The sequence below is a fragment of the Castanea sativa genome, chromosome 1, assembly GCF_040712315.1.
Source record: "Castanea sativa cultivar Marrone di Chiusa Pesio chromosome 1, ASM4071231v1".
In the NCBI taxonomy this organism is placed as follows: Eukaryota; Viridiplantae; Streptophyta; class Magnoliopsida; order Fagales; family Fagaceae; genus Castanea; species Castanea sativa.
Genome location: NC_134013.1, coordinates 37,106,908 through 37,178,996, shown reverse-complemented (window position 1 = coordinate 37,178,996; position 72,089 = coordinate 37,106,908). Strand labels below are relative to the sequence as shown.

Sequence of the window (72,089 nt, the reverse complement as noted above, 5' to 3'; positions counted from 1 at the left end):
GTTGGACGACTGACCAATCAGTGTTGATCGGCAAGGACACCCACACTAGACAAAAATTGTTAAGGGCTAAAATGGTAAAAGCCAGTCACGGTTGACATTATATAAGGAGCCCTTGCTGTGCATGGAGGGGGGTAGAGCGACCTCAGGGGAGAGAATCACCATAACTAATAAAAATATTGAAAGATAAAAAAACAAAGAAAAAGGAAGGAAGGAATTAGAGAGAGTATAGAAAGAAAAGAAAAAAACGGAGAGAACAGAGTGGCAGGTATGCACCAAATAGGTTGATCTCCCTCTCCCTCTCTAATTCATGTTCTCTAATAGCAATAAAGGATCTCTCTAAGTACAAGTCATTCAGGCCCGCCCCCTCAAAGCAGTTAATTTCTCTCTCAGAGAGATTAGTCGCATTGAGGAGATGGTTCCCCTTCTTGACATAGACCCAGCAATGTAACTTGATACGGTAGACTGACATTTTTCTTTTAATAAGTTTATTGCCATTTGTTCAAAACTTATCATTTTTTGCTATTTCATAAAACAAGTATTCATTATCAAAGCCCATTATTTTACCTTTGTCTGAATAGTAAGAGAATTTCTATTATTGTCTTTATTATGTCTGCCTGCTGTAGCTATTATAACAGCTCTGCCTGCCCTGGACAAGTGATAAAAATCTTGGCAAAATGGGGGCGTTGTTTGCGTACAAGCCGGACCAAGGATGGTTGCTATTGGACCGGTCCTAACTCCCTGATCCAGAAAACTTTGGGGCCTAGTGCAGCAGGAGACCGCTTAGCCCAACATTTGCAAAAAAGGCCCCCACAAACGTATTTCTCCTCTTTAAAAAAGATATTGACGTATGGATTGAATACATAAGGAAAAACAATCCATGAGATAATCAAAGGTTAAATTATTTGTAGAGTTGGACCATTGCATCCAAATTATTATACGCATGCAAAAACTATTCTATCATCGTCATATTCTCCACCTGAACAGATATTCTTTAACTCTTTGGAGGTATTATAATATGTGTATATTTTAAATTTGAATTCGTATCCTCATTTTTTTTTTTCTAGTGTTTATATTCCATGCCAATCGGTGTAGTCCCTTTTAAGAAGTTCAAGACAGTTGAAAGGTTTGAGGGTGAGTGCAGACGGTGCCCAAATTGACACGTTCCTTGGTATATGGTGGTAGGTATTTTGGTGAAAGAAGGTTTTGGTTTTTTTTGTTGTTGTGTATTTTTGGCAAAAAAAAAAAAAAAAAACGTATAAAATGGCAAAAGAAGGAAGTAGAGTTGTAAATGGTACTCACATTTCAAGTTTTTATGATTTAAAATTATTCATAAAAAGTAAGTTTATTGATAAAATAATAAATATCATCTGGTTTGAAAGAAATTTGGCATGCATATTAAGAATATAAAAAACATGCAATCTAATGGTTAGATTTTCAAATTTCACATCCAATAAAAAGATATAAGAGGAGTTTAAAGAATTTTTCTCAAAACTAGTTTAGAGAGAAATTTTGTTCTCCTCTAAATAAAAGCCAGAGGTAGCAGTAGTGATAGTAAGGAGAGACAAAGAGTAGACCAAGTCCCTTCCCATTCTCCAATATGTTATACCTATGTATGTATGATCACCCCATTGAACGAAGACCTACGCACATAGTTTTAAAAACCGGACCGGACCGGCCGGTCCGACCGATTCAATCGGGAATCGGTCATCAATCCGGTCCGGTTATGTTATAAAACCGAAAATATACTAAAAACCGTTAAACAGTAAAAATCGGCCGGTTCAACCGAAAAATCGGAAACCGGCGCAGTCGAACCGGTTATGGCCGGTTGGGTTGAAAACTAAAAACTACACCGTTTTTTGACTTTTTCCCAGCCTAAAACTACTTTGTTTTGGAACATTCTGGTCAGTTTTGGGCGAAAAATTCTTTTTCGCACTGAGTGCTTCTGCAGTTCTGCCTTTTGCAAGATTTTTTTGACAAAAAAAGCAAAAGAAAGAAAGAAAGGAGCAGCGAGCCAGCGATTGCACAGTGACGATGTAATGCTCTTCAAGATTTTTTGACCCAAAAAAAAAACCTATGACTGTTTCCGTCAATGAGACTGAGAAGGAGGCGGAGAAGGAGTTTTGTGAGGAGATTTCAGATTTGTGAAGAAGAAATAGAGAAGGGGGAACACGTAAGGAAATGTGTAGGCTTGGAAAAGTGTAAAAAAAAAAAGGCATTGGGAAGGTATTTTTCTTTAAATGGGTGGATGACCTGAAGAGATGTGCAAGCAATAGGCACTAGGCTTTGGGTAAGTCAAAAAGAGGCCTTGGGATGGTAAAAAGTACAAATGGGTGGATGAGAAAAATTTATGATATTAATAAATAAAAAAAATAGAAAGCAAGAGATAAAGATGTAGAATTAAAATTTAAAAACGGTGGAAGATTTATTCAAAAACAAAAAAGGTGGAAGAAATCACTCATCAAACGGTGGAGAAGAAGGGAAGAAAAAAGAAAAAAAAAGGAAAAAGAAAAAAAGAATTGGACTTAGCTTAGGCAATAGGAAAAGTCCTTCTCACGTCACTTCATCTTCAATAGTTATCAATTTGGACAGGAAACTAACAAGTAAAAACTAACCTACAAACATATAATATTTCAATTTATTATATTAAAGATGATTGTCTTGTAATTTTATTATGTTAATTTTTTTAAAAAGATGTTATATATTGTATTTTTTTAATGAAATATATTTATCACCATTAGTTTGTTAGTTTTAGTATATTAAAATATTATTAATTATTTATATAATTTAAATAAATAATAATTAAATTATTTATGACGTCACCGGTTCGACCATTGATCGGACCCCGGTTCGACCAGAAAACCGGTATTTAGTTCTTTTTCCGGTTCTTTCACCGTACCGGTTTTTAAAACAATGCCTACGCACACTTTATACCTTTCATGTATGCAACAAAAGTAATAAAAAATAAATAACTAGAAGAAACTCTGCTTCTCCGCCAATCACATTCTCCCATGTGTCCCACCATTTAGACCCATCCATGGCAAGGAGTCTACTCTTTATCAATGAAAGGTATTAAAAAGTTTTACTATATAAAACTTATATATTAATATAGTAATGAATATGATTGGTCATAATTGAACGTATCCTTATTATTTTAAAAAGAAAAATTGTTTCTTCATAATTGGTGACACATTATTTTTTAAATTCAATATAATAAAACTCTAAAAAAAAAAAAAAAAACTATGTAGACAATATTTTATCAACAAATCTTAAGTGTTAGTTTGTTATTGATACTAGTGGAATAATTTTTTTTAATAATAAGTTCAAATTAAAACTAATAACATCTTATTACTTAAATTTGTTATGATAACACTTCAAAAAAAAAAAATTGATATGAAAATGCTTTTGAAAATATTATGAATGGTATCACTTCTCCTTGTAAAAAAAAAAAGAGAAGGAAAAAAAGAGAGCAGCATCATTGTGAGAACTAAAGAAACCGGGGTTGATTTAAACATCCCAGGGCATGGGTGGAAGCGTAGAGAATTGAAGTCAGAGCCAAGGGGAGGCGTGTAAAAAACAGGATTATTACTTGCTATGAATTAGTAGTAATATTGAATCGTAATAGATCCAATGATACAAGACACTTGGATAAAAGCCATACCTTTTTTCGGTTGCAGTAGTTGTTGAAGTAATTTTGGGGGTGGGGTCATTCCTTTTTCTTTGTTCCTAGTCCAACTAACCAAAAAACTCGGTCCAAAAAAATACCCTGAATAAAAGCCTGTCCTCACACTAAGTCACAGTCGGAGATAATGCATTCCATTTCCATGGAAGAGGTGGAGCTGGAGGAGGAGGAGCTGGAAGGGTTTCAGAAACAAGTAACTGAGCGTTTCGCCAATTTGTGTTTGTCGGACTCGGATGATGACGAGTTGCTCTCTCTGGCATGGCTCCGGAAGCTTCTCTACGCCTTCCTTTCCTGCCAAGAAAACTTCCGCCTTATTCTATTCAAACACACATCTATGCTGTCTAAACCTCCTATGGATCGCCTGCTTTCCGACTACTTTGACCGTACCGTCAAGGCTCTTGATCTATGTAACGCTATCCGAGACGGGATTCAACACATCCGTCAGTGCATCAACCTTGTTCACATAGTTCTCTGCGCTCTAAATCCAAATTTAAATCTGTGTGAGGCCCATTTCCGCCGCGCCAAGAAAGCTCTCATTGATTTGTCCATTGCGATTGCAATGCTGGATGATCATAAGGAATCTCAATCTCAATCCAATGCTAATACAAGTAGGAATCGCTCTTTTGGAAGGAACAACTTTGCCGCTGCTTCTTCTTCTTCTTCGTCTCGTTCCTTGGGTCATTTCCGCTCTCTGTCTTGGAGTGTGTCTCGCTCTTGGTCCGCTTCGCGACAGCTCCAGGCTATTGGGAATAACCTGGTGATGCCCAAAGGGAATGGCCTGGCTGTGCCGGTGTTTACAATGAATTGGGTGTTGTTGTTGGCAATGTGGACTCTGGTGGCTGCCATTCCGTGCCAAGACCGTGGTCTGCAGGTGCATTTCTATATTCCGAGGCAGTTTGTGTGGGCCGGGCCGGTGCTGGCCTTGCACGAGCGGATTATGGAGGAGTCAAAGAAGCGGGAACGGAGGAACGCTTGCGGCCTGTTGAAGGAAATTCTTCACATTGAGAAAACCAGCAGGCAGCTCTCTGAATTGGTGGATTCCCTGCACTTCCCACTTACTGAAGAGAAGGAAGCTGAGGTCAGGAACAGAGTACAGGAGCTCTCTCAAGTTTACCAGGCCATTAAGGAGGGATTGGACCCCTTGGAGAGACAACTCAGGGAGGTCTTCCATAGGATTCTTCGCAGCAGCAGCCGAACCACTACCACTCTGGCTAATTAATCAATCTCAATTGCTCACTTTTGGCTTCAGGGAATTCAACAAGAATCAGCTACAAGTTCTTCCATTTATCACCATAAATTTTCTCTAAACAAAAAAGAATATATGGAATGGACTTGTTCCGTCCATGGGTGTTGTTATTTTTTTGCCTTTTGTTGTTGCTGTTGTATGATCGAATTGCTGAGGAAGTTGTTGCAGCTGATTTTGTGTTAATGAATGTATGAAATATATTATACACAGCCACAATCACACACACACACATATAAGATATAACAAATTTTGTATTGCAAATGGCATGTTTTGTTAGAGCTCTGTTATTAGCTTTCTGGGTCTTAACGCATTTCCAATTTTTATCCAGTCTAAATGGAGTTGTTCTGTGTATGAATCTGCTTGGGGCAAGTACTAAAATTGAGGATTACTTAAAAAAAAAAAAATTGCATCAACGTGTCCGTATGGAATTCATTCCTACTTTACATGATCAGGATTCAGGAATTGCTTCTTCTATGGGATCTCATACCAGGTTCCACCTGTGTTCACCTCCTACTTGAATGCTTCTCACTCTTTAGTTTTTGTTTTGGTCTTGTATTGCTCATTTTTCTTTAAAATTTCCTACAGAATAAAAAGAGAATTTCTTCTTGCAATATCACACTGGCTGGTTTTAACTACATGGTCAATCGTATTGTATTTGGACCCTAGGAAGTTCTTGCAACAAGAATTGAATAATTTATGCAACGTAAAAAGTGCTATTAGTGCTTTAATTGTTGGTCAGCATACAACTTCTTGACCAGGCTCATTGTATGTCCCTGATAATCTTGAATTTTATTCTACTGAAAACAAGGATTACATCAAGAGTACTCTTCTCAGTTTTGGGTAGAAATATTTTGCTTTCCTCCTCTCTCGTGACAAAAAAAAGCCCTCTACCTCTCTCAAAAACAAAAACAGAAACTCCAAAGACTATTATAAAGATAAGAACTTTATTTTGAATAGAGTTTTCTCCATTCTTATACTAGGCAAGCCAATATCTTAAATCACCAATGTGTTACAAACCCATAGGTAGAACTTACCCTTGAAAATCAGCTTGCAAGGGGAGGATGCACAAGAGCTTATAAACACATGGTTAAATTTATACTTAATCCATGTGAGATACTAGGATTACAAAACAATGATAGATTGTAATGAATTAGATACATATCAAACTTTGTCATTATAAATCCCAACATTCTTGTCCAACCAAAGATGGTAAATGATAGCAGACCAAACTAAGCAGCTATCCATCCCTTGTGGTATGCCCTTAGGAATATTTTTAGAAAATTGAACCAGTTTTTTACCTATTGATAGTAGTTTTCTCCCAACGGATACCCTTTCACATCTTTGTACATAAGGATGACAATTATTACCTAATCCGATAAACAGTAGGGTTGGGTCTGGGTTTTTAAAATAAAACCAGAAGCGGGTTCGGGTCGGGCCCAGGTTTTGGTAATACTCAGCCCGAACCCAGACCCAAACTTAACCTGTGTGTGAATAAAATTACAAAAAAACCCAAACACACACACACACACACACACCAAACCCTAATTCCTAAACCTAATAAGTTGTTTCTCTTAATAGCCTCACGCCTTATGCCTCAGTTCCTCACGCCTCACTTTCATTCCCTCACCCCCACTCTTTGACTCTTACTCTCATTCCCTCACTCTCACTCTCATTCCCATTGGACTTCCTCTCCAGCAAGACCTCTGCCGTCGTTATTCAGATCTTTACAGTAGCCTCTGCGACCATCTTATCAGCACCATCTGATTCCTCACCAGCAACTTCATTTTCTCTCAGGCAAAATCTTCGGCCTTCTCCACTGTCTAGATCTGCTGCTCCTTGGGAAGATTCCATGGAGTATTAAACATTGGCGCTTTGGTGATCAACAATTGGATTCCATGAGCAAGTGGAACAGCATGAACGGAGGTGGTGCCACTGGATTCGGTCCAGCACTGACACCGGTGAGAATGATGGATGCTTTTCTTTTTTGTCACTTTCGCATACACTAGCTAATGGAGATTAGGCTTTTATTTTGGATTGCTGTGTTGTGCTTCCACTCGCATAATTTTTTTTTTTTAAAGATTGGGCCATGGTTTAGGGGTGAGGGTTTGGGCATGAGGTGGAATGGGGCCCATGAGGCCTGATGGGGTGGGTTTGGGGTGAAAATAAAAACTTGTTTACTAAATAGGCTGGGTTCGGGTAATGGATACAGGCCTGCGGGTCAGGTTTGGGCATAAATAAAAACTCGTCCCAAACCCGACCCATTGCCATTCCTATTTGTACAATTAAAATCCTTGCTTATAGTAGCCAAGCATTTCACTCTATTAAAACCTCCTATCTGAACTTCCTATAGCTTGCTTTGGATTGAACTAGACCCACAGACCTAACTTGGACAATCTAGCAGACCATTCTAGAGCAACTTGCAGACTCATAAACAATCCTCAAACCATATTTCTAAACCCGCCTATCAAAATGCCATGACTCATAACATAAGAAACTATCTTCACCAGTCCCTATCTATGCTTTAAAAATGGCCTCACTTCATCTCTCAGTTGTAATACTTTCCTCTAGCCTCAAAAACACTCAACAGAATGGCAACCTCCCACGGAGCCAACAAAAGAAAAAATATTCTTAGTTTGAATGTTTGATTGGTATGAGATGTTACTCTTGGGCAATGTGGATGACCATGGCCAAATTATTTATTGAATGCTACCTAGTTCCTGTTCTTTTAGACTTGATTTCTGTTGAAGCATTTTAATATTTGCTTTTGAGAGAAAGGTAAGTGAATTTTATTTAGAAGCATTTTCATATTAATTAATTAAAATGGATTTATATGATAATATAAATGTAAGGATGTGAGAGTTAATATGGAAGATAAGGAATTAGTGAAAATATTTAATCTTACATTGAAAAGGAGAGAGACTATTTTATTCTTTTTAATTGTGGTGATTATTAGGCTGCTATGTATTGTAGCAATTTGTGAGCTAGATACATTTAGAATAATTTCTTGAGGTCCATTGAGCCTATAAATAGGTTGAAATTGTGTTTTGTATTTCTTATCTTCAAATTAATAATATTTAGAAGTATTATTCAGTTTCTTTTTGTGTTATTTCTATCATTATTGTATTTGCACCAACAATTTTAAGAAGATTCAACACATGGAGCCTACACAAGAGAAACATTTTCATATTAATTAATTAAAATGAATTTATATGATAATATAAATGTAAGGATGTGAGAGTTAATATGGAAGATAAGGAATTAGTGAAAATATTTAATCTTACATTGAAAAGGAGAGAGACTATTTTATTCTTTTTAATTGTGGTGATTATTAGGCTGCTATGTATTGTAGCAATTTGTGAGCTAGATACATTTAGAATAATTTCTTGAGGTCCATTGAGCCTATAAATAGGTTGAAATTGTGTTTTGTATTTCTTATCTTCAAATTAATAATATTTAGAAGTATTATTCAGTTTCTTTTTGTGTTATTTCTATCATTATTGTATTTGCACCAACAATTTTAAGAAGATTCAACACATGGAGCCTACACAAGAGAAACCACATGAGACTATTGGAGATCTCAACAAGCCCTTTCGCTATAAGGGAGCCCTATTCAAGAGGTGGAAAGGAAATGTCCTCTTCTTTTTAAGTCTTCTCAAAGTCACTTGCATCTTCACTAACAAGAATCCTTTCAAGGTTTCTACCGATGAGATGAGTGAGGGAGAATTTCGTCTCCATCAAGAAAAAAAATAGATAAGTATACAAAAGATTAATACAATTGTTGCTCTTATCTTTTGAATTGTCTTGCCGATCATTTTTATGATTATTATGACACTTATAATTCTGCCAAGATAATATGGAAAGCTTTACAAAGCAAGTATGATACAGATGAGGCTAGTGCAAAGAAGTACGTTGCTAGTAGATTTTTCTGTTACCAAATGGTGGGTGGAAAATCAGCAGTGGATCAAGCACAAGACTTCTATATGATTGTGGCAAATTTAAGATTCGAAGGCATAAAGATTGGAGATAATCTAGTTGTAGCTGGTATAGTTGATAAAATACCACAATCTTGGAAGGAGTTCTAAAAGACTTTGTGACACAAACAAAAGTAGACATCCTTGGAGACTTTGATCACATGCATCCGTGTAGAGGAGGAGGCTAGAGGACAAGATGCACTTATGACACAAGAAATTAATGGTAATTCCACCACAAAGATAAATCTTATTTCTGTCAATAATAATATGCCCGAAAATCATTTCCTTAAACATGGTCAATTGAAGCCTAAGAGAGTTCAAAAATAATAATAGACTACAAAGAAGGAGAAACCCAAATAAAAATAACAATAAGAACCAAGAACCCTCTTCACAAGATCAATTTAATAGATCTTGTCTTGTTTGTGGCAAGAGTGAGCATTTTGCTTGACTTTGCAAATTTCTGAAATGTGAATGTGTTCTACAGGCTAATGTAACCAAAGAGCCTTTAGTGGCTATGATTACAGAAATCAATATGGTGTAATATGTTAGATGGTGGTGTGCAGATTCTGGTGCTAATAGACATGTCTGCTATGACAAAGATTGATTCAAGTTTTATACTCTTTTTGAAGAAGAAAAAACAATTATGCTTGGTGATTCTAGCAAAACCAAGATTCTTGGGAGTGGTGAGGCCGATTTGAAATTCATTTCTAGAGATGTGCTAACATTGAAAGATGTGCTTTACACTCTATTTGTGAGGAAAGATTTGATGTCAAGCTTTTTGCTTAACAAGGTTGGCTTCAAGCAGACTATGGAATCTAATAATTATGTAATCACTAAAAATGGATTATTTGTGGGCAAGGATTATGCTTGTGATGAAATGTTTAAGTTAAATATTGAGAATAATAAAGCATCTACTAGTATAGTTTATATGCTTTCTTCTATTAGTTTTTGGTATGCTCGTTTGTGTCATATAAATAGTAAATATGTGAGAATCATGAGTAGTTTAGGATTAATTCCAAGAATGTCAAAAGATTTTGAAAAGTGTGAAACTTGTAGTCAAGCTAAGATCACAAAAAGCCCTTAAAAAAGTTTTGTAAGAAATACCAAATTGCTTGAGTTAATTCACTCTGATTTATGTGAATTTAAGAGAATTTTAACTTGTGGAGGAAATAGATATCTTATCACTTTTATTGATGACTTCTCAAAATATAGAACTGTTTATTTGTTGAAAAATAAAAGTGATGCTTTTGAAAAATTTCAAGATTTTTTAAAAGAAGTTGAAAATCAATACGAAAAAGGAAAAGAATAAGAAGTGATAGAGGCCGTGAGTATGAATCAAGTGCATTCAACTCATTTGTTCAATCTTTAGGAATTATCCATGAAACTATTGCACCATATTCACTTGCTTCTAATGGTGTGGTTGAGAGAAAAAATAGAACTCTAATTGAGTTAACAAATGCCATGTTAATTGAATTTGATGTCCCTTTACATTTTTGGATGAAACTATTTCAACTGCATGCCATGTTTTGAATAGGGTGCCACATAAAAAGTCACATACCACTCTTTTTGAGATGTGGAAAGGACAAAAGCCAAATTTGGGATATTTAATGATATGTAGTTGTCTTGCTTATGTAAGGATTACTGACCCTAAAATACCTAAATTAGGTATAAGAGCTACTACTTGTGATTTTCTTGGTTATGCGACTAATAGTACAACCCATAGATTTTTTTATCATGAAAAAAAAAATTTGAATCTAGTGATGCAATTATTCATGAAGAAAAATTTCATTTTAAATTGAAAAATAGTGGGGTGAAGAAAATATTTTGTCACAACCTAGTTCTTCAACTTCTCATTTACAAAACCAAAAAAAAAAAAATTTGAAATAAAACTTATAAGAAGTAAAAGAGAAAGAGTTGAAAAGGTTTTGATCCTGATTATGTTTTTAACATTGAGGAAAATTCCAAAAATTTAAAAGATGCTTAACATTACCTGACGCTTTATCTTGAAAAGAGGCTGTAAATGATGAGATGAAATCTCTAATTTCTAATAGAACTTGGAAATTAGTAGGTTTTCCACCAGGTTGTAAGTCCATAAGTTGTAAATGGGTCCTTAGAAAAAAGTTAAAACTGGATGGATCAATAGATAAGTTTAAAGCTAGACTTGTTGCAAAAAGCTTTAAACAAAAAGCTGATCTTGATTTCTTTGATACATTTTCTCCATTAACAAGAATTACATCTATTAGATTATTAATTGCTATTGTTGCAATTTTTTATTTGAAAATTCAACAAATGGATGTAAAAAATACTTTTCTAAATGGGGACCTAGAGCAAGAGATTTATATGGACTAACCTGAAGGCTTTGTAGAGCTTAGACAAGAAAGCAAGGTATGTAAACTAAATAAATCCCTATATGCTTAAAACAGGCACCTAAAAAGTGACATGAAAAGTCTGATTCCTGCATGGTTAAGAATGGCTATAAATCAAATGAATGTGATAAATATATTTATTCTAAATCATGGAATTATTTACATGTTACTATTAGCCTCTATGTGGATGATATGTTGATTTTTGGCTCAAATATGCATGTTATAAATGAAACAAAAAATATGCTTAAAAGCTATTTTGATATGAAAGATATTGGTGAGGTTAATTTTATTTTGAGCATGAAAATTACAAAAACATGTAATGAAATATTTCTTGATCAATCACATTATGTTGAGAAAAAATAATTTTCATGATCACAAAGTGTAGCTACTCCTTATTCTAATGTTCATTTATTTCCTGTGGATAATGATGATGAGATTTTTAATTAAAAGGAACATTATTGGTAGTTTGCGTTATGCTACTGATTGTACTAGACCTAACATTGCACATGCAGTAGGAGTGCTTAGCAAATTACTAGCAAGCCTAGTAGCGATCATTGGCTAACTATTGAGCGAGTCATGAGATATTTAATTGGTGCCAAAAGTTATGGTTTATTTTATAAAAAGTACCCTATTGTGATTGAAGCTTTTAGTGATGCTGATTGGAAGACTTTGTCAGATGATTCTCTCTCTACCACTGATTATATTTTTGCCTTAGGTAGTGGTGCTATTTGTTGGAAATCTAAAATGCAAACAATAATTGCTAATTCAACAATGGAAGTTCAATTATTAACATTAGTTTCAGCTAATGAAGAGGCAAATTGGTTTAGACATTTGTTATATGAAATTACACTTTAGGAAAAGCCAATTTCACTTATATTAAGTTATTGTGATAGTGCTGCCACAATTGGTAAAGTTAAAAACCATTATTACAATGGTAAATCCAGATCTATAAGAAGAAAGCACAGTATCGTGTGATCTTATTTGAGTAGTGGCATCATAATTGTGGATTATGTTACATCTAATGATAATTTTGCAAATCTATTTACCAAAGCCTTAGCAAAAGATAGAGTCTAGAATACATCGAGGGGGATGGGAATAAAGTCCACAGATTCATGAGCTATGTATAAGGATACCCAACCCAAGGATCAAAAATCTCGTGAATTGGGTTCAATGGGAAAAATAAACCATACGATGGTCGTAAGAAATGCACTCTTTATTTATTTTGTAAATAATTTTTTAACTATTTATCCCTATAATGTAAGTGCATTTATCCTGTAATGTGAAGAGGTTAAGTAAAAAACTCTTAATGAAATTTGTAACTCGTATGAGTGGGGTGTCAGAATTACAGGAGCACCCTTGATGAAATTTCACCTATGTAAGTGTGGGGGTGGGGCTGCTCCCTATGAGATTTGGATTTAATCTCAAATACACTCATTAAATTAGGATCAGCACACGGTCGTAACATGCTAGCTATAAAAGCTTATGTCAACACTTGGATTAGTATGTGTAAGAAGTGACACTAAGTTTTCCTAGAGCAACCCTAGTTCAAGTCGGAGACCACTACAGCTCTAGAGTTGAGATCACTATTTTACTAAGTAAAGGTTCAATGTAGAGTACACTTTCCTGATGCATAGTAACCCATTTTTGCTTGGTAATATTTCTTTAACTAGTAAACTTTAATATTAAAATGAGTAGGGGATCGTTGGAGCATTTTAATACTAATTAATTAAAATAGATTTATATGACAATATAAATGTAAAGATGTGGGAGTTAATATGGAAGATAGAGAGTTAGTGAAAATGTTTAATCTTACATAAAAAAGGAGAGAGACTATTTTATTCGTTTTAATAATGGTGATTAATAGGCTGATATGTATTGTAGCAATTTATGAGCTAGACACATTCAATATATTTCCATATTCATTGGTGAGAAAATGACATTTTTTATTATGGAAAATGAAGAGTCATTCACCCACTTAATGGACTAGCTGTTATGCCTATTTATTCTTTAGAAACTCCTTGTCTAATCCATTAAATAGTGTAACTCCAGTCCATCAAATTTATGTCCAACAATTAAACTTGTAACACCCACTACATTAAATTTATGGATCTAATTAATCAGATTAATTTAGGTAATAGTTTCGTGAGGCCCATTGAGCTAATAAATGGACTTATTCAAAGCCATCCAAGATATTGCAATATAACAACGTTACAATACACACAAAAAAAAAATCTAAAAATTGCAAGCATTCTTATACACTAAAAAATAGAGAAATTCTTGGTAAGGAATGGTGTTATTTCTGGTGGAGGTTTGGGCTTTAACACTTTGTGCAGAGATTGGTTTAGCCTTACGACATTTGTTGGGTTGCTGTATCCATGGAAGACAAGTTAGAGAAGATTTGCACCGGTTACAAAATTTAGCCAACTAAGGGCTTGAATCTCCTTAAAGAGAGCGAGTGTCGTGCCTCAGTTCAAATAGTGTTGTGTATTTCTTATTTTCAAATTAATAATATTCAGAAGTACTACTTAGTTTTTCTTTGTATTATTTTCATTATTATTGTGTTTGCACCAACAATTTCTTCCAAGGATATTTGAGTTGATTGCTAAGAAGTGAACCATTTTTCCTACCCGAGAGAAGAGCTAAATAAATCATTATTGAAGTGGTTCAATGTTCTTAGATTATAGCTTCATTACTGTGGATGCACTACAGTATTTGTTTAAAAAAGAGTCCTTTGCTTTATAATACATCATCACTTTCTAAAGGGACTTGAACCAAACCGAATAGATGAACATCCAAACAACATCATATTTTTTTCAATAGGAATGGAGTGGTTCATCGCATTTTTGTTGGATGGCAAGGAGGAATGGAGTTAAATTGTGTGTGGATCACCGGGGAGTATCCTCAGTAGCTCAATCTTTACATATTGAAGCACTACTAAAGTTGTGCCACTACACCAGACTACAACAAAATGTATTTTTAGCGACAAAAATTAGTAAGGAAATATTTTTCGTCACTTAAAATGCAGATTTAGCAACGAAATATGGATTTCATTGCTAATAATGAAAAAAATTATAACATTTAGCGATGAAAAGTAATTTTTGTCACTATTGATGATCTAAAATATGAGCGCCAAAGGGGAAAATTGTGGCGGGAACTTAATTAATCTATAGTGGCAAAATATTTCATCGCTAAAAGTTGAAATTTTTAGTGACGAAAGATTTTGTCACTGTAGGTGTTGCTATGAATAGTATGGACAAAAATCATTTCGTCGCTAAAAGGGAGCATTAGTGACGAAAAACTATCGTCGCTAAAAATATTCACACAAAATAGGTTTTTCATTTCATAGTTTATCGACAAAATCATAATTCGTCACTAAAAGTATGCTATAGCGACGAAATTTGAATTTTGTAGCTAAAAATATTCACACAAAATAGGTTTTTTATTTCATAGTTTTAGTGACAAAATCATAATTTGTCACTGAAAGTATGCTATAGTGACGAAATCTAAATTTTGTTCCTAAAAATCGTAACAAAATCAAGCTAAAAGCATGCTATAGCGGCGAAATTATATTCGTCGCTAAAAATCGTAATTGTCGCTAAAAATCGTAACAAAATCAGGCTAAAAGCATGTTATAGCAGCGAAATTATATTCGTCGCTAAAAATCGTAATTGTCACTAAAAATCGTAACAAAATCTGGCTAAAAGTATGTTATAGTGACGAAATAATATTCGTCGCTAAAGAGGACAGCTTAAATTTTAGCAAAATTTTTTTCCTTTCCCACATAAAATTTCATTTCTCCCACCCACTTACTTAAAAAAATTTCAGCCCTCCCTCTCTCACTCCCTAACACAAACACAAACTCAAATACAAACACAAATACACACATCCCTCTATCTCTCTCTCTACCAAGTCTCTCCTCCCTCTTGGTCTCTTGGTTAGCTTCTACTAGATTTGTAGTATTCTTATCCATGGTTTGACTTCTCCTAACATGAATCTAAGGTAAACTCTCTATGACCCACCTTCTAATATCTTTGGGTTTTTATCCTATATTGCTAGGATTGCTCTTTATGTTGTGGGTTATGTTTTAGAAGTAGTTTGTTGATACATTTAAAATCTTATTAGAGGTTTTTAATTTAATGGAGTGAAATGGATTTTGTTGTTTGGCAACTATGTGAGTTGGGTTTCTTAAGAAATCATTTGAGTTTTTGACTTATATGGGAGATAGGGTTAATTTTAGAAAAATGGTTTCCTTGCATTTTGAAATGTCTTTGGCATATGTGGTTGTGATTGTGGTGTTAACTATAAATTTGTGCAAGTAATATGAGCATGTGTCTTTTGCTTACCAAGTGTTTGACAAATTGCCTATATGAGTTATGAAATTGAATTTCTTGACTTGTGTTGTGATGATTGTTATATGAGGTTATGGGTTGTAATCCTAGTTTTTTATATGTACTAACACATGTAGCTTTAAGGTTTAATCAAGTCTCAAAGCTTTTGACATAGGGTTAAAATTATAGTATTTTTCTTTTGTGACTTTATTCAGATTTGAGTCAGATGCACTATATGATTTTTAATAAATTATAGAAAAATTATTTTGAACTGAATTTTTTATGGTACATACTAGACATATAAGGGCTTCTCCCTATTTAATTTCAAGATTTTTGGATAAAACTAAATAGACCAAACAAATTTTTAAAAAGAGCTGACCTGTTGCAAATTTAATCAGAAAGTATGTTTAGAATGTTAAGACTATAAGGAATTTGCTACAAGCTTTTGTTGTGTGGTCTATCTTGTAACTTCATATGTACTTTCTTTGACAAATGTTTTACTTTGGCTAATTTTATCATGGTTTGGTAATGACATGCTTTGTATTAAGTTGGTAAATGCACATTGTTTGTGGTAGGGAAATAAAAGGTTTTGGTTGTATTAAAACCTATAAGTTTCTTGTATGCTTGCTTGGTTCCCATTTGGGTAGGGGTATTCGTCTTAGGATGATAAAGTTAGGCTTTAGGGCCTTAGGTTTTGATTGAGTTATATTTGTTGATTACTTTTTTTCTTTTCAATACTTGAAGCATTTGGAGGTCTTGGTGGTGTGGAGAGGTGAGTATATGATAATTTGATGGTTTGGGTGCTATGAACCTGTTTTAAAACAAATGGATAATGAAGTGTTAACTATGAAAGTTTAAGTGTTTTGAGGTTTTGCTTTTTGCACATAAAGTGTTTGATATATTACCTCAATGAGTTATGAAGTTGGGTTTAATTGTTTGTTGTTGATTATTTAATTTGAAGTTGGACTATGATATATATGTATGTATGTATGTATATTTATATGTATATAGAGTTTGTGAAATCTGAAATTTTGTTTAAATTATTTTGCTCTAGAGGTGAGTATCTGATACTTTGATGGTTTGGGTGCTATAAACTTGTTTTAAAACAAATTTGTAATGAAGTGTTAACCATAAAAGTTTAAGTGCCTTGTAGTGTCTCTTCTTTCTCTTGGCCTTTTGGTTTCTTGCAATGGGATATTCGGCTATCAACCTGCCCTACAAAACTTTTGCCTTCCCCCAACATGATTCCAAGGTAATTTTTCCTGATTATTTGTCTCTATGATTTATGAGTTTTGGTTTCTTGATTTGTTGTTGTGGTATTTGTTTATATGAGATAAAGTGTTTCATTCCATGTTTTTAATATTCTTTAACATGTAGTTCTAATGTGAATAAAGTCTCAAAGCATTTGGACTAGTTTTAAAACTATAGCAATTTTCTTTTGGGAATCTAAATCTGTCAAGGGGAAATTTGAGTCAGCTACGATATGTGATTTTTAATAAATTATAGAAAAATTATTTTGTGCTGAATTTTTTATGGTACATACTAAACATATAAAAGCTTATCCTTATATAATTTCAAGTTATTTAGATAACTTTGCATGGACCAAACGATTTTTACAAAAGGGCTAAAACCTTTGTTGAGTGGGTTGGCTTGTAAATGCCTACGTTTTCCTCAACATGTGTTTTACTTAGCTAATTTTAATATTGGTTTGATTTAATCACTTGCAGTAGTGTATTAAAATGCTTTGGTTGTGTTATGGTCCTTTGGATCACCCTTTTTTTTTTGTGGCAATTGATTCTGTTTTAAATCTGAAATTTGTTGTTTTTGTGTCATTTTGATTGACTTAGATTTGATGGGTCATTGTGATAAAGCTTGAATTTTGCTTTGTGTTGATGTTTATGTGGGAATTTAGTTTAAGTTCTTGAGTTGTGTTAGATCTGATAATTGAGACTATTTTTTTATTTGTCTTTGTAGTCTATGGCTCTATGCATTAATGCCCAAATTGGGTTTTTGCTATTTACTTTGATTGAATTATAGAGTAAATGATTTAGTTCTAGCAAATATGTGGTAATTTTATAATGCAATGTGAGGTTGACAGCCAAATTGGGTTTGAAGTTTGTGTCTTGGATGAACATACACACACACACACACACACACACACACAAATATTCAATAGAGATGTTTCTTATAAGATAGTTAATGTTTTTACATTACAATTTTAATGTAGTATTGTTTTTACATTTATGCAGATTTTTTATTGGTGGCTTTTAGGACATTTTCTTTTGGCACTACTTGAAGACGTTTGAGGACATCTTCTTTTAGCCCTTAGTATTTTATGTTATTATATGCTATAAAACATCTTGTATTAATGTATGTGTTGGAAACAATTTGTATGGATGGATTGAATATAATACTTGTTTTATTTTTACATTTGGAATGTATGGATCATTTTCTTATAAATGTGTAGTTGGCATAAATGTGTTATTCAAGTGTAAGGAGTTAATAATGAAATGACAGGTTACATACAGGAAAAAAATGAAAACTGATAAGTAGCTTTAGTGACAAATTTGTCCATCACATTTAGCTACATTTAGTGACAAAATTTTTCGTCACTAAATGTAATTGAATTTATAAAAAACACTTTCAGTGACGAAATTTTTGTTGCTAAATATAGTTGAATTTTTTAGACAATAGTTTTAGCAACGAAGATATTCATTGCTATAAGGACCTATATATTCTTAAAAATAGTTTTAGCGACGAAAATATTTCGTCACAATAAATTATCTAATAAAAAAAAGGTACATGTAGCGATGAAATAGTTTTGTTGCTGAATAGTATTTTTAACGAGGAAAACATTAAGCAAAAGTGTTTTTATTTTAAAACAACTCAGATCTTTAGCGACGAAATTTGTTGAAAGTTTTCGTCGCTAATACTTTTAGCAATGGGGCTATAGCGAAGAAACAAATTTTGTCACTAAAGAGAAGAATTCGTCACTAAAGGTACTAGGCGATGAAATATTGGACTTTTAGTGACGAAAATTTTCATCGCTAAAAATACATTTTGTTGTAGTACACCAGATACTTGATAATTGACCTTTGATCACTATTCACTAGATGCTGATTAATTTGCTACTTGATCACCCAGAGCAATATTTGATAGGGTCAAGTTAGTTAGACACCAAGATATTCTCCTACCTAGGTTTGGATTTTTTCACATTTTCCAAATTCGGACTCCATTTATTTAAGAACAAGTAAGTTACCGTGCGATGCACGGATAATTTTTTGATATTTTATGTAAGACGATTTTAGATAATTTTGAACATATATTATAAAGAAAAAGTAAACTAAATTAGAGTAAAAAAATATATACATTTTGAGATATTAAAAATTAGTTTAGTAGTTTCACTACATATTTGTAACCTTCTCAAGGTAAGATTAGTTTTTAAAAAAATCATGAAATCAAAGATAAATGCAAAAGAGTAATGGGACCATAAAAATCAACTAATTTGTGATGTATTCACATATTTCATTCCATGAAATGAAAGTATGTCCAACTCTCTCACGTCTTCCACTCATCGATAGTATGACATTAAGATATGATGTGGGCAAGTGTGTATGCATGTATCTTATAGATGATTTAAAATTAAACAATGGTAAAATATGACTTTACATTGTGTACCAAATATTCTCTCTACTTAAATACCCAAAACAAAAACAATCCAGCTAAATTACCCAAACCTAAATTATATTTAAGCCCCTAGTTAAAATAAATAAAAAAATTCCCGTAGGGGTTTTTACGTCTTGATGGTAGTGGGAGGCCTGTATAAAAGATGTGGTGACCCCTTAAATTCCTCTTTCTCTCTCTTTCAAATGTTTTTTTAGTTTCAGGTTTTTTATTTGATAATAATTATTGAAATTGTGCATTTTATCTAACAATCCACAACATTTTTGTGTCTCTCTATCTCTCTTTAGGGCCTTATCTTGTTAGTTATTACTATTAGTCCTTAATTATTATTATTATTTTTTGTTTTTTATTTAAATACTAAAACGGTGGGTATACTAAAAGACATGAAGAATAGAAAAATGTGTGGTGTAAGCTTAGTCAATTAACAAGACATTAATGAGATAACAATAAAATAAGTTAATGTGAAATTTTGGGTAACAATACAAAAAACTTTATGAAAGAGATAAAAATTAAAAAAAAAAAAAAGGGCTAAATGCAAACTTAGAGCGCCATTTGACAGGACCTCATGTACTCCCACATGAGGTCTCTACTTATATATATATATATATATATATATATATATATATATATATATATATATATATATATATATATATATATATATTGATTATTATCATTTACTAGCTTTATTTTTTATATTGTCTCAGCAATTGACATTTTGAATGTTTTATTATTATTGTTATTATGAGTGAGGATTTTTGGGATGTAAGTGTGCACTAATGTAATTTTTTAATCTAATTATAAAGATGCTCCAGGAATTGGTTGAGAGTTGAGACTCATTTGAATGATAATTTTTTATAAAGATTTTTTTAAGCTTGGTGGTGATTCTAATTAGTCTTTTAGATAGTGAAGCTTAGGATTTTCCTTTATATAGTTTATTTCTTTACTTTCTTTAAAATATCATTTGAATGATAATTTCTGATAAAGAATTTTTTCAGCTTGGTGGTGAGTCTAATTAGTCTTTTAGATAGTGAAGCTTAGGATTTTCCTTTATGTAGTTTATTTCTTTACTTTCTTTAAAATAATTCTGCATCAAGTTCCCATCTTTTAACTCCATGTTGATTGTCATAACATTACAGCACCAAATACAAAAAAGCTTTTTTTTTTGTCCAAATAGAGAAAAAAAAAAGGGTTGGAGTGGATATAAGTTGGACATGTCTATTTTCTTAGCAGGAGCATCAGTAGGGTGTTGTCTGCCTATCACTCCTATTTCGGTGTGAAAGTATTAAGATTTGTAGTGTATATTAGAACACAAATGCAGGATGAACTGATGAAGTTCTCTCAATGCAACAAAACCAGCTTAATGGTCTGTTGAACCTTTGTGCTAGTGCTGTATCATCTTAATGGTATTCTATTCTATATGTTATATTAGAACTACATATGTTAAATCTGTTTGGATTTCAATTTTGAGTCTTGAAACACAAGGAACCCATAACATTGAGTTCTAGTCATGTTTCTTGCATAAAATGATAGTTTTGTCCATGAATTGGATTCAACGTATCATAAAATTTTAAAAATTACCAATATAAAGAGAACCAATTGTCTGATAGTAACATAACCCACATGGCCAAACCATTGTCATAATCTAATGAAAATACAAGCACAAATATGTTATTGATTTTTTTTTCTTTTGAGTGAATGCGCTAATGATTTTGATTGCTCTTAGATAGTATCTTAAGAAGAATAGCCATGCAGTTGATCATGTAATTGTACTAGTAAGGGAACGAGTCATAAAACGAGTATGTTAGGTTCTAAGACCTTTAGGTTTAAATGTATTAGAACTCTAATTTGTAATGTTGGAAAACCATGATCAAAACGTTTTCAGTCTTGTTTAGACTACTCAAAGTATGTGTCTTATATGTAAAGTTAGAATCGAGTTGCTGCAGAATTTACTGTGCAATTCTGCCTAACTTGATCAATTGAGAATTAGACTCGACTGATTGAAAGTCGTACAGATTATTTTTCTGCAGATTTTTCCAACTCAGCCCAAGCCCATTAAGGATTACGGTTTCAGATCTACTTCTCCCACTATATAAATGAAACCCTAAGCACATTTTAAAGGCTTCTAAAAGAGAGAAGAGTGTGCTTTTTATATCTAGGGTTTATACCCAAAAACTCTCTAGAGTCTTTGTTGCTCATATTGTTGTTTATGTAAATCTCTTGTGAGATTTTAGAGGTGCTTGCCTTCATACAAGCTTAGAATCATCAAGAAGGAGATTTTTTCAAGAGCTTGATGATTATTCAGTTGCTGCCATAAGAGTTTAAAGATACACAAGCGGGAGTGCTTGTACTTGCTGGAGAATCCAAGAAAGAAGGAGTCCATGGTCTCGGAGCTTACACGTGGTTGTGTTAGTAAGTTTTCTACTGGTGAGTAGCAGGAGGATGTTAGTGGTCAAAGTCGCTATTGTACAAATTTCGATTCTTTCATAGTGGATTCAGGTTTACCTTGAGGATAGCTAGGTTAAATCCTCCCTAGGTTTTTATCGGTTTGGTTTTCTTGGGTCATCATATCTTTATGTTTTTATATTCCGCACTTTGCATTGATATGATTATATGATTGTGTTAACCTAGATCTAGAATTTGGACTAAGTAATAACTTGGCTTGTAAACTAGGTTAATCCAATTGTGTTTTAAAGGGTCTAAAAAACTATACAAGTGGTATCAAAGCAGGTAGCTCTTTTGTTGTAGATCTTTTGATCTTTGAGCTGATCTGTGATCCCTATTATCATGGATAATCTTAAGTGTCTTACTATTTTTGATTGTGATGATTTGAATAAAAAGGACACTGTTGTTTCTGTTGATTTTATTGATGCTTTTGAAACTCTTCGTAAGGAATTATCTAAATCTTTGAAAATAGCTAAGAAATTCAAAGAAGAGTTAAAATTGGCTAATCTTGAAAAAGAGGAATTGATTGTTAGATTAGATGAATCTAATAAAAAAGAATGAATTTTTGAGAAATCAAATTTTCTCTCAAGATGAGAAGATGAAAAGTTTGGAACAAGAGTTAGTTGAATCTAAAACTAAAATTGAAAATTTGACTAGTACCAAGCTTGCTGTTGATAACAGAAGTGTTTTTGTTTCTCTTAAGCCTAAAACTGAGAAAGTTTATATCCCTCCTTTCAAGAGGAATAATAAAAAAAAGGCTTATTTTACTAGGTTAGACAAAGGTAAAAGTTCTGATGTAGACGCTGAAGTTTCTAAACCTATGTCTAAACCTACTGTTAGAGAGCATAAGAAATCTATTTGTGTGCCTACTTGTCACCTTTGTGGTGTTGTTGGTCATATTAGACCAAATTGTTTTTTGTTGAGGCAGAGACCAAAATCTGAGACTAGATGTGCTGTTAGGAATACTGATGTTTCTAAATTTGTTCTTGTTTGTCACTTTTGTGGTGTCTCCGCTCACATTCATCCTAATTGTCATAAATTGAAATTTAAACATTTTGTATTTTAATCTAGGATATGTGATGATATTTCTCCTACCATAAGTCCATATAAATTGTTTCATATTCTTTTGAAAAATTTGAGCTTGTTTGCTTGTGAAAGGAAATTGCAAGATTTTAGCTTTTCTTAGAAAATTGGTGTAATTCCTCATATACACTTTGCTTTTCGTGGATTTTCACCTACAAAGCCGAAGACTCATGCTATATGGGTGAGAAAAGATTCTCTAAGGTGAGTGTTGTTTACTTGTCCTTGATTTAATTCTTTCAATTATTTGTGAACATGTTTACTTTTAGTTTTTGGTTGTTTTATTTTCTTAGGTTGTTTTGATTATTCAAAAAATCCAAAAACATTTGAAAATTTTTCAAAAAGACAAAAATATTTTATTTTGAGTCTTGTTTTATTTTTCTTGAGGATTACATGAATTTTGATATCTCTCTCTTGTTTTAGAACATGCTTGACATTGTGGAAAAACTTGAATAGTATGTGTTATATAAGCACTAAGCTATTTTTTTATTTTGTGTGAGTATGTACTAGTTTGTACATGTGCTCATGGGTTAATTAAGACATTGATATCGCTTATTTGTGTACCCTCTATAACTTAGTTAAGCATTGTCATGCATTGCATTTGCATTTTTAATCATTTAGCATAATGTGTGCTTTTTAGTTTTTGGTCAAAATTTTTTTTTTAAAACCAAAAAGATTTTTATTTCTTTTGTATTACATTTCATGGATTGGTAATTGAGGTTGGCCATATTATCTTTACACAACTTGTTTATGTACTTTGTTTAGCTTGGATAAGCTTATTTATTACACTTCACTAGTTTGAGCTTTGTAGTGCATGTAATGTGAGAGATGTTTATAGTTTTTGATCACTTTTTCTTGATCTTGAAGTCACATGCTTTTGATTGTCGGACTTGATCTTAATGAGAATGGCATAAATAACCATCTCATTACTGTTTACTAACTAATCATGAACACCTTAGTGCTTATCGTAAGATCTTGTGCTCAAGAAAGTGTAGCACTTGCACAAAAAGAACATAAGGTGTAGTCTCGGTTTAAATGCTAAAATTGGTGTGTACATTATTGAACTATAATTAATTCACAATGAAACAAAATTGGTGTGTACATCATCCCGGCTAATTCTTAATAAGTTTTTGATCAAATGAAATTGGTGTGTACATTATGAGGCAAATTCAAGAAACTTACATGATTGCAAACTTTTATTCTAGGAGATGTGAGAGTTATATAATGTAACTCTTTGAGAGATAGTCTCTTTTAATTGTATGTGATGGATTTTGTAGAAATTGTGTTTGATTACTATCTACATATCACCTAACATGTATCTCAAGCTTTTGCTAGTTGCACACACTACACAAGTTACTCTTTGTTAAACTTGGTACATGTTATTGTGTGTGATCTTGTTGTGGCCATCCAAGATTATGTTTTCTATGGTGTTTGATGCAAAATATGGTTAAGAGTTTGAAAATCTTCATTTTTAATGATCTGGGTTGAATTCATGTGTTGTTAAAAAACTTTTAATCTCATACTCATGCATTTCGTTCATGAAATATTGTGCTTTAAGGAGTTTCTGTATAAAATTGCTCTGTTTTTCAAAAATTTAAGTTTTCCAGATTTTTGATCGATTGAAGCTGTTTCTCGACAGATCAAAATTGCGTTAAAAATTTTGGTTAGCTTCTGTCTGGCTCGATTGGTATTCAATCGATACTCGATCGATCAAAACTGAAAATTTTTCAGTTTTTAGATGTTTGACCAATCTGCCTTTTCATGCATCATTTGTGTTTAGGATTCACATTGTAACACTCCAAACCCATACCAAGGATTTAGATGCATAACTTGTCTTATAAATAATCAACAATAATATAATAGAACAGAGCGCAATTAAATATCCACAAATAGACTTCCAACCATCAAACTCTTTGCTATGAAAACCATTAAAAACAAAACTTTAACAATAAAATCTCCAAATACAATCTGAAAGAGTTCCACAACTGTCAAACTCACTATCCTAAGAAAATATGCTAAAATAGTCCATTAACTAACATAGCTCCAAAAGTAGTCTTTAATCTATGGCTCCAATGATCGACCACCAAAAGACATTCCACTGCTCTAATCTGAAAGGGTGGAGAAATGGGGGGGGTGAGCTAGAAGCCCAATAAGAGACTACATAACATGAGGATGTCTTTCAAAACAAAACATCAGTATCATTGACAAAATATAATCTTTACAAAACATTTACAAATAGTTTTAACAGTAATACAATATATTCTATAAGACTGTTAAGAATAAAACATTTAACTATAAGTCTGTAATCATTATATAAAATAATAACCACTTTAGTTAGACGAAATACACTAAATAGTTAGAAACAATTATATTACAGTAATAAACAAAATTTTCACTTATAAAGGTCAATAACAATAAAACAGTAGTTCGATATGGAAAACATTAAACATTAGCCAGACAAAGACATAAGTTGCAAAACACTAGACATGGCAAAACGGGCAGGTTGGGTTGGGTTCGGGTCGAATCAATCGGGTTTGCGGGTCAATCGGGTCGCGGGTCAAAATGGGTCATTTTTAAACGGGTCGCGGGTCAATCGGGTTGTGGGTCAGGTCGGGTTGACCAGTATTTTTCAAACGAGTTTTTTTTTTGAGAAATAGATGCAATTTGTCAATCGGTTATGAGTTCTTCAATTGTGATTAGATTCTCACTAGTGATACTGCTACCAATTACCACTAAACGCTTCATACCCAAATTTGGTGCAACTCTTGTTCCAGCTTTCTAGAAGCTAATCTTGGTATAATCTTCAATCTATTTAAAGTAGGAAGAGAAAATGAAGGTGGCAAGTAAAGAATGACAAACTATAATGGAGTATGTCCAGCTGATGTATACATCCAATTTAGTAATTTACCAACAAGTATAACATGCACATGCATTGTACAATAATATTAAAGAATTGAGATTTCCCTTACTCCTCACTGAAGCCAAAAGACACTACAGTGCTGATGTGAGCACATCAAAAGCACAATTCGTGCATTTAGTCTCTAGCTCCTCCATTCATTCATTTTGATTTAGCTGTACAATTCATTCACACACATGATAGCAAGCCAAAGTTTGCTTCTACATTCACACACATGATAGCAAACTTGTAAACTTGTAAAAAGTATATTTTAAGTTTACATTACTAATAATATCATTCCCACAAAAGGAAAAAAAAAAGACTACATGTCATGGACCATATCAAGTTATCGGCCTTCTTAAGTGCATATGTTCTTGTTGCATTTAAAATAATAGTAAGTTAGATTATTTAGAAAGATAAATTTAAAAAAAAATTTTAAAATAAACATAACATATTAAATAAAGAAGAATAAGTAAATATTTTATAAGAATTACACCTCAATCTCAATCTACTCAACGTTGGTAGCAGATTCAGCACTGCAAATATTCATCCTTGCAAATTGTAGCTCAAGTTGGCCAATTTCGTCAGCATCTTCATCTACAATACAATATTTTAATACAGCTTAAGGTACTATGAAAGCAAATCAATAAAGAATTAAAATTGTATAATTATAACTATAAATAAATTAAATTACCTTCAAATCCATATAGTCAACTTTTAGTACACAACATAGCTTCCACATTCTCAGGTAAAATACGTGATCGATATGAAGTGAGAATTTTTTTCCCAACGTTAGTGTAGAGGTAGAGAGGCACAAGCTTGAAACTAAAAATGTGTGGAAGTGTGAAATGAAAGGCAGAGGGCCAGAGGCGCAGCAGTGCAACTGTGCAAGAGACGAGTAGAGGAAAGGAAGTGAGGAACTGACGCTTTGGCCCTTTGGATGTGGTTGTTTGTGAGCCTGTGATTGCATTGTGCCTTTGGTAATTCCGTAATTAGCTTTGGAAGTTTGGACTACAGCTAGCTAAGCTAGTCAAGCTCATTAGATTTTTTCATTTTTTTAATGGTTGTGTTGTGTAACACTGTAACTTGTGTTGTCTTGTCTAGAGACTAGTTGTCTAGTTCTCTCTTGTCAATTTTTCATGTCTATGGTGTGGAGGCAGTGGAGAGCTAAAGCTTTAATGCTTTATTAGTTGTGATTTCTTTTTTTTGGTTAAATATTGGTTGTGATTCGTGAAGCTTTAATGCTTGATTGACTATTGTATTGGTTTGGTTCTGATGCTTTGTGCTCTATGTACTTTGTATCAAGACGTAGTTTGAATATTTTTTTAGCAAAATTTTTTTTTAACGGGTCGGGTCACGGTTTTTAAGGGTCGAGTCGGGTTGACCCACAAAAAATCGGGTCAGGTCACGGGTCAACCCATTTTTGCTTCAAGTCAAAAAAAATCGGGTTCGGGTCAGAAATTTTTCGGGTCAGGTCAGGTCGGGTCAGAAAATTCTGACTCGTTTTGCCATGTTTACTAAACACTCGGTGGGTGATTCCCATGGGGAACAATAACACTAACCTCAAAGAGGCAACACTGGCTCCAAAGAGGCAACACTGGCTCCAAAGAGCAAACAATAACACCACACCACACCACAATAACACTATATCGGCCGAAGACCAACACTCAACCCTGTGTTGGCAAAGGTTGCAGACTATCTAACTGACTATTTAAAAACATTCTTACTTTATTACAATATTGTCAATACTAATCACATATCATATAACAAATACTCTCTCAAAAATATAATTTTCAATCATTCTTAAATTATACAGTTTCAAAACAATATACAAGAAATAATAAAATTCAAATAAAACATTGACAATGGTATAAGTTTTTGGAAACTTCACTTTTGCAATTATATATATATATATATATATTTATTTATATTTATATTTATAAATATATTTTTACCAAAAGTATATATATATATATATATATATATACACACACACACACACATCTTGAGAGACGTCATGTATAGAAGTCCACTTACCTCTAGTTGTTAAACCGAGCTTCACCTTAACTGTCTGAATCAATATCAACTAGAACCTAAATAAGGACAAGATGACTCAATAAGAATGGATACACTAGGGCAGAAATAAAAATATAAATTTCACTCTTAAAATTCGTATCTCACTACTTATTCTGAAACCATAGCTAATTTAGTACTCAATTGCTTTATCAAATACTCCGAAATCTATACCTAGTAAACAATTCTATTGAGCCGAATATAGATCTCTATGTTATTTAATTCTCCCAATACAAGTTGGCTTCCAAATAATCACATGCTTGTAGATCATATTAACCCAAAATAAATATATAGCATCCATAAAATCTCTAACTGTAGGACTTAGTATTCTATTGCATGAATTGACAAATATTTAGGAACTTGAAACCATGCTATAGATTCCAGGTTCAATAAATCAGCACCACAAGTAATAAGCTGCGTAAATCCCAAATAATAAATCCCCTAAAAAGCTTAAGTCATGAGTCCGCATGTAAAATTTCATGCAAGACTAATATACTACCCTAGGACAATCAACAAGTGCTTAAACTAGATAGGATGTGATGCTACTCCACGTGCATATATGAAGATCTGATTCAACATCCAATAAAATAATGCATGTCTAAAATACACTTCCATGAAAACTTCTATCAATTGTTATCATAATTCTAATATTTCTAATCAGCCTAGAGATGAAGGTTCCTTAATCAATATGTGTCCAACGATATCAAGAAGGCTTGCATAGATAGATGTTTACCTCAAAACAACAAATCTGCTGGCTGCCCCTAGTAGTGCCACGGTCCTCTATCCTTTCAATTTTGAGAAACCCTAATTCTCTACTCTTAATTGTATATACGCTAACCACTGATTTTTTTTTTTTTCCTTCTGTTTCTCTCTCTGCCTTTCACGCAAGAAGCCCTAACTTACTTTTCAGCTTTACACGTTAAAACTGTTTCCGTTAGGGCTGAAATTTAAAACTCATATATTAAGGTTGTTTAGGTTGGCTAGGACTCTAAAGAATTCCAATAACTCTTAAACTCCTATTCCAAATAGGTTTAACCTCTTATCATTTTCCTTAAACAATAAAGAGACTAAAAGTTAAATATAAATAATCCACACAAAATAACTATTCACGTTACCCTTTTTTTTTGTGTGAAGAATATCCTAATATAAAATAATATCACCTCCAAAATAAATTAAATAATTCATCAACTCCACTCTAAAAGCAATTAAATTAAACTTAAGTGAGACGGGTGTTACACACGTGTATTGCATTGATTTTTGTATCTATCTTGCAGTTTTGCAGTCATATCTCTCATTATTTTCACATATAACATGCATACACTTTGCTAAATTGGGTACTCAACTTGATTTAAAAATTGATTGGTTAATTTTTGAGTCATTTGTACATTCTAGTATATGCTATTTTTATGTGTGGCCTATAAAAAATATTTTTCTTAAGAGATATGATGGATATTCAATGTGCAAATATTTTCTCTACTCATGCAACTGTTTATGGGTCACATAGTGTCAAGTTTGCATATATTGAAAGAGAGAATATTTTTCTTCAAGTGAATCCTCATTTTTTTTAGTTTGGTTTGTGTGTTTTTAATTTCTCCCCACCTCCTATTTAAACTATCCCCAAAAACTGTTTTTTCCAAAACTTGTTTTGTTTTTCCTATTTTTATAGGGGGAGAAATCTATTTTTAAAACCTTTGTTGTTCATAGGGGGAGTTGTTGCTCTTCATTGGGAGAGCTATCTCTATTTTCTATAGAGTTGAATTGTTATGTGTTTCCTTAATTCTCTATTTCCTCTTATCCTTTGTTGCGTATGTTGTCTGTTTACTCTTTGTTTGAGTTGTATTTGTCAATACATGACAAAAAGGGGAGAAATACATGAAATGCCTTTGGGAATCCTATTTGTTTGTTTTGTTTAGGGGGAGTTGAATTTGTTTTTGAAAAGGGGAGAATACAAAAACTTTTTGATGTATCTAACTTAGGGGGAGAGTTATTTACTTTTGTTTTTATATTGTGTTTCATATTGGTTTACTTGTATTTTTCACACATGCGTTTATGCGTTTGTTGAGTGTTTCAGGAATATACAGGTTGATTCAGTCGTGCTGCTATCTACACTTGCAATTGATGGATAGTAGTTAGGTTGAATTTGTTATGTTGGACTATGTTTTTGTAATGGGCTATTTATATGTAAACTTTGAGCATTTTTTTACGTTTGTGTTTTGTCACGGATTGCCAAAGGGGGAGTTTGTTAGGTTCTAAGACCTTTAGGTTTAAATGTATTAGAACTCTAATTTGTAATGTTGTCAAACCATGATCAAAACATTTTTAGTCTTGTTTAGACTACTCAAAGTATGTGCCTTATTTGTAAAGTTGGAATCGAGTTGCTGCGCCTTATTTGTAAAGTTGGAATCGAGTTGCTGCAGAATTTATTGTGCAATTCTGCCTGGCTCGATCGATCGAGAATTAGACTCGACCGATCAAAAGTCGTGCAGATTGTTTTTCTACAGATTTTTCCAACTCAGCCTAAGCCTATTAAGAATTACGATTTCAGATCTACTTCTCCCAATATATAAAGGAAACGCTAAGCACGTTTTTAAAGGCTTCTAAGAGAGAGAAGAGTGTGCATTTTTTTTATATCTAGGGTTTGTACCCAAAAGCTCTCTAGAGTCTTTGTTGCTCATATTGCTGTTTATGTGAATCACTTGTGAGATCTGAGAGGTGCTTTCCTTCACACAAGCTTAGGATTATCAAGAAGGAGATTTTTTCAAGAATGAGATTTTTTCAAGAGTTTGATGATTATTCAGTTGTTGTCATAAGAGCTTAAAGATACACAAGCGGGAGTGCTTGTACTTGCTTGAGAATTCAAAAAAGAAGGAGTCCGTAGTCTCGAAGCTTGCACATAGTCGTATCAGTATGTTTTCTACTGGTGGATAGCAATAGGATGTTAGTGGTCTAAGTCGCTATTGTACAAATTTCGATTCTTTCATAGTGGATTCATGTTTACTAGGTTAAATCCTCTCCAGGTTTTTTATCGGTTTGGTTTTCCCGGGTCATCATATCTTTATGTTTTTATATTCCACACTTTACATTGATATGATTATATGATTGTGTTAACCTAGATCTGGAATTTGGACTAAGTAATAACTTAGCTTGTTAACTAGGTTAATCCAATTGTGTTTTAAGGGGTTTAAAAAACTTTACAGAGTAAACCAAATTAACAAAAAAATACACAAGATTGGATTTGTTGTTTGAGCTTTGAAATTGTACCCACTACATCTAGAGTTCATTTTGATGTGTATTAACCTTATGATTGATCATGCTATGTCTAGCAAACCATGAACAAGTTGTCCTTAATGTCCGCCGCATGAACTTCAATAATAATTTATAGCATTAATAACAAAGGAATAAAAACAGCTTATGCACTCATTACTTATCTTTTCTTAGCTCTAAGCCTATGAACAACAAGAACTATGAGAGTGACAAGAACAGCTGATCCTGCTGTAAGAAGAGGAGTACAGAGCTTAGACCTTTCTGGAGTGGGCTGCTTTTTCTGAGTCGCTTTCTCACCAAGCTCTTTCGGTTTCTCTTCGTTGAAAGATTCACCTTCTTTCTCTTGACAACTTTTGTTACTTGCTTCTTGAATTTCATTTCCTACGCCATGAGTTTCTTCTCTTTTCTTGACTTCATCTTTGTCATGTTGTAGAGTTTCTGCTCGTTGGGGTTCTTGATCAGGTTTCTGCTTTTGCTTTTCTTGAGATATTTTATGTTTTGCCTGACCAAATTCACCCGCTGTGTATTCTTCTACCTTTTCGGGAGCAGCTTCTTCCAATTCTATTTGATACGTAATCTCTTTTGCTTTCTCTGATGTCTCTGTGACCTGCTTAATCTCTTCTGCTTCTTTTGATGTCTCTGTGACCTGCTTAATCTCTTCTGCTTCTTTTGATGTCTCTGCCACCTGTCGAGTTTCTTTCTCTCTTTTATAAGCTATAGTCTGCACTGTACCTGGTTTCTCCTGCCCAACCTTTTCGTTCAAATCCCCATTAGCTATTTTAGGAAATTCGGTGGGAACAGGTTTTGCTTCTTCAAGTCCCCCTTTATCAGGCTTCTCTTCTGCAGTTTGATGAGGTTCTTCCTCACTTTTCATCCTGGGATCTCTAGGTTCCTCAAGAGATTTCTCTGCAGTAGTGTCATTTTTTATAATCTCTTCTACAATTTCAGTCTTTTCTGTGAGCCTTCTATCTGTCTCCTTCACAACCCCGCCAGTTTCTTCGATTCTTGGAATTTTTGGCTCTTTGGGTTCCTCCTGAATTTTCTCTCCAACACAGTCTTTTTGAAAAACCTCATTAGCTACAACTTGCTCCATTTCTAATTTTCCTTTACCATCTCTCTCAACCTCCTCTTCCTGTACTTCCTCAATTCCAACCCCATGGGTTCCTTTTTTCAATTTAGGCATGACAATTGTCAAGGATGATTCTTCTTCATTAAACTTTGCCTTGATCTGGTCTAAAACCACCCCTTCAGGAATTTTGAAAACCTTTCTGAACCCCCTGATTTCCACCCTTTTCTTGTATACTACCCAGCCTATCATCACCATCTCCTGCACCGGCTTCTCCCCACTTACCACAATCCGTGTCCCGTCTTCATTTATCTTTATATCAATTTTTTCTCTCTTAAAACCTGCATTTATACAAACATTCTACTGTAACATCTAAAACCCATATTAAAAAAAAAAAAGTATTAGTGAAGTTGAGAGAGAGAGGGAGAGAGAGAAATTGACCTTTGAGATGGGCAGTGAGAATGAACATGGTGTCATTTTCCCTAGACAAGAAAACAGGACCTGCTCTGTCTTTTGCAATCCGAAAATCAGTTGTGGAAGTGAGATCACCCCTGGTTTGGGTGATTTTGAGTCCCAATTCTAGCTCCATAGCTGATTTTTTTTTTTTCCTGAATAGAGGACCTATAATTTTCAGATAATTGAGTAATAAGAGATGTAGGAAGTTGGTGAGTGAATAGAGGAATTTTAATAGAGAAACAATATTAGGTGTGAGCATATAGTAAGTAAAGCACATATTCATTGCTTCCTAATATGATATTGGTGGCAGGGAGGGCGGTTTTATTAACGGCTAGAGTCTATTGCTTTTCAAAGCATATCTTTCCTTGGGCGGGAAGCTAACGGCTTTCTTCGATACCAAATCCAGGAGGATCGCAAACGAGTCACGCCCCATCCCCCAATAAAGTTCAAATGAAGAGAGATTGAATCACAGCTAACAGCTTTATGAAAAGACGTTCTATTTTCATGGCTTTTATTAATGTTTTCTTAATTCCATCCTTCACTGATTAATACTATCTATATATTGGTTCCAAACTCCGAAAAAATAAATGAGGAAACATAATCAGTGGGACTTTACAAGTGCCTGGCTTCAATTAATATATGTTCAGAATCCATAGTCAAAATTTATCAGTATGCTAAGGATAAATAATCGACTTCAAAGTTTTAGGACTAAAGTTTTATTATTGTTTTTTTTTTTTTTAACGAAAATTTATTTTTGTTGTTGAAGAATATATATCTACATTTTCGATCCTTCTTGTTTAAATACTTATTTAATTCAAGATTTGAAAAATAATTGGTTCACTTTTTTGTTTGATTCACATTTTAGTTTAGATGTTAGGGTTAGGACACAAATGCATGTTGTAGGAGTCTACTTTTTAGTAACGTCCATTTAGGTATAATCTAGTAATACAAGTGAAGGCCAACTACAATTGGAGAGTCTTAGGTGGCTAATACCTTTCTAAGAACGTACCCTAACTTTGAACAAGTAAACCTTTGCCTATAGGGTTCAAAGTGGTTTCCTACAATTAGATGGTGACTTCTTCTTTGCCCTAACCTTGAGTTAGTTGCGTATTCTCAAGTCCATATTTAGGATAGTTCCCAAACTAGAGTGATACATGCCGCGTGACTGTGTGAGGCCAAAAAGCCATTGGCACTCATAAAATGCTCTCATCTGAACCTTCTAGTAGGCATAGTTTTCCATCAAAGATTGATGACACTTAAGGACCGTCCTCTTTCCATAATAGCAAAGGTCACAGACCACACAAGGAATCTACTTCCTAATTAAATGTACATAAGCTCTTAGACCAACTGAAAAAGTTCTTTTAGACCCCTTTGTTAATATGTAGATGAATTAATAATCTCCTATAGTAATCCATGAGAAAACCCAATAAATATAAAAACCCAAACAACCCAAGAATACATAGAATGGAACTACAAAACCTAACAATGACCTATTGACCTGAGAAGCCACACAATGAATGAGGACTGTATGAGCTAAAATTCTTTAAAGGCTAGAATTTAGGCACAATACAATTTATTTATAGAGATGAGTTTGTAGGCCAACACTTGGGCATCAAACCTAGACAGTTTGGAGAATATAAGAAAAGTCGAACCAATTGTAGAATCCAACAGTAAGGCTGATCAATTGTAGAATACAAGAACTCTTATTTAAATCTCCTCGGGCAAACCGAGGGCCACTTTTACACAGACTTTTACAATTTTCGTATTATAGATTTGTTTTTCACCTCCCGATCCTTGTTCATTTAGGATCTTCCCCCTGTTATAGTCACTTTGCTTTTTTGGCCTTCCATTTGTATGGTCGTTGATCTTCCTTTGGATATTTGTCCCATCGTTGCCTTCAAGGTGGTGGCTGAGTGAGATACAGGTTGTATGAGCACTGTTCAGATGTCATTCTATTATTAATGCGGCAAGCAAGGTATTATAGTGCATTTAATATGGAGGTGATGATTCCTTTATAGGGAAGCTTCCTTCCCCTCTCACTTGCATCTGTCATTGCGGCTCTCTTTGGTTATCTAGCTCTTAGTTTGGGTAGCTTCCCCCTCGTCTCCAACGGACACCCTTTACAGTACCTCCTCGAGCGTGGGGCACCCCTCGAGTATACTTGTTTGTCAGATATATCCGGCATCTTGGCTGGATTGGGCCTAGTTTGATGGCAGGTTAGGGCCATTCGCTCTTCGGGCTTACTTTGACAAGAGTACCACTCACAGACCCCCTACAAGGACAATGGGACTTGATAATTTTTACACGTCTTTCCTAAAACACTCAATAAACATGCACATCATATGGGAAAAAAATCCTTAGATACCAAACATATATGAGCACAAAGTTTGATATCCAAATAAAAACAGGCATAAGATCCCCAATCTATATCTATGTAACATATAAAAATTGAAACGTAACAGTTAATATTGAAAGATGAGTTAGACAACAAAGTGTTAACTAAGAGAAAAAAACCCCAAATTCATTAAAAAAATCTCTTGAAAAGGTTTCTCTGTCTCTAAGAAAGCTCACTCTTTAGTTCTCTCATAGACAGTAGAATTGGGGGGTCACTTCTTCACGAAGGTGTTTTAGTCTTTTTTGAAATAACAACATTAGTTCAAAGCTTGTTGGGTTCCTTTATTCGTAGGATTTGTGGGAAACAATTGTGTTTTGTTGTCCTAAATTATCTTTTTTCTTTGTTTCTTTTGTCTACTATCATGGATGATTTGACTACCAATTGGAATCGTCTTACCCTTTCAGATAGGGAAGGACCAGGTTATTGTCTTGATGATGAATTGAGCTCCCAAGAGTTCTTTTTGGCCACTAAGTTTTTGACAAAAAGGGCGCTAAATGTTGATGCAACAGCAAAAACTTTTACACCATTGTGGTGCTTAAGGAACGGTGTTAAGATTCGCAATTTGGGTAACCATACAATATTGTTTATGTTTGATAATAAAGAAGAGGTTGAGAAAGTGATACAAAGTGAGCCATGGAGTTTCAACAAACACCTGATGGTCATGGAAAGGTACAATAAGAATAATTATGTTGAGGAGCTCCATTTTACCAGGTCTACTTTTTGGGTGCAAGTTCATGGTCTTCCAATAAAGTTTATGAATGTGAAGGCAGTTAAAAAAATTTGTGATGTCCTGGCACAATGATACCTACTGCTAATACACATGAAAATGAGGGAGGAAATTTCGTTCGCATCAAAGTTTCAATGGACGTAATTGTTCCATTATGTCACAGTCGTTTAGTCTCAGTAGGGAGAGATAAGGAAGTGTGGGTCAACTTCAAGTATGAACGTTTGCCAAACATATGTTATTGGTGTGGCTACTTCAATCATGACGACAAGGATTGCAAAGTTTGGCTAAACAGTGAAGGCACACTCACGCAAGAGCAGAGACATTTCGGCCCAAATCTCAGAGCTTCATCGTTTTCTTCTTCCTAGAAGCAGGTTATTTCAATCCTAGGGTTCTACAAGAGCAGGCAGAACTTATCTTCGACCTTAGCAACTAATCCTATGGTTGAAACGGGGAAGCGAAAATCACGACAAGTCCCAATAAGTGACCCTTCATTGGGAGTGGGCACGATACCTCAGTACAACTGTGATGTTTGAGCTACTCAAATGCAGGGAGGTAATGGTTCGAATGATGAGGTAACACATGTTTTAATTGGGCCACCTATCGACACTCTCTAAACTGAAACGGGTGAAAACCAAATACTTGACAGTTGTGCCTTACCCTTGCCCACACGAAGCTTTGAATCAAAACTTAAGGAGATATATATGGCTTTGAATAAGGTTGATCCTCATAATTTCCCTATCCAAAAAGGTAACTCCCAAAACCCTTGAATAAGGACTTCATCCCACATTCAACCACGCATTCAATCACAATCGTTGACACCCATTTAGCTCTCCCTATCCAAAAAGGAAACACCCAAACACCATAAATCTCAGTTTCAATTCCTACTTTCACTCCAATACATAACAACCACACAGCACATGCCAACCATTCAGCAAATCCTAACCAAAAAAGGAACCCATAAACACCATTATCTTCAGATTCAATTCCAAATTTAATCCCACCACGTGACAGCAAAACACCACGTGCCACACATGACCTTCTTAGGGTTTCATTTCTTCCACTTAAGCCGAAACGGACCACGATTGATAGACCAAGCCTAACCGCTTTAGCCCCTTTGGTTCAAACTACTTTGAACCTTGGGAAAAGATCACCCATGCACACCAAAAACTACTCTGAGTTACCAAACAAATGTCATCAGTTTTCAAAGAGTGAGGAGGAAGAAATTTTGAAATTGGTGGAGGCTTATATTCAGTCCCGCCAATCACAATGAATTGCCTAGTTTGGAACTGTTGTGGGCTTAGGTACTTATGTACAGGGAAGGAGCTTGGAGATATAACCTAGGTAAAAGATCATTCTGTCGTGTTTATAGCCAAAGCACTGGCAGACAAAGCAAGGCTGGACACAATGCAACAAAGTATCAACTTTGAACACAAATGGGTTGTACCTAAGGAGGGCCGAGGAGGTGGCCTAGCAATTTTTTGGAAAGCAACTGTGAAACTAGAGGTGGCTGATTCTTCACACTACTACATTGACACTTGGATTGACAAAGGTTCTGATAACAAGTGGAGATTCACTAGTTTTTATGGGGAATCAGAAACATCAAAGAGATTTGATGCGTGGGATAGTCTTAGAAGTTTAAACAACCACCCAAAATTACCATAATTATTTGTTGGAGATTTCAATGAGTTTACTCGGCAAGATGAGAAATTAGGTGGAGCTATCCAACATCATAGGCAGATGCAACTTTTTAGGTTTGTGGGTAACTAATTCACTTGGAGCAAACAATTGAGGGCGGACATTCAATTTAGGAAAAACTTGACTGAGGTATGGCTAATGACTCTTGGTTTATGAAATTTCCAGGTACTATTGTTCATCATCTCTAAAATACTTCCTCAGACCATTGCCCACTATTGATTAATCTGTCGGGATTAGAGCCACCTCCCCAAAAAAGAATTTTTAGGTTTGAGGAGATGTGGCTATGAGATGAACGTTGTGTTGAAACGGTTAAAGCATCTTGGTCTTCTTATTCCCATGGGTATAGTGACAGTGATATACTAAAGAGGGTGGAAATTGTGGAAGAAACCTCACTTGGTGGAACCACAATATTTTTGGCAATGTAAGGAAAGAATTGAAGGGAAAAAAAAGAAAGAAAGAAAGAAAAAGCACTCCTAAGAGATGCTGAAACTGCTGCTCTAGTAAGTGGAAAAAATGGTCGGGTTCGAGTTCTAAAAGATGAGATCAATATCCTGTTGGATAGGGAAGCAAGATTGTGGAACCAAAGATCTCGTATTCTTTGGTTAAAAAATGGTGACAATAACACTAAGTTTTTCCATTGTTGAGCTACTTAGAGACATAGGAAAAATGGAATCTGGGGAATTATGGATGAGTCCAATACTTGGAAAGTTGAACTAGAGGAGATATCATCGGTTTTGGTAAACTACTACAAGGAACTTTTCTAAACCTCAAGGCCGGATCCTCAATGGGCACACTTAGATAACATCCCTTCGGTGATTACCAAAGAGATGAATTCAATCCTTACTGCTGACTTTCAAGCGACCGTAGTAAAAAAAGCCTTGAAGAAAATGGCACCTCTCAAAGCTTCGAGTCCTGATGGCATGCCCCTATTGTTTTATCAGTATTGTTGGGGAGTGGTAGACACTAATGTTACAAATTCAGTGTTATCTTGGCTCAATTTAGATACTATCACACATCCGCTAAATCACACTTTTATCACTCTCATCGTCTAAACGAAAAACCTTGAACTTGTTAGAGAGTATTAGCCTATCAGTTTATGTAATGTGTTGTATAAAATTTTCTCTAAAGTGTTTGCCAATAGACTTAAGAAAATTTTACCATGTATCATAACTGAACATCAATTAGCTTTTGTAAAAAATAGGATGATTACAGACAATATCCTTGTTGCTTTTAAGTCACTTCACTATATGAAAAATATGAGTATAAGAAATATAGGCTACATGATTGTAAAGCTTGACATGAGTAAAGCCTATGACCATGTGGAATGGGTGTACCTAGAGAACATTATGAGAAAAATGGGATTCAGTGAGAAGTGGATCGACTTAATTATGATGTGCATCAAAATAGTTACATACTTTATCCTAGTCAATGGGGAACCTCAAGGACTCATCCAACCTACTAGAGGCATCTGACAAGGGGACCTACTGTCTCCCTTTCTCTTCTTGCTATGTACAGAAGGTTTACATGGTCTCATACAAGAAGTTGCAAGAGTGGGGGATATTAAGGAACTCTCTATTTGCTGGAGTGGTCTTCAACTAACCCATTTACTGTTTGTAAATGAAAACCTCCTATTTTGCAAGGCTACTAATGAGAAATGCTAGAAAATTATTGAGATTTTGGAGGGCTAAGAGGCGGGGTCAGGCCAAAAGGTGAACAAAGACAAAACAACTATTTTCTTTAACAAGTCCACTCCTGAGTGTACAAAGCATGAGATAAAGGAGGCTTTGGGGTTACAAAAAAGTGTACAATATGACAAATATCTTGGGCTGTCTTCATTGGTTGGAAGAAAGAAAAAAGAAAGTTTCAATTTTGTCAAGGAAAAAGTTAGGAGGAAATTACAAGAATGGGGGGGTAAGCTTTTATCTCAAGCCGGTCGGGAAGTTTTGATCAAGGCAGTCATATAGGCAATTCCAACATAGCAATGGAGTGCTTTAAAATTCCATTGGGCATTTACCATGAGATTGAATCAATGGTGAAAAAAATTTGGTAGGCCCAAAGAGGAGATAGAAGAAAAGTCCATTGGCTGAAATGGGATGAAATGACAAAATCAAAAATGGAGGGGGGCATGGGGTTTAGGGACTTAGCAATGTTCAATGATTCCTTGTTGGCAAAACATGCTTGGAGGCTCTTGCATAATTCAGACTCCTTGTTTTATAAAGTCTTTAAAGCCCGTTACTTCCCAAATTGCTCTATAATGGAAGCAAAAAAATCATCCACAGGGTCCTACGCTTGGAGTAGTATTTTACATCGGAGGGATGTGTTGCTTAGACGGTGTAGATGGAGGGTTGGGAATGGGAAATCAGTGAGCATATGGCAAAGTGCATGGCTGCCAAGGAAAACTCCAACACAGGTAGTATCTCCCATCATTGAATCTATGGCAGGTACAGAGGTAGAAATCCTTATAGATGAGGCGACACATCACTGGAATCGTGCTGTAATAGATGGGATCTTCATTCCCAAGGAGGCAGAGTTGATTAAATCCATTCCTTTGCCACAACAGGAGGTGGAGGACAGCTTGTTTTGGCCTTTCACTCAAACCGGGTCGTATATAAGCAAGTCGGGATACAGGTTCTTGAAATCTGAGGATGCAGATGAAAAGGATGGTGAACAGTTAAGGCAGGAAAGGGAGCTATGGTGAGGGATTTGGTGCAAGTGCTAAAAAAAATTATAAAAATCTAATATGGATGGCTTACTGTAACTTGTTGCCTACCAAAGAAAACTTGGTGCGTCGAATTGTCATCGAAGACCCACTCTGTGACCGCTGCAAGTGTGTAAATGAATCAACTCTCCATGCCCTGTGGTCGTGTAGTGAATTGGATGTGGTTTTGGAGGACCTTACTTCATGGAATTGTCGTCGTACAACCAGCTTCATCAACTTCAAGGAGCTGCTTTCATGGCTAATCAAAAACCAGAAACATTTGGAGATTTTCTCGGTCACGACATGGTCTATCTGGACACAGCAAAATCAAGTAAGATTACATAAACCCAGCTTCAGCCCTCACTTAATCACTCCATTGGCAAAAGAACGACTTCACGAGTTCAAGGTAGTTAACCCATCTCCTTCGTCTACTCAGAATGTTTCTTCCTCGACACGGAATCGATGGCTACCTCCAGTGCAAGGAATGGTTAAAATAAATTGTGATGGTGCCAATTTTTCAAAGGAAAACAAAACAGGGATCGGTGTGGTGATCCGAGACAGCAGGGGCTTGGTATTGGGTTCACTATTCAAACAAGTTCCTCAAGCTTATCGAGGCAATGGCTGCTTCAGCAGCCCTATAGTTCGCAGTAGTCCTGGGTTTCCATCATGCAATCATTGAGACCAACTAATAGGTGTTAGTGAAGGCTTTGCTAGATGATACCAAGTTCTTGTCCGCGGTGGGCTTCGTTTTAGATGAAATCAGATTTAGTGCTACTTGTCTTGAAGAATTGTACTCTCATGTAAGGAGAGAATGTAATAAGTTTGATCATATGTTAGCTCGACATGCTATTTGTGTTTTAGACTTTGTAGTGTGGATAGAGGATGTTTGACCACTTTTATTTCCTGTTGTACTAGCTGACATTTCTGTTTTTTTTTTTTTTTTTGTGATACAAGATAAAATTTCTACTCTAACCTAATCAAAGTGTATATGTGTGTGAAACTCTTTCTTGAAGATTTAAACCCCGGTCCCTACCTCCCACACCCTACAAGTATTTATACTTGTGGAGTAACCACCAAAAAAAAAAAAAGTTAATATTGTTACACTCCTGTTGAGTTACATCATCAACCACATGACAAATGTTTTTAAGTTTTTCATATATGTTTTTACAATATTAATATATTCAATATTGCTCCATAACTTTACACATTCTCTATAACCTGATTGTAACTTATCAATCATAATAACGTCACTTTTCACATTTTCTAACTAGATTGTAACTTCTCAATCCTAATAATTGCTATTATATCTATTATTGAAAGCACACTCATAAAGAAAATACAAGAGAAGTTTGTGTCAAAAATATTGAAAGCAATATTAGTTTTGTTGGTTATAGACTTGAAATTTTTTTGTAATTTATAGCCTAAAATGAGTTTCTTAGTCCTTTCATTTAATTGGAATAAATCAGTTGGTGAACTGTTTTTGCCCCCCTTTTTTTTTTTAGAATACCTTTTTTAGTTATTCATGTGTTGAAAAGATTCTACTTCCAAAACATTTTTGGCAAAGATTTAGAAACTTAAGGCAAACATATAACCACTAAGAATCTTTCATTGAATTAACATGTTTCTCCTTCTCAAAAAAGAATTAACATGCTTCTCTTCTTAACTTTGAAAAAGAATTTTCCTTTGTGATCAGGGTGTTGCAGCTTGCAATAATGGTTGGTAGAAAAAAAAAATACATTTTTGCATTAAATCGGAGTACATGTGATCATCCTATAGACCCATCCCAAAAGCTGCATACCATTCTAACATTTTGTGAAGGGTTGTTCATGTGATGAAAATAATTGGTAATTGTGTTAATTATTTGCTAATACTTTTTTCTTTTAATCTGTTCTCTCACTCCATTATTTCAACGCACAGAAACTTTTTTAGTTTCCTCATATTGATTTTCCAAAAATATTTCTAAGAATATTAATAATGCTGCCAAACCGAAAAATTATTAGATACTCTCGGAGTACCATAAATGTGTATTTCCCCCTCTCACATGAATGGTGAGTCTCACCATGAATTTAATTAGTGTGACCCACCATTCATGTGAGAGAAAGGAGTACGCATTTATGGTACTCCGAAAGTACAAATTAATTTCCCTTACCAGACCTATTTCAAAATTATAGCACATGGGGTAATTTTTTCTAATTCCCATTATTAGGTCCAAAATTCTAGGGAGACTTTGTGGTTGAATAATTTTTCAAGGTTTTTGACGAGGAATATTTCTACAATGCAAAAAAGATGCTAACTCAGGTTAGTTGTTTGACGGTATCCTAATCGTCTAACGACACCCCAACTAACTATTGATGTCTATTTTTGACAAATGGCCCAACAGTAGAAGAAACCCAACAATAAGGGAGAAAAGAAGAAAATAGGCAAACAGTAAAGAATGAGGAAACAAGCCTAGTGGGCTAACGTGGCAGGATTGATAGCCAGCAGGCTCATGAAAGTAACAAGAGGTAAAGAAGAAGTAAACGGGCCGAGGAAGTTCAAGGAATGAAATGGTAAGCCCATAGGAATAACAAGAGGTAAAAAAGAAGTAAACGGACTGAGGAAACTCAAGGAATAAAGTGGTGAACTTATTTGGGTTAACATGGCCCATAAGAGTAATAAGAGGTAAAGATGTGGTAAATGGGCCGAGGAAGACCAAGGAATAAAGCAATAAACTCATGGGAGTTAAAAAAAGTAAAGAAGAAGTAAATGGGTTTGGGAAGCCCAAGGAATAAAGTGATAAACTAAATGGGCTAACATGGTAGGAATAATAACCAATAAGTCTACAAAAATGATAAGAGGTAAAGAATATAGTAAATGGGCCAAGAAAGCCCAGAGGAGAATTAGTGGGTCAATGGGCTGATATGGCAAGAACACTAGCCAGCAAGCACACCGAGGTAATGAGAAGTAAAGGCAAGACAATGCGGTGGCAAACATAGTGAAGCAGTGGGCAAGATTAGGGATGGTAATGGGGCAGGGCAGGGCCGAAGGATGGGATCTTCGCCCCCACCCCGTATAGATTTTTCTTGCCCCACTCCACCCCGCCCTGCATGATGGGAAAATTTTCTTACCTCATCCCCTCCCCTTAAGGCCACGCGAAGACCCGCGAAGCCCTACCCTATACCGTAAAACTTTATTTCTTGTTAATTTTCCCTATAACTATTACCATTTTTTCAAATAAAATGACATGTTTCAATATTAAAAATATACTTGAAATTATAAATAAATTTATCCTATCAAATCAAACTAATATTTAGCAAAAACTAAATAATATTATCTAAATATTTAACAAGACAATGTCACAACAAAAATCTTATAGTATAACACAAAAATATCATATTATGTTAATGATGAAAAGTAAGTTGAGAAAGACATATGAATCATGAATGAAAAGACAAACAAAAAAAAAGAGTTAAAATTGGTACCTTATTTCCAACTTTGCTTGAGAGAAAAGAGAGGTAGAACCACGTTAGGTAGAATAAAATAAGGTGATGATATTTTTGTTTAAATAGTAGGATTTTAGAGTATGAAAAAATTACAACTTAATCCTTATTAACGCGGGGTGGCGCGGGGTGGGTCTAAAAAGTGTAAACCTATCCCTGCCCTGCCCCATGGTGCGGGTCTAAAGTCTCGCCCCATCCTCGCCCCATCACCTTTGCGGGGCGGGGAAAACCCGCACGGGGCAAAGCAGGGAGGGGCGGGTCAAGCGGGGTGGGAAAAAACTGTCATCCCTAGGCAAGATTAATGGCTAAAGGCCCATCTTCATGAAGAAAAGAGATAAGGACGTGGGCCCAGCAGGCTATGGAGACAAAGGCTCTCGCCTGGACAATACCTAGCCCAAAAAGGGATAAAAGGAAGAAAACATAAGCCTAAAAGCCCACACATCCTTCACACCACAAATGATAAACACAACCCAATATGCATAGCAGAACCAGACAATGTAAGAGCAATAAAAATGGTGTGAAGGTCAGAGAGAAACAAACACAGATAGAGTGGAGCGTACACAAAGGACTAGGATACCACCTACTTGTACCCAGCCAATATATGGGAGATGGGTCATGGGTCAAGGAATTCAGAGGGTGTGGTTTGGCGGTGGGGACAAAACGGGATCTATTTAGGGGTTTCCGTCCAAGCTTCTTTGGGGGAATATCTTGCTGGGATGACATTTCAACCAAAAGAGGTAAATATGGGCTGAGACCACTTGATGCATGCCATAAAGGTAGGTGGTGAGGTAGCTTAATCTTTATCCATTAAGGTGAAACAAAAATAGAGAGAGGTAAGAAATAAGACAAGTAATTTTGTTTGGAAATGAATAGTTGTGCAATCAACACACTCTAGGCAGAGGTAATGGCTGGATAGTCAATAGTTTAGTGGGCAGTCCTGGAGAGATGCCTACAAAAAGCCAAAAGGGGCTGAGGGGCAAAAGAGGTAAATTCCATGATGGTAGATGATATAAAAGGGGGTAGCCATGAATAGTAAAAGGGGAGGCAAGAAAGCAAGAAGCAGAAAAGAATAGAGAAGAGAAAACACGGATAGAGAAAGAAAAGGTAGAAAGACTAAGTGAGAAAAGAAATCCAGAGAGAAAGAAAAGTGGTAGAAGTAGAGACATGTATCAATCGACCACCTTTTCTCTTCCTCTCAATAGACCCACTCTTTGAAGATTACAAATCGAAGCTCAAACCACTTAGGCCCTTTGTCCATAGCAAGTAACTTCTATGGTAGGAGCCTTTTGTTGAGGTTATCTGCGTTGGAGATTGGTTCCCTTCTTGGGTTCGTTTCCGCTGAAAAACTTAGCCCATAATCCAATAGATGAGTTGTTTCGTTGGTTATATTTTTTAAATGATTTACCCATTGATTGGCTAGAGATTACTAAGTTATTTATCTTTTTCTACTGTAGTATTATTCCTACTTGCTATAGTATTCTGCCACAACCCGGTTAACTTTCTTTGAGATGTTAGCTTTATTTAATACACCTTATTATCATAGTTATCCTCCTGTAGTGTATTCCAGTTGTAACACTTGTAACAGTTACTTCTACTGCAGCCACACCTTGCGTTTAGCCCCTAACGCTCATGTCAAGATGCGTCTACATTGGGTGAGCTTAACTTGTGCACAAGTTGGCCTAAAGCACAGTCCTAGCAAGGCTAGTCTTGACTCTCTAACCTCAGACTAACGGGCCATAGCACAGCAAAAGGGGTTAAGACCCAACTGTACAAAAAGGCCCCCACACTAACCAACAACGGCACCCTAGTCATCTACCAATGCAAGTGTGTGCCTTCCACTCCACGTAGATATAGAAACTCTTGCACACTATGCTAGAAGATCCTCCCACCAATCCATATCCTTCGAATATGGAAAGTGAACTCCAAGAATCTCAGTGCCCTTAACTCCACTACTCCTATCATGCTTCCTATAAGAAAAGTGGTTAAAATCATGGGCCCTATATAAACCCCCAAACCTCCTCTATTCCAAGGAATGATGAGTGAATTTCCCTTGCTCTTGTACTTTTAGAGTTCTTGGAGATTTTGTATAGTACTGACTTAACTATTAGAGAATCATTGACTGATCGGCCAACCACACACTAATACCCTCTGCCAACTCATCTAGGATGACACCTTTAGTCCCACCAAGTGAACTATATAGTATAGACATCCTATATACAACTACATCTCCTTGACTAAGAGTGTGACAAGGATAATCTCTTCATTTTTTTAATCTTTTTTGGGTGATTATTTTGGACAATAGTACAATCAATTGAAATTCATCACAACGAAGTCTTTTTGTGTGAATCATTGATGTACATGTTTGAATACTGTAGACATTCGATTTTGCACCCATGATTTAATCAAGGAAGATGACTGGAGTAACCATCCATGTACCCAAAAAAATCATTCTTGCATTGCATGCATCAATTTGTTCTTGCATCCATCAATTTGTTCTTGCATCACATACATCAATTTGGTCTTGCATTGCATGCATCAGTCTATTCATTGCATATCATAATAATGATCTTAAGATTCTAACGGTTGCAACGATATGTCCGGTTTCTAAATCAAACCATCGGATCGAAAGATATCACACGATTAAGTTTGCATGGTCCATATGCATTGTGTCTAGGTAGAGTCGACCACACATGATTAATTTATATTAATTTTGATTGGTCAAATAATTAAAATTAATTAAATAATTTTGTGATTGGTTGATAATTAGTGTTTAAAGTAGGATTGCATCAGAATAAAAAGGATGATTGGATAACAATAAAATTGTGGATAATCTGAACTTTATCAAGATTTATTTTAGAATATTTATCTACAAGATAATTGTTCTTAAAAGACCTGCATTATCTAGAAAAGAAACAAAAAATCATGGACGAAGGATGAAAATACGTCTAAGTGCAAAGACCGGTAAAAAAACCCTAGAAGAGGAGTCCAAACGGCACTTGAACACAAAAGAGTGTTCGGTGTCCAAGAGCCCATTCGGCAGTTTTGGAGTGCCGAATGGCACTTTAAAAGTGCTGAGTTCCCATCTTTTGGGCTTTGGCCCAACGGCCTTCGGGTGACAATAAGGCACATCCTTTTTGACCTTTTCATTGAAGGATGCATTCCGATTTGCATTTTAAGCGTCGTTGCTTATTTTTTAAGCAATCCCTATAAATAGAGGCTAGGTCTCATAATTCAGCATATTTTTTTTACGCTCTGATAGGCATACATTTTGAGACTCTCAAATTGCTGATATTTGCTGATTCTCTTTGAGATTTGCTACAAGAATTAGGGTTTTTAGGTTTCAAAGATAACTGAATAAGTTTCTTTGAACCATAAAACATCCTTTCAAGTAGAAGAAGGCTCATGCAAGAGGTTGTTTTCTAACTCTTTTGTTTTTATGTTTCTCTTATCATGATGATGCATGTTTTATTGTTTCAAATATTCATATTCTGACTTGTTAATTTAGATTGTGAAAACATGCTCTTGATTCTTTTATTGTTACCATAATTTGTTTCTTAGTTTTAAAGATCTGCATGTACTTAACTCTTTTTCTTTAAAATAAAAAAGATCTACATCTTTCTTAGATGTAGATCTGAATTTTTCTTCAAAATAAAACGGATCTACATCTTTCTTAGATGTAGATCTAAATTCTTCTTAAAACAAAAACGGATCTGCATTTTCCTTAGATGTAGATCTGAATTTTTCTTCTAAATAAAACGGATCTGCATCTTCCTTAGATGTAGATCTAAATTTTTCTTAAAACAAAAATGGATTTTGTATCTTCTTTAGATACAAATCTGATTTTTTAATGCATGCAAGTTTTTGAAATAAAGAAAGAGATCATGTATTGTTGTTTTTGTTGTTTGTTTTGTTTGATCCATGTAGCATGAAATTATTTTATGAATGAGATCCTCTCCATAAAAAAAATCTTTTTCAAATGAAAAACAGATCTGATTTTTCTGTTATAAAAAAACATTTTTTTTTCACAAAGTAAATATGATCCTTTACAAAACTCAAAACCATTTTTTTTATCTCTTAAAAACATATTTGAATTTTTTTAACCAACCAAAAGACTTTGTTTTATTAAATAAAAATAAATTTGAATTTTCTCTTCAAAAACCATTCTTTTTTCTTACACCTACAAAAACATATTTGATTTATTTTAAGTCAAAATGATTTTTTTTTTATCATTAAAACAGATCTGAATTTTTAAATGAAAAAGAGGATACATTCATAAATGAATTTTTGTGATTAAATTTTATTTCACATGTTCAACATATCATTCATGTCATGCATAAATTGGTACATTGGTCACAAGAGTCTAGAAGACCAGACTCTGTCTGGGCGAAATGAGTGTCCAACACCTTCCTATTCCGTAACCTAGCCTCCGAATTTCGTTTCTTTGGATAGGTAGACCTAGGCTTTATCTTTGTTTTTATTTTTGGGTAAATTGTAACTAGGACAAAAAGCCATGCATTTTTGGTAGTTTGTAACTAGGACCAAAAGCCATGTAATCTTCAATTTATCAAACTTGTATCTTTTTTTATCCAATCAATAACAATGAGGCATTTCAATCATGTAAATTTGTATTTTATTTTTTCTTATTTTTTTTGTATAAAAAAATAAGTGGCGCTCTTTCGGTGTGGTGTCTCACAAACACAATTTATATATTTTAAAAAAAAATTGATCAATTTAGGTTCATTAATATTAATGTTAAGATCAAGTTAAATTTGATGCAACTTTAAGCATATTTATACCACTAAATAATTTTTATTGGTTTAATATTTTGAAAATTTCCACCGCTAGATCACAAGTTCTCAATATTAACAAACACGTCAAATTTCATGTCAATAAGACATTATTTACTATTGAATTCATAAACTCATCTTTTATATGTAATTTTAAAATACAAAATTTGAATATTTTATAGATAAGATAGTTATTAATCAATAGGATGTCAAAATTCATACACAAAAAAAAAAAAAAAGGAAAATGAATGATATAACATTTTTTAAAGTTATATTATAACCTATCATTTTTATATACACAATCAAAGTTCCAAACATCTAAAGGAAGTGCTTGAATTGTGGAAATTTGAGTAGTGTGATGGCTGAACTATGGGCTCTCATGGATGGGCTTGTTTTAGCTAGGAATGAAAATGTTTCAAATTTGTGTGTAGAACTAAATGCTTTAGTTGTTATACATTTATTGGAAAACTCCAATGCCAATTACTAATTAGAGCCTTTACTCACTGATTGCAAAGATTTGTTGAAGTCATTCCCTAACCTTTAAATTGAACACACTTATAAAAAAAGTTAATCAGTGTGCGGATGCTTTAGCTAGATTAGGCAAGGCTAGTGAAGAAGCTTTTGTGTTGTTTGTTAACCCACCATGCCTGTGGTGGATCAGCTATGCTTCCTTGATAGAGAGTGAGCTTTTTGTAAGAGCATTCCCATTAGGTGTAACAAATGCCAAATATTTGGCATTTGGCACACCAAATACCAAAAAACCCCTCTCATGAGATGTTCTAAATGCTATAAAATTTGACACACATGAACAATACCTTCCATCTTTGAAACGGTACAGACAGATATGCTAAAAAAAAATTTATTCATTTTCTCTCTCTTCTTTTATGACTTTTCTTTCTTCTCTCTCTTGCATTTTTCTTCTTTCTTTCTCCACCTGTTCCTTATCTTCTGTCACTCCCTCTTCCCTTTTTCTTCTTCTTTCTTCTCCAGCATCTTCTTGTTTCACACTTTCTCTTTGAACAGAAACCTAGTTGGAGTTTTGTAGTTTCAAACCTCTCCCTTTTTCTTTTTCTTTTTTTTCTTTGTTTGTTGATCGGAACCCGATTCGTGAAACGGTTCTTTGTATGGTAGTGTGTTTTTCTTCTTTCTATTTAGTGTTTGTTTATTGGTTATCTTTTTCTTCTTCTTTTTTTGAACTATTTGGGTCCAAATCCGACTCCAATTCGAAACTGAGTTGGTGAGTTCAAGTCTGAGAAATCTGTCTGTGGTGGTTCCAATTCATGGAATCGGCAAGTCTCTAGGCTTTTCTCTCTCTGATAATTCCATACACGTTTTCTTTCATTTTTGGCAAATTGTTCAGTATAATTTTGTATAAATGGAGTTGATTCATCTCTTCATTTTTTTTTTTTTGAGAGTTTGTGTTGATTTTGGGGATTTTTGAGTTGATTTTTGGGAGTTGGTGGCGGCTGGTAGATTGTTGTTGGTGGTGGCGGGTTGTACCTATGGGTGGTGGTGTTGGGCTGTGCTTGTGTATGGTGGTGGTTTTATTCCTTGTACCTATGTGTTGGTGGTGGCAGGCTAACCCCGCAGTTTAAACCATTTCCCCTCTAGACTCCTAAGCACTTTGTACATAGGGAGATGCCAATTCGGCTACAAGGCCATATATATATATATATATATATATATATATATATATATATCACCTGCTCTACACTCATTGGTCTTGCTACTACATTTTTATTTTTGTTTATTTATTGTTGAAAGGAGAAAAAGGGTGGGGAGTGGAGACAGCGCTAAAAAGGAAAAGTAGTACTTGATTGCATGGCAAAACTTGAAGACCAAAAGTGCCAATGATTCCAAGGCATCACAACTCAAGAATACATGGTATTATAATCATAACCCTTAAAGCTACTTTAGATCAGACCTGAGTATATGGTCCAGTTCAACATTACCCTACTCATATATTTTACACTACACAAAATGCAACCAATTCTCTCTTCCTCTTTTTACAGCATCAGCAAAGCCACACATAATAGAGCCATTTCCACCGCAAATAACCCCACCATCACCTGCATTCCCACCGGAAATAAGAACACCCAATCAGGGTACGCCATCAAAAGTAAACTCCCAAAAAAAACCCCTTTATTTTTTTCCCACTGTACATAATAATAATAATAATAATATGCAGATGTACATATTTCTATATATACACGTATTCCCAATATAAAGTTATGGGTTATACATTCCCCTATCACTTTAAAAAAAAAAAAATTAAATCAGTGGTGTCCTTTGTATTTGGCCAAGCTTTTCCATTTTCAGCCCATAAGATATTTTGAAAACCCCATAATTTTAAAAATGGACCGGACTGGCCAATTCAACTGGAAATTGGACATCAATCCGGTCCAGTTATTCACAAAAACCAAAAAGTAACAAAAAAACCAAGAAAAACCGTTAACCGCTGGTTTAACCATGAAATCTGAAAACTGGTCCGATTTAACTGGTTTTGCAGATATTTGAAGAGGGGTTGAAACAATGAATTTTTCTTAGATTTGAAATGGTAGGAGCACCACCACAACTACCATTTAGGCAAGGAGAGAGAGAGAGAGAGAGGGATCAAGGCCCCGTTTGGTACATGTGTTTAAACAATAATTTTTAATTTTTTTAAAAATACATGTAGGTGAAAAAATGTGTGAAAATACGTATAATATTGTTTAAGAACTAAAAATATGAGTTTAAACACATGTTTCAAACATGCTCCAATTCATCAAAAATTGCATTTTCTACCATTTCTCAGGACATAGTCCTCTCTGGCTCCTCTACTCTTCAAAATGCAAAGAGAGAAGTTGGATCTTTAAATTGAATTGTTTTTGTGAGAAGCAAAATAAAATAAAACATTGGTAGTGGAGGACTTACTAGACGTAGTTTTTGTGTCATTAATGTTGTATTTTTTTGAGAGGTAGATGAGTGGTGGATAATTAATGTTGTATTATTTTAAGAGGGTAGGTGACTAAGGTGAGTGGTGGGAAGTAGGAAATAGTGAGTGACACAGGTGGCTTTACTTTTCTTTTCTTTTCTTTTTTACATATATATATATATATATATATAATATTATTACTTTTGAATTTATATTAGTGGTGGAGGGTGGAATATTAGGAAAATGCTAGGGTTATAATTTTTTACACAATTTGTTTATATGGTAAGTCATAAATGGTATAGTAAAAGTAGTGGGTTCACAATTCTACTACTCATAACTTGTCATATAAACAAATTATGGCAAAATTTGTGCTTCTAGCATTACTGGGATACTATTTTTTTCAAAAGAAATATAAAATAATATTTACATTTTAAATTGTAACTTTATAGGCAACTAGTATCTAATTGTGTACCATTTATTTTACAGTATAAAAGTATTTATAAAAAAAACTTATAAAATCATATTAAATTTTATTTGAGGGGAGTCCAATTAAATCTATAATTTTCAATTATATTGTAAAAGATTATAGGGGGATAATTGTTATAAAATAATTATCATTTTTGTAATGTTTATTTATTGTTTATACTTATTTAGTATAAGGCATGAATAGTTGAAAACTCTTTTAAATATTATATATATATATATATATATATATATATCAAATATGATAAGTTATTAATATTATACATTTATTTAATTTTAAATTTATTAATTAAAGTATTTATAATGTCACCAGTTGGACTTTCAATTCGATCCCAATCAGACTAGATAACCAAGAACCATTTCTCTTTCCAATTCTTTGACCGGTCCAGTTTTTAAAACTATAGAAAATCCTATAAATATAAATAAATATGTAGTATACAAAATTTGAGACCTCAAGCTTCTAGATACTTTTTATTGTGTTAGGTATTTACATACATATATATAAATTAAATGGAAAAATTTAGGTACAATATTTTAGGTGTTATTCGTTAGGTTCTTCTATTAAGATTCAGTTATGTGACTACTTAACTGAAAAATATACTTTCATCTAAAAAAAATTCACATAGCAGAATCTTAAAAAAATAACCTAAAAAATGTAACCCTAACTAAGTCTTAGTTTAAACAAATTTGGAAACACTCACTTTTACTTTCAAAAATACAAAATAAACACTCAATTTTATAATTTGTTAACAGGGACATGTAAAAATGGTTGTCCATAGGAGAGAGAGAGAGAGAGAGAGAGAGAGAGTTGCATAATGCATATATACCTGTCGTCCTCCATGGGCGGAGGTTGGTAAAGGAAATATAGTAGCAGAGTCGACTTCACCAGTAGGTAAAGGCACCGCAGGATTACTGTTAATAAATGGTATACCCCCACCTTTATCAGGCTCTATGGACGAAGAACTAACACTGGGTGCCGGACTCGGCGAATCGGCTTGCCGAGGATGGAATGGCCACGGGAATGCTGGAGAAGATGCTACAACTCCGCCGGAAGAGGGAGCTGGAGCTGGAGATGGACCCAGATTAGTGGAACTTTGAGTCACCTTTACTGCATACTTCTCAGAGGCTTCGCATGTTTTCAAAGTGCCATTGTTGAAGGTGAAGTAGAAGAATCCCGGGCGTGATGGGTGCCACTTTAAAAATAAAACATGATCAGAGAGAAAACAAAGCCATTTTTAAGAGTACCTAGATGAAGTACGTATGTAGTTAAGAGAGAGAGAGAGAGAGAGAGAGAGAGAGAGACATACCGTGTAAGAGGTTGAATTAAGTTTGCTGAGAAGTGTGGCTTGAGTGAAATTGCAGAGATTGAAGGCTCTTTGGTTCTGGAAAATGTAGAGGTTGTAGTAATTGTGTTTAAAAACTGAGGTACAAAAGACAAAGCAGAGAACAACTTATACGTGTTAGTTGCTAGCCCAAACAAACAATGGTATATAAAAACCTCTTTTTGTGAGCCATGTAATACTTACTGATGGAGTCTCCTATATGAACAGCTGGATTCTTCCATTCTGAAACTCCATCTACTAGTATGGTGGTGGAGTGAGAGAGCTGCAAAATTAAAGCAAAAAGAGAGAGGAAGAAGATGATGAGCATTGAGGGGACCTTCATGAGCTGTAATGTGTGTTTTTGTTTCTTTGAGGGGAAAGGATAAAGATGGATTAGATTAAAGTAAACTTGAGGGGTTTTGGACTACTTTTGTTGCTTTATCTCTGTCCCTTTGGCCTCTCTGGGTCATTGAGAAAGTAAAAGAGAGTTTTGAAAAAATGTGAAGAGAGAGAGAGACTGTTAAAATGGCAGAACTGTTTGGCTTTTCTTGGGGAGAATTTGAACTTTGAATGGGTGACAGGTCGAGATATTGGGGATTGTGTGGTTTTATGATTTTTAACAGTAAAAGGTCGAATGATTTTGTTTGTTGAAAAAAAAAAAAAAAATATATATATATATATATATATATATATATATATATATTGATTCAAGATTTTAAGAAAAAGACATGAAGCAATGGATCGTCTGATGGCTGATGATGGGGATTATTATTCAAAAATGATTACCTCTCTGATTATTAGCCTGCACTGCACTCTATTTTTGGATTAAATAATTTTCTCTAGGTAGATGGGGAATCCAAATTTATTATCTTTAATTTTGTTTTCCTTTTCTGAATAGCTTACTCCTTTTTACTTTATGTAATGAAATGAAATGATGCTCATACTTCGATGCAGAAGAGAATAAGATCTCTAAAAGAAATCCTTCATAAAGCAAAACATTTGTAAACAAATGAGAAATGTGCCATGGTGTGGCCAGCGGATACTCGTTAATTATGTAATAAATATGGTGCTTTTTAACATTTCTCAAATTGGATCTTATTAAATAAAGATAATAAAAGATTATTAAAAAAATATCAAAAAAGATATAAATTGCTAAAAAATTATCAAAAAGTTGAAAAAGTAGAATAAATATAGCAAAAAGTTGTAAGAGATTGTTGTTAACGGACATCTTACGGTGCCCGTTAACACAATCCATAAATTATATTAGATATGTCAATTGCTTACCCCAAAAAATTAATTAACCTTTAATCAAAAATTTTGCCCAACAAAAAAAAAATTGACAACTCACACTACGGATAATCGATAATTATGTAAAAACACATAATGTTGAACTGAAAAGTTGTAACATGTTTTCCATTATTTTGTTCTAGGAGACGGTATCAAATAGTATGTAAATTGGTGATTGTCAATCATATTTTATTATACAAGTAATTTTATATGATTACCAATTAACGGGTAACGAGTCGCTTGCCTAGTAGAGGCTGCTGAGGAGTGAGGACCCAAAAAGTTGTCTAGAGATGATGGAAATTAACCATTTATTTATTTTCTCGTTTTACCAAATAGTGATTTTTCTATACAACTTTTGGGTAAATATTTTAAGATATTTTTTGGTTGATAAAAATCTTGGAGGTCAAAACTTTGAATAACTTACGATAGGTGATTGATTTAGGGTTTCATTTCATTCCTTTCAAATCAAAGTTGGCTTAGGGGTGTTTACAGGTCGAGGTTGACTAAGTTTTTATACAAGATTAGTAATTGATGTCAATTGACAATAATCGAGTTATCAAACATGTGACATTCTAAATTGGATTGAATTGTTTTGAGTATGTACTGTGCAGGCATGTATTGACTTCCACTTAAGATGTTAATTAGATGAATCTTGAGTTTATAAGTAATTAACTTGTAACCACATGCATATATATAGATACATTTAAAGATATACAATAAAATGCATATTATAATTCCTATATATATAATTTAAATACTATTGATAGTCACTTTTATATTTTGTTAACTCTTTTAAAAAAATTTGTAAGGATATTATTAAGTATAAAATGTAAATTATCTATGTTTTTTATTATTATTATTATTGTGAAACACTTCTTTATTTATGATTCATTTATTCTAGACTCTTTGATTTTTGTATTTAATAACTCACTTGAATGAATATTTATGATGTGGTTTCACATTTGATTCTAAAATTAAGAAATAAAACTCTTTAAGAATAAAGAATTTAGGACACATGACGCAAAATTAAAACTTTAAATTGAAATATAATTTGAGTTTCTCTTAGTTTCACTTATTATTATATATATAGACTAGTCACTAACTCATGTGATACACAGAGATACAATCTATTTTACACTTTGCTAAGGTAGAAAGTTGTGATTTGAGAAATATCAAATTCATGTAAACCTCCCATTGGCATTGCTTCTAACACTGCTTCTCTTGTCCACCAATCACATGTTCAAAAGTTTCATATTCCTCCTCTCATTCTCACTCTTCCTTTCTCCTAAGACACATTTACTATAGTTCAATAAGGGAATTGATTCTATCATCATTGATGGCTTCCTTTTGGTCAACGTTAGCACTGTCCATAGCATTCATTGATAGCCTTGGCATTCTTTAAAGTTCTCTAAATAGTTATCATTCAATGTTTTTCAAGCCCAATTAGAAACTGTGCCGAGATTTATATTCAAGGTTATATTAATCCTTTACACAACCTTGAGAAAATTCAACTCAACAACTATAGCTTATCACATTCCTTTTGATATATAATGATTTTATAAATTAATACGGTTCATCCCTCACCCCTGCAACATAACTGAAGTAGCCTAAACTCTATCAATATACCAGCTACCTATTTAATCCCAATGCTAGAATTTACTAATATAGCAGCAATCGCTGATACACCATGATTGATATCTAATGATAAGTCATAAATTAATATGGTTCTTCTTCCAACTCAAGAAGCCCATCAACACCCGCTCCATACCCAGTCCCCACTACGTTCCCTCACCATACCTAATCTACTTATTACTGAAAATTGAAAAATGAAAACTGAAAATACTGTAGCAAAATAATTTTTAAATATGTGGATAGTACCGTGAGACCTAGTTTTAAAGTAAAATTTATTGAATTCTATACTTGTGGGTCCCATGAACAGTGCACAAAACCCACACAAAAAAACGTAGACGCGCACATCCCCTATTTTCAGTGCAATCCAAACATACACTTAATATCTCCAAACATATGTGATTTCATTAACTTGGGACTTCTGCAGCAATTTTCATATAGCAAATGCAGCAACCTAAGCCTATAACTCCAATTAAACCTTATCCTTCACTTATTACCCTAATCCATAGTATTAAATCCACCTATTTCGTCCACACCCAAACCTACAATCGGTTATATATTGACCCAAATCATCCGCTATAGAATATGTCTAAAACTTAAGAACAAAATCAACATAACAGCATATAAAATCATGTACAAAACCATTCAAGACAGACGCATTTGGCTTGCTCATAATCTTTGAACAATTAAGATGTTAGGGGATTGGACAAATTCTACAAGTTAGGCTTATATATATATATATTGTGTAGCATCTTTGAATGGTAGAGGAAAATTATAATATTAAACTTAGATTTGGCTTACGTGACAGTTAGTTAGTAACATACTAATTAGAAATAACTAATAAGTCAAATAACCACAAAAAAAAAAAAAAAAATGTTCTGTCAAACAAAACATAGTTCTACAGTACGTAATCTTAAGCTATGAGCAATTCTAAGCTGTGGTTTATTTGTACTACATAACCCTGGTCTAAGTGTGATTAATAAGGATTAGAATATTGATTAGCATCAAATATTTGTGGAGGGTCATTAGGCATCACAATCTATAGCTTGTACCATTTCATTGGGTATATGATTTGAAATCAGAGTTTTCTCTCCCCTACTATTTCTTGAAGGAGAATGTGTCTCTAAGAAAATAAATTTAAGAGAAGGCAAAAAGTTCAATCGGTAATCTATGACATGTCCAATAAGTGTTATACACTTGGATATTTAATACCAAGGTTGATTTCTCTTTAAATTTTATCACTATCGATCAAATTGAATTCCTTTTATGACAAACATGATGAGCATTGACACTTCAGAAATTGTTGCACTATAGGAACTGCCAAAAAAAAAGGTTTTCTTAGGAAACAGAAGTAGGGAATCACCTTGCATTTCAGGATTTGTGATATTTTAGTTTATTTGGTACCTAACCAATTCCTTATCTCTTTTTTTGTTTTTTTTTTGTTTTTTTTTTTTTTTCCAGTTAGCTATGGCCTATCCGAGGTAGCAAGTTATTGTCAAGCTGAAGTTCGCCAAATGTGTAGATAATTTATTTCTTTCACTTTTTTCTTTGTTATAAAATTTTGAGATGTGATTTTTGTGTTTTGAATATTAAGGAGAGAAAAATTAGATTTTTATGAGATTTTATTTATTTATTTATTTTTAATCTTTTGAATCACAATTTTGTTGGGCTTTGGGTTTGTGTCCTAAAAGTGTTTGTATATATTTTTTTTCTATTTGATATAAGGGTGAAAATTTTGGATATGTATGTATATTAGGTTTTGAATCATAGTTTTGCAGGGGTTTGGTTTGGGAAAATTTTCACATTTTTGTGTTTTTTTTTTTAATTATAAAATTTTGAGATACATCTTCTATATTTTAGGTATTTTAGGCCTTGAAAGTAGTTGTTTCATTTTTTTCTTAGGCTTATCCATTTTTTATATACATTTTCTATGCTTTTGATATTAAAGAGAGAAAGTTTGGATATTAAAAAAAAAAATTCAAATTTCTAATAGAATGTTAGGTTCTAAGACTTTAGAAACTAAATGTATTAGAACTTCACTTTGTATATGTTTTCAAACCATGATCAAAATAATGAGTCTAGGTTTAGGCTTGCTCAAAGTTTGGTTAAATGTAAGTTTAGAATTGAGTAATTGCAAGAAATTATTGGTCAATTTTTGCAAGGCTTGATCGATCGAAAATCGCAGAACAAGAATTTTATGTGGTATTTTCAAACCAACCTAAGCCCATATGATGTGTAGGGTTAAGTGTTTCACTAAGTATAAAAAGAAAAACCCTAGCCACATTTTTAGAGTCTTTTGTTGAGTTGTGTGTTGAATTTTTTGTGAGATTTGAGAGGTGCTTACGTTCATACACACACATAAAACTATCAAGATCAAGATTTGCATCAAAAACTTGATGGTGAATTTAGTTGCTGCATAAAAAACTTTTAAGAAGATCCAAAACCTTTGAGAGGTGTCTCAAAGTTACAAGTAGGAGAACTTATGGTTGCTGCAGATCAAGGAAAGAAGTAGTTCATGGACTCGAAGTTGTCATGTGGTCATGGTAGTAAGTTTTCTACGCGAGGTAGCAATATGATGTTAGTGATCTAAGTTTTATTGTACAAACTTCAATTTTTTCATAGTGGGTCTGTTTTTACCTTGAGGATAGTTAGGTTAAATCCTCCTCAAGTTTTTCCTTCTCAAGTTTTTTACCGGTTAGGTTTTCTTAGGTTATCAGATCTTTGTGTTTTTTATTTTCCGCTGCTTTACTGTTTGTGTTTTTTTTTGTTTAACCTAATCTTGAATAAAAAACTTGTTAATCAACTTACTATAATATTAGGTTAAACATATTCTGGTAAAGGGTCTAAACTTAACACATATCTTATGTACAAAATTATGTCAATAAATATTATATGGGAAATAACATTTTTATGCTTCACCTTTTAAATTTTTGATTAAGATTGTTTTGTTTTCATTCTTTCTTGCAACTTTACTTTAACTGGAAGAAACATTGCATTTGTTATAACTCTCTTTTGGTTTAATACTTTTTGGTGTTTTGTTTTTTGAGTTCCCTATTACAAGTCCTCTCTCTCCCACTCATAGCTTTTATTAAACTATTGTTTTAGTACTTAGTTATTTTGGAAGTGAAAATTTAAATATATATATATATATATATATCAAAAAACAATATTGGTTGTGTATTTGAATGTGTTTATCAATTATTTGAGTAATATCAAGTGTAATTTTGTGATAAGTTTTGATTATCATGATAATCTCCTTTAAGAAAATGAAAATTTTGAATAATATATTTAAAACTTAAAAAGTTTAGTTGTAAAGAAAAAAAAAATTATGAACATAATGCACTATAACATAATTTAGAATAATATGGACCACTTAACATAAAAAGTTTAGAAATTGTTTAATTTTTTAGGAAAGTAAATTATCTTCAACAAATTTAGAAAAGCTAATTATACATTATATCAAAATTACAAAATAATTATCTATTCTCATGCATCAAGTGTGTCTGCGACTAGTTAAAACAAAAGCCCATAAAATACATAGAAATTATGCATGAATTTACAAAGAAATTTGGTACAGAATATAGCCAACATAAAGCAAGAGAAATCACAACTTAACATAATTGACCATATCAAATTTCTTAAAGAGCTCAAATCTAGTTTGTAAGACCAATTAGGTATGGGGAATGTGTGAGTTAGAGAAAAGTAATGAGTGAAGGATAAGGGGTTTCTCGAAGTTAGAAAGTTAAAGAGCAAATTATACATATCAAAATTTTTGATCTTTTCGAAATGTAAAGGTGAGAAGCATATCGTTTTGGTTGGGATTTTTGTGAAGGAACTAGGATATTTTGAAGGTGGAAATACTAGGAAAAATGTTGAAATTTCATGGTTAGGGCTAGAGATAAGTGAAATTACTGAAAACTGTAGAACAAAACCCTACAATTGCTGAATCTAATAGAGCAAAATTTTCTCTGAACTCAAAGGAACAAAGATCAAATCCTATGCTCTGAAACATAAATGATGCAAGAAAATTATTGCTTTCATTTCCTATAGAGAGAAGGATTCTAGAGAGAGGGAGGAAAGTAGAGAGAGAGAATTTGCACCTCAACCTAATCTCATGAGACGTGAAATACATTGATTAGGTTTGTGACGTTTGTCTTGCCTTGTGCCATGTCACTCCCTTCTGCCATATCACCATGCCATGTCAACATTCTAGGCTCCCTAGTTAGCATCTAATCCTACCCGCTTTATTATTTTTGTTAAATTCCACAGTATATTTTTGGTCCCGAACTTCATGCCTCATGGGTCTTTTTTTAAAGAGGGGGTGGGACACATCTGATTTGACCACCCTTGGCCCCATTGCCATTCCTAGTTGGCATCTGATCCTTGAGATATCCTACTTGCTTTATTATTTTTGTTAAATTCTATATTATGTCCTTAACCTTTGACGTTTATTTAGTTCGTATACTTTATAAATCATTTTAAAAATATCCTTTATTAGAGCATCCACATGGTTCATGCCAATTCTATCTAATTTTACCATCTTAAAAATTCACTTTATCAATTATACAATACCATTTTATAATACACCAACATCGAACTTTTATTTTACTATACTACACATTAAAATAATATAAAAATAATAGTATAAAAATATTTCTCAATCCTCTTTCTGATTTCTATTTCTCTTCCTCTATCAACCTTCTCAATCACACCACCACCACCGTCCACCTTCTTAGTCACACCACCCACTTCCGCTAAGCAAAATCCAGCCAATCACTCGCCGATATCCAAATCAAAATCAAAACCAGAAACCCAACACCGACCCATGCCACCGTTGCACCACCTGACTCACGTCCACATCAATCACCAACCCACCACCACCAAAAACCCACACAACTCGTCAATCTCCACCGATAGAAACCCAAATCACTCATCGATTGATCCAAATCAAAATTCAAAATCAAAATCAAAACAACAAACCAACAACCGACTCACGTTGCTGCTGCACCACTTGGCCCACACCTACATCAGTCACAAACCCACCACTCGGCAGAAACTCACACAACTCACCAATCTCCACCGCTAGAAACCAAAAAAAAAATACCCAAAAAAAAAGAGACCGACTGAGAGAGAAAAAGCTTGAAATTAAAGGGATTTGGAGATGGGTGGGTGAATCGGCGGAGATGGCAAGAGAGAGAGGGGATGAGAGAGAAGAGAGAGGCTTGGTGTGAGAAAGAGTTCAACGATGGAGAGAGAGATGAGAGACCGTGGCGAGAGAGAGAACTGATACTATTTACAAATTTTTTTTTTTTTTTTTACAATTGAACTACAGTGTGATTCTAAATGTAGAATCACACTGTAGCACAATTGCAAATTTTTTTGCAATCCTGAGAATTTACAAATTCCACTAGAGTGGGCAAAATGAGCTTACATTTGCCATATATCCACTCCAGTGCTGATGCTCTTAGCATTTAATAGATGGAAAATTCTGACATGACAAACAAAATTTATATTATGTTACATTCTCCAGATTATCAAAGTGACTTTGCTTTCATGAATTTCATTTTCTATGTCAACACTTTTCAACCATCACATGACAATAAAAAAAAAAAAAATTGAAACATTTTAAAGTAGAAGAATTATTTTGAAACCAAGGTCAAAGGTCAAATATTGATGAGAAAATATATAATTTAGACATGGCTTATGCCATATAATTTAACCTATTACTATTGAAGAGCCCAACATTAATTCTATTATAAAAAAAAATAAAATAAAAAATAAAAATTTCTATCCACCTCACCCTCTCTAGGTTATAACTTACAAGGATATTTAAAAAAATGCACGTGACTTTAGACTAGAGATAACAATTTTGTCCCACTCTTCCCGCTCTGTCATGCACAGGTTTTTCCTACCCCCCAAAGGTGGTAGGACGAGATTTTAACCCTGCACCACAGAATGGGGTGGGAATTAGTTTAGACTTTTTAAACTCACCCTACCCCACCCCATCCTTGCCCTGCATTAATAAGGGTTAAGTTGTAAATTTTTTATATTCTAAAACCCTAATATTTAAACAAACATGTCATCAACTTAATTTATTCTACTCAAGATGGCTCTCTGCCTCTTTTTTTTTTTCTTTTTTCTTTTTTTTTCTCTCTCTAGCAAGGTTGGAAATAATGTACCAATTTAAACATTTTCTTTTGTGTTTATTAGAAACAAATTTATATACTATTGAATCATTAATTTTGTATTATGAGATTTTTGTTTTTGTTGTGATATTGTCTTGTTAAACGCTTTGAAAATATTATTCAAATTTTGCTAAAAACTAATTTAATTTGATGGGATAAATTTATTTATAATTTCAAGTATATTTTTATTAACAAAAAAAAGTTTTACTATAAAAAAATTATAATAATTGTGGATAAATTAATAAGTAGAATTTTACAAGGTGAAACGGGATTTCACATGTCCCCAAGAGGTAGAAATGGGGCAAGAAAATTTTTTCTGTCATGCGGGTCAGATCAAGGATAAAGCAAAACAAAACCATACAGGACAAAGACCCCATCCTTCGGACCCGTCCCATCCCATTGTCATCCCTAATTCAAACCTCACATTGTTTCAATTTAACCCTCCTAATTACAGACATCTTTATTCCACCTTTATTTTCTACTAAAATTTCCACTAGATTATAACTTTATAATTTTAGGATAAATTACGTATTTGGTTTTTATCCTTTACACTTATTTCAATTTGATCTATAACTTTTCAATTATATCAATTTAGTCTCTAACCTTTCAATCTCGTGTAAATTTAGTTTTTGCCGTTATTTCTTAGATAGAAATTGCTGACGTAGTTAACAACAAAAAATAATAATAATAATAATAATTTCCATTGATGTGGCAATAAACTCTTTTTTTTTTTTTTTAGTTGTTTATCACGTCAGTAATTTCTATTCAAGAGATAATAACATAAATTAAATTGACACAACACAAAAAGGTTAGAAACCAATTAACATAATTGAAAAGTTAGAAACCAAATTGAAATATGGTATATAATGTAAATGATAAGGATTAAATATGTAGTTTACCCATAATTTTATAAAACCTATTGTTAATGCAACCCCAAAATAAAATTCCTGATTCCATCCTTGATTAAGATACAATTGATCACCTATAAGGAGACATCAGACAATCACAAAGAACGCCTACTTAACGTAGAACAAACTCATTTCTATTTTCATCCAAAGCTGTCAAGACATAGATAAGTACATTATATACTAGTCCAGAATCCTCTGTTGCTCCCATACATCAGCATTTAAGGGAGACAAACTCACAGTGCAACATTTGCTAATATAATTCAACTTCATTTCTATCATTAACTCCAACATAAGTTCCTTTTTCTTCAGCTATAAGGAATTTCCTTTCAAGAGATGGGTTGCAATCCCTTTTTTTCCTGTAGTCAAACCACGATTGCTTTTATAGACAAACCATCGGGTTGGAATATCTAATTTAAAAGATGATTAATTTCCAGTTCCAATGTTTTACTTTATACCCCTATGTCAGTGAAGGGTGTTTCTTTTTCATTCCACACCTCAAGCATATAAAATCTACCACTGCAAGGAGCGAACTCTTCGGAGGACCCGTGGTGGTCTTCGATTCTCCACAACTGGGATAACTTTTTCCATGATCTGCAGGGGAAAAAAAATGTCAACTGTGAAGTTATTTACTAGACCCTTATTGTTCCTGATCTGGTCTGAACACTTCCAAATCCTCTCTAACGTGTTTCAGAACTGTACAAACACTGATGCTCAAAGTTTAAATCATGAACTGGTGAAGTCTCGTACAGTAAAAATTAAGTTGATCAGTATCCTTAAATTGAGTTACTATAACAATCCTCCCAAATTAACCTAGCACACCCTTCACAAAAATGACCTTCCCAGGATTAAATGTTCTATGGGAACCTATTGGGGTGTTCCCCAAAAAGGATTAAAATGCAACTAGCATCATCGTAGATAACCATATTGCTTACTGCATATTCTATTTGGACAAAGCTTGCCTACAAACTAGCAAGGGCTACAAACTCCCACTAAAAAATTAACATGACTACATATTTTGAAAATGTAACCATTAGATAGCATGTTCTCTATGTTTTGAAAATGCATGTCAAATTTCATTCAAATCAAATATTATTTACTCTTCGATCCATAAATTTATATTTTATGCCTAATTTAAGACTACAAATACTTGAAATTCAAACATTTGATTGATAACACATCATTTATCTATTTTTTATCTTCTTGAAATTTTGCAAGCATGAAGAATATTATAATAAGAAAATGCAATCTAATGATGGATTTGTCAAAATTCACATATCCAATAAAAATATATATGATGGGAGTCTTTAGCCATGGCCTACAAACTAGTTTGTAGGCAAACTTTGTTCATTCTATTTTACTTCATCTCATTCATTTTATATTCATGACTTGGATTTTTTAATCCTTTAGAATCCTAGAATTAAACCTATATTCTTTTTCTCTTTTACATTGATAATCTCATAACTTTTTTTTTCTTTGATAATATCTCACTTTTCTCAATCAAAACTTTTGACAAAACCTTTAGGCTTCAAAAGTTATAAAATTCATTGTGTGCTACAAAACATGTAGACCAGAGGTTTGCTCAAAGTTTTCTAATTAGTACAAAACAAAGTTGAATCTTTCTCAACACCTCCTACCCCTGAAACTTTTTGCTATTTCTAATGGAGCCAACACAAATGACTGATCCATTTACTCATTACTCATTAACAACTCTGTTCACAATAATGACCTAGACGTTTTTGGTTATTTAGTAAATTCAAGCATATAAAGGTCATAATATTTCTCAATGACTGCACTACATATTATCTTTTAATTGAGTTTGAGAAGGTGTGATATGGTAGGTAGATGAGTAATCTTTAAGGTGTGAGTTAAGAGGTTAGAACTGTCTTTCTCTAAAGTTCTTTTTTGATACAAGATAGAAATTTTATTCTAGCTTAATCTAAGTGTATACGTGTGTGAAATTTCCTCCTGGAGATTTGAACCCTAGCCATTGCCCCCACACCCCACAAGTACTTATAATTGTGGAGTGACCATCGCACCAAGGATGTGCGGTGGTTCTTTAAAGTTCTACATTAATAGGTGATGTTAACACTTATAACATCACTAAATTCCATGAAAATTAACCAAATTGGTTAACGAATCTAAGTACAAGGGAGCCAAGTATCTTAGTATTTTAAGGCACACCAGAAGGGTGATAATTGTTTTTACCCTGAATGAAACTCCTCTCATAGACTCATTCTACTAACTAGAGTTGAGACAACATCATAAAACATTTTATGGTATCCAAATCTCTATTAAATATTCAAAGCAGATTCTTAGGAAAATTACAGTCCTAACATTTCTAAAATTGCTCACTGTCATGAGGTATGCAAACTATGCAAGAGTATGCCACCTTAATAGTAGGGTTATGTTAAATAGTAATTACAAACACTAAATAAAAATAAAATTGAATAGGTATTAAAAGCCAAAGAGAAGGAAAATGAAGCATTCTTAATCATAACTTCAGTTGCAATTAAATTTATATACAATGAATCTTTTGAGCAACCACGCGGACTAAATGTCATTACCACCAGAATATGAAACGAAGTTTAGCATAATACAACCAAAAATGAAATATAAACAACTGTTATGCATAGAAACACGAGGAAAAAAAATGCAAAATCAGAAGAGACCAGACCTAATAAACAAACCTATCAAAAGAAATTCTATAACAAACTATGTGCAAAATTGGTTCAAATTACCCGAATTGGACATATACTTCATTGGCAAATCCATTAATAAGTCATCTGTATGATATAAATTCTAATATCTTACCTTTAAAACTATTTTCAGCGAATTTACTTCCTTTGAAACAATTAAAAAACTGTAAGATGTTTGCTTTGAGTCTTTTTGATAAAAATAGACATTTGAAGAAAAAATCAAAAAGAAAGAAGTTTTATTTAAAAAATGTTCTGAAATAAACGAAAATGAAGCAATACTTGATCATAACTATATACGAATAAATTTAAATGCAATGAATCTTTTGAGCAACCATATGTACATAACGTCATTACCACCAGAATATGAAATGAAGTTTAACATAAATACAACCAAAACGGCAACATAAACAACTTTGCAAACAAATAGAAACATGAGGAAAAATAATGCAGAATCAGAAGGGACCAAACCTAATAAACAACCTATCAAAAGAAATTATATGCAAAAATCACTTCAAATTGCACTGAAGACTACCTGAATTGGACATGTATGTAAGTGACGAATCCATTAATAAGTCATCTGTATGATTTTATAAATTCAAAAGAAACATACCTTTAAAACTATTTTCAGTGAATTTTACTTCCTTAGAAACAAGTAAAAAAATATGCCAGATACTTGCTTTGTGTCTTTTTCATTTTTTTAAAAAAAAAAAAGAGGTTTGAAGAACAGTTCACAAAGGAGAAATTTTATTTTAAAAATGTTTTGAAAAAAGGAACCACCATGCAATGCCCATGGTAAAATGCAACATTTATCACTGGTTCTATTAGAATTAGAGACAACCTCTACACTAATTCATAAAAGAAGTGAGAAGTTCTACTTTGAGAAAAAATTAATAAAAAGAATTAACAAGACAAAGTATGTTCTGGCAGTAACTCCTCTGCAATAATAATGGAAAATGCATTGCATGCATCGTGTTTTGAAACATCACATCAACAAATGCAAGAATGAAAAGGGAAAAAAAATTCATTGGATACTACATGGCATAGAATTGAAAGTTGCTGCAATAATTACATAACAATACTATTTGGACTCCATGAACAAGAGATGGTAACAAACAGATTTTGTCTATCTGATTTGCAAGTGCATGAATTTAAAAAATGCTCTTAAAACTCAACAGTCAGCCACAATTTATACAGTTACTTTTTTATAGATGCAATTTATATTGTCATAAAACCCATGAAATTTACAGTTCAACGAAAATATATGCAGACCTTATTAATGGAATTAATTATGCTTTGGTAACACCTTTCCTTACATGTATAACCAGATTTTCCATTTAAGCAATCTAACCAATTACTAGCCAATTTAAAAATAATAAATAAATAAATAAATAAAAACCCGCACAGCATGGGTTATACAAGGCTAGTAAATCATAAAATCCAAGTTTATTTCCTTTTTAAATAGCAAAAATTCACGAGGTTATTTCCTTTTTCAGTATTTTAATGATATTATCCAATTTCTCAAAGTAAAAAGAGTAATTCTCAACACCTAATTTCCAAGCTCCAACATAAACATTTAACAGGAAAATGTAAATATAAATAACAAAACAAGAGGTTTTCAGTTTCAAATGTTTTTTTTTTCCCTCAAATCAATCACCATCTAAATCTACAATAACTTCCTTTTGATAAAAAAGCACAAAATAATCAAATGCAGACATGTGCTATATTTATAAAAGAATAGCAACGTAAAAAGAAAAAGCAGCACCTGCTTAAACCTTTCCTTAGTCTTCTCAGCCTGCAAAAGAAAAGGAAAATATATTTAATAGCAGAAACAATTATTATTATTATTAAGGAATTCCCACTAAACTACATGACACAGTGTAATAATTAAAGGGAATAAACTTGATGGCATCAGAAAAAGGGAATGAACATGGAATCAGAACCAAACTTGTTATAGATTACAAATACTTGATGCTGTAGCGAAGCTGATTTGGATTTGATCATAGCTAATCAATTCTCAAGCAGCACCAGATTCCATAACGGAAAAATGAAATATCACCTTGCCAGCATGGATATGACAATTTTATAGAACCCAGGGATAATGCCATCCATTACCATGTAACTAAAGCCTAGTTCACTCAAACCACATGGATCCTCGGCTAAAATGTTGATGTTATTCTTAAAATGTTTATCCCACAGTAATAGCTTACTGGCATCAGGGGCATCTATGTAGTGCGAGAATAATACAAACCCTAAAAGAAAAGCATGCTAATTGCAAACTACATTAGGTCGAAATCCAAGTTCGAAGTTGAGCATATAACTTGCAGCATGGTTAGAACTTAAAAGTAGAGTGGAGAAACATGCCATCACCACCACACACACGTACACACACACACACAAAAGAAAGAAAAGAAAAAAGAGTAAAAAGTAAAAGAAAAACAGAGCCAGCAAACTAATAATTAGATCTAAATAAATTCAACATACTTCTCAGTTTAACAATGCACAATATATACACATCTGTGATACATATCCTAATTCCTGCAAGACTCAATTTATTCACATATAACAAAGGAAAAAGGCGCAAGATGTACGCAGGCTTGATTTCTATAATCAGTCATCTAAAATGAGTTGCCATCTTCTTCCATACTAAATTGTACACAGTCACTGATATTAATTTTTAGGATTAGTAATTGCAGAGGCACTGAATAAAGAAGCCTAGCATTGAAAAGAAAATGAATAAAAACGTAAACATTTACATTTTGCTAGAGAAATAGAAAGGTCAAACAGAATTGAATATTGCAGAGAGCAAGTCCCAAGTAATTGGAAGGCAAGGCTTTTTGTTGTTGGATATACCAACATGAAAAACATGATCAAGAAAGTCTATGTCTCCAACAAAAGAGTGTAAATCAACAAGAGAATAATTTTGTATAATCCTATAAATAAATAAAAAATAAAAAGCAGCGGTAGTAGTACCTTGTCCTTAAGAAGCAAACCATTCTCCTCTTCTAGTCTAACAGCTAGTGATTCTAACTCATTTTGGTATGCCTATTATAATAAATAATTACATAAGGCAAATGAATGAAAGAAATGAAAATTTTAGAAATGAAAAACTGGAAACCTAATTATTAATAATAATAATGGTAATGGTACCTGCTTCCTCTCCCTGGACCTTGCGGCAGACTCACGGTTCTTGATCATGCGGCGTTGCCTCTGCTGTGCAGCCTTATCCAAGGGCTCCAACACGCGAGGCCTCTTACCGACTCTGGCTGAACCATTTTTATTATTATTATTATTAGGGAAGGCGAGAATGGAATCACCACCAAGGCGCTCCTCCTTCTTCATCTTCACATCTTCTTCGTTTTCGTCTTGGTCTTGTACCGCCCTGGCCTTGACTAAAAAGTCCTCCAGAGTCATCATTTCGTCGTCGTGTTGTTCCTGCTTGCAGACCTTGCGCTCGCCGGAGACGATCTGGCGCCAGACCTCATCGACGGTTTTAGAAATGGGAATGGGATTAGGGGTTTCGATAAGGGTGATTTGGGCGTCGAGGAGGAGGGAAGAGTCTGTGGTGGTGGTGGTTTGATCGAGCGATTTGGTAGGGGACGATAATGAAGAAGAAGAAGAAGAAGAAGAAGAAGAGCGTGGTGTTGTAGGTAGATCCGATTTTCTCGTCATCACCTTCGACGACGCCATGCTTTGCCTAATTTCTTTGTTTCTAATATGATAATACTAATAATAATAAAAAGCTAAGAGGGGTCCGTCGTCCTCCTTCATTTCATTTCATTTTATTAGTGTCTCAGCTGCTAAGTAGTGAAGAAGTTAGAGTGAGTCTGAAGAGTGTTTGTTTATAAATTCTTCTTCTTCTTCTTGTGTTAATACAAGGGCAAGGGGAAGGGAAGGGTTTTTTTTTTTAATCAATAATTGATGGATTGATTGGGATCCCAGAGAGAGAATGTATATATATATATATATATATATATATTGTTAGCTGGAGGAGGGGGGGGTTTGTGTGGAGAGCCGGTTGAACGATTATTTGGGGTTTGTTTCCTTCTTTTGTTATTATTGTTAGGTGATCAAGTGGCTCAATTTTTTTTTTTTTTTTTTTTTTTGGCGTGTGTGTGTGTGTGTGTGTGTGTGTGTGTGTGGAGAGAAACGATAGAAGTGGCTCTCTCTCTCTCTCTCTCTCTCTCTCTCTCTCTCTCTCTCTCTCTATATATATATATATATATATGAAATGTGAATTTTAAAATTTTAATGTTCACATCACAAGTTTTTTATATTCTTTATGTAAAATTTTCTTCAAATTAGATTTTATTTACTATTAAATCAATAAGCGTGTCTTGAGTGACAATGACATCAATTGAATATGTGATCTACTTCTACTTTACTCTTATAAATTGTGTGATGTAGTGGAGAAAGACCCATCCTAGGTAGGAATGACAACCGGTCAGGTTCGAACCAAGTTTGTGTATGCCCAAACCTATCCCGTTTAATAAACAAGTTTTTTATTTTATAACCCAAAAGCCATGTCACACCCTCGTAGGCTTCACGATCCCCACCCCACTTTAGGCTCACTCCCCTAAACCATGGCCTAATCTTTAAAATATATATATATATATTAATTTTATGCGAGAGTGAAAGCACAACACAACAATCCAAAATAAAAAGCGTCCAATAATTCCATTAGACAAGAAGCACAACACATGGCAATCCAAAATAAAACTACAACTAGTGTATGTGAAAGTGGCAAAAAGGAAAGACATCTATCATTCCCTACTGTCCAATACATCTCTCTCACTGGCGCCGATGCTAGACCAAATTTGGTGGCACCACCTCCGTTCACGCTCTCCCACTTAATTGTGGAATCCAATCGTTGATCTTTCTCCCATCACCGAAAATTTTGAAATGTAGATTATCGAAGAGCCAATGTTTAATACTCCGTGGAATCTTCTCAGGGGGTGGCGGATTTGGACAGCAAAGAAGGCAGGAGTTCTTACCTGAGAGAAAATGAAGTTGCCGGTGAGGAATCAAATGGTGCCGATGAGATGGTCACAAAGGCAACCTATTGCGAAGATTTGAATAACGACGACGAAGGTCTCACTGAAAAGGAAGTCTAATGAGAGTGAGAGTGAGAGTGAGGGTGATGGTGAGGGAGTGAGAGTGAGAGTGAGGGGCATTTGAGAGAAAGAATTGATTAGGTTTAGGAATTAGGGAATTTAGGGTTTGGCGTGGGTGTATATATATTTAGGTTTTTTTGTAATTTTATTCACATACGGGTCAAGTTCGGGTTCAGGGCAAGTATGTCTAATACTTGCACTTGATTCGAACCCGCTACAGGTTGGATAATTAAAACCAAAACCTGCCCCTAATGTTTTGCGAGCTGAGTTTGATACCCACAGGTTGGGGGAATTTTGCCATTCCTAATCCTATGTGAGAAGGTAAATACATGTATTACCATCTTGATGTAGTGAGCTTAATTATGGTTTCTCATATACACACATGAATAATAATACAAAACATCATTAGTAAATTATATTTACTTTGGCTATTTCCTTTATCCATAAATATTACTTATCACGAATAAAATTAGTGTAACAAATTTGTCATTTTCTTTCAAGCTTATTCTTTTTTTATTTTAAAAGTAATCAAGTATAAATAATAGGAAGATTATGTTTGGTTGCATGGAAGGAGAAGGAAGGGAAGAGAAATGAAGGTATTTCTTTTGTTTGATGAAAATGAATATGAAAATGTGAGGGAAAAGGTTTTTGTGGAGCTCCTCATTTTTTCAGTTATAAAATTACTCTTATACCCAAAAGTTTGGACGTTTTTGTGAAATTACTTTTACATTCTTATTCTTTTATAATTTAAAAGGATAAAAATGTAAAATATATTCTCTCTCTTTCCTTTCTATTCTCCTAGGCACCCAAACAAATATTTTTCTCTTATCTTCCCTTCATTTCCCTTCTTTTCCATCAAACCAAACATAGCCTAAGATCATTGAAAATTTAATTCCCCGTCCACGTTCCACACAAATCTACAATTTCTCCCTCTTTTTCTTCGTTTTTTTTTTTCTTCAACTAATAAGAAAATATTATTAACACAAACGGAAGGGAAGAGTCGGTATCTCCTTCGAAAAAGTGCAAGACTGAGCACACACGAATAGAGGAGATGGAGATTCTTTCCGCTTGATTACAAGAATATGCCCAACTAGAGAATCTACAAGTCTCAAAACAAGAATCACACTCCAAAAAAAAAAAAAAGGTGTAAAGAGCAATGAAATATGCTATTAATCAGCAGGGGGAAAGAATATTGAGCAACCAAGTGGCTTGGAACATT

General features: G+C 33.8%; 6 protein-coding genes and 1 long non-coding RNA gene across 9 annotated transcripts; 4 read left to right on the top strand and 3 right to left on the bottom strand.

Moving 5' to 3' along the window:
- Positions 1-3,806: 3,806 nt before the first annotated feature.
- LOC142622434 (protein ROH1D) lies at positions 3,807-5,184 on the top strand. The gene has a single exon (XM_075795898.1). It carries the CDS (start codon positions 3,807-3,809, stop codon positions 4,896-4,898), a length of 1,092 nt encoding a protein of 363 aa, XP_075652013.1. The 3' UTR covers positions 4,899-5,184.
- A 9,935-nt stretch (positions 5,185-15,119) lies between these two features.
- Positions 15,120-17,923, top strand: LOC142608025 (uncharacterized). Its single transcript, XR_012839411.1, has 3 exons — positions 15,120-15,261; positions 16,744-16,842; positions 17,840-17,923. It is a non-coding gene; the product is annotated as an uncharacterized LOC142608025 (long non-coding RNA).
- A 13,189-nt stretch (positions 17,924-31,112) lies between these two features.
- LOC142622578 (uncharacterized) lies at positions 31,113-32,742 on the bottom strand. 2 transcript variants are annotated; one of them, XM_075796091.1, is made up of 3 exons: positions 32,540-32,742; positions 31,679-32,439; positions 31,113-31,639 (listed from the first exon to the last, which is right to left on the bottom strand). In XM_075796091.1, exons 1-3 carry the CDS (start codon positions 32,685-32,687, stop codon positions 31,193-31,195), a joined length of 1,356 nt encoding a protein of 451 aa, XP_075652206.1. In that variant the 5' UTR covers positions 32,688-32,742; the 3' UTR covers positions 31,113-31,192. The 2 variants fall into 2 exon arrangements, with proteins under 2 accessions (XP_075652206.1, XP_075652205.1); XM_075796090.1 differs by having other exon boundaries at positions 31,113-32,439.
- A 2,568-nt stretch (positions 32,743-35,310) lies between these two features.
- Positions 35,311-35,751, top strand: LOC142626035 (uncharacterized). Its single transcript, XM_075799804.1, has one exon. The coding sequence runs from the start codon at positions 35,311-35,313 to the stop codon at positions 35,749-35,751; it is 441 nt and encodes a 146-aa protein (XP_075655919.1).
- A 4,364-nt stretch (positions 35,752-40,115) lies between these two features.
- LOC142626025 (uncharacterized) lies at positions 40,116-40,748 on the top strand. The gene has a single exon (XM_075799792.1). The coding sequence runs from the start codon at positions 40,116-40,118 to the stop codon at positions 40,746-40,748; it is 633 nt and encodes a 210-aa protein (XP_075655907.1).
- Positions 40,749-50,129: 9,381 nt separating this feature from the next.
- On the bottom strand, positions 50,130-53,589 carry LOC142621939 (uncharacterized). The gene is made up of 4 exons (XM_075795320.1): positions 53,259-53,589; positions 53,040-53,152; positions 52,560-52,925; positions 50,130-50,404 (listed from the first exon to the last, which is right to left on the bottom strand). Exons 1-4 carry the CDS (start codon positions 53,395-53,397, stop codon positions 50,342-50,344), a joined length of 681 nt encoding a protein of 226 aa, XP_075651435.1. The 5' UTR covers positions 53,398-53,589; the 3' UTR covers positions 50,130-50,341.
- A 9,586-nt stretch (positions 53,590-63,175) lies between these two features.
- On the bottom strand, positions 63,176-69,891 carry LOC142621660 (G-box-binding factor 4-like). Of its 2 annotated transcripts, XR_012841825.1 has the most exons (5): positions 68,907-69,891; positions 68,730-68,801; positions 67,522-67,551; positions 63,519-63,654; positions 63,176-63,419 (listed from the first exon to the last, which is right to left on the bottom strand). XR_012841825.1 is itself a non-coding variant. In XM_075794987.1 (4 exons), exons 1-4 carry the CDS (start codon positions 69,444-69,446, stop codon positions 63,574-63,576), a joined length of 723 nt encoding a protein of 240 aa, XP_075651102.1. In that variant the 5' UTR covers positions 69,447-69,891; the 3' UTR covers positions 63,176-63,573. The 2 variants fall into 2 exon arrangements, 1 of the variants encoding a protein (XP_075651102.1); XM_075794987.1 differs by having other exon boundaries at positions 63,176-63,654.
- Between the last annotated feature and the right edge of the window lie 2,198 nt (positions 69,892-72,089).

Bases quoted from the DNA above. Each gene is read 5' to 3' on its own strand.
- LOC142621939 (XM_075795320.1), bottom strand. From the start codon at position 53,397: ATGAAGGTCCCCTCAATGCTCATCATCTTCTTCCTCTCTCTTTTTGCT. The intron at 53,153-53,258 runs GTAAGTATTACA...TTTGTACCTCAG, and splicing joins TCATATAGGAGACTCCATCA to TTTTTAAACACAATTACTAC. The intron at 52,926-53,039 runs GTATGTCTCTCT...TTATTTTTAAAG, and splicing joins TTAATTCAACCTCTTACACG to TGGCACCCATCACGCCCGGG.
- LOC142626035 (XM_075799804.1), top strand. From the start codon at position 35,311: ATGGATGATTTGACTACCAATTGGAATCGTCTTACCCTTTCAGATAGG.
- LOC142621660 (XM_075794987.1), bottom strand. From the start codon at position 69,446: ATGGCGTCGTCGAAGGTGATGACGAGAAAATCGGATCTACCTACAACA. The intron at 68,802-68,906 runs GTACCATTACCA...TTATTATAATAG, and splicing joins GGTCCAGGGAGAGGAAGCAG to GCATACCAAAATGAGTTAGA. The intron at 63,655-67,521 runs GTGCTGCTTTTT...TTTCCCCTGCAG, and splicing joins CTAAGGAAAGGTTTAAGCAG to ATCATGGAAAAAGTTATCCC.
- LOC142622578 (XM_075796090.1), bottom strand. From the start codon at position 32,687: ATGGAGCTAGAATTGGGACTCAAAATCACCCAAACCAGGGGTGATCTC. The intron at 32,440-32,539 runs GTCAATTTCTCT...GTATAAATGCAG, and splicing joins TCTCACTGCCCATCTCAAAG to GTTTTAAGAGAGAAAAAATT.
- LOC142626025 (XM_075799792.1), top strand. From the start codon at position 40,116: ATGGCTTACTGTAACTTGTTGCCTACCAAAGAAAACTTGGTGCGTCGA.
- LOC142622434 (XM_075795898.1), top strand. From the start codon at position 3,807: ATGCATTCCATTTCCATGGAAGAGGTGGAGCTGGAGGAGGAGGAGCTG.